At 46.3% G+C, this 71,801-nt stretch overlaps 1 protein-coding gene across 1 annotated transcript; it reads left to right on the top strand.

The window, feature by feature from the left end:
• Nucleotides 1-19,940: 19,940 nt before the first annotated feature.
• On the top strand, nt 19,941-36,283 carry GDF6 (growth differentiation factor 6). The gene is made up of 2 exons (XM_032421683.1): nt 19,941-20,364; nt 35,319-36,283. Exons 1-2 carry the CDS (start codon nt 19,941-19,943, stop codon nt 36,281-36,283), a joined length of 1,389 nt encoding a protein of 462 aa, XP_032277574.1.
• The last annotated feature ends 35,518 nt before the right edge of the window (nt 36,284-71,801 follow it).

The raw sequence follows: 71,801 nt of genomic DNA, 5'->3' as shown, positions 1-71,801 counted from the left end.
CAAGGGTCAAGAGAAGATCAGGTTCTGGTGCCCGCAGAGAGGAAAGCCAGCAGACCTGGTCCCCAAATTACCTGCTATTACAAGACTGAGAGGATGTGAGCTCAGTTCACCTTGCTGGGCATCAAGAAAGGAAACAAGCAGCTGGTTACCTTTTCACTTGGGAGCCACCAACCCACGGTGATCTCCGTGGGAGCCTCTCTCTGCACCCAACTGTCAGAGGCTAACCCGTCCCAACTGTCAGAGGCTAACCCGTCCCAACTGTCAGAGGCTAACCCGTAAGCAAAAAGTGCGCCTACATGTAGACCTGCACATGCTTAGAAGCACGTTATCCTGGAACAGCCACGAGAACCTCAAAATGTGAGTGTGTGCAGGCATGTGTGTATATATAAGTGAAATCATTACATTCAGTTTCAGATTCTCCTGCATGTAATTTTATTCAACACAAAACAGCTGAATATTGTATAGGAAGATGACCATGATCTTGAGAGAGCCTTGAGGTTGTTCTGAGCCACCAGGTGGCACCATATTGCACATCTAGCTAATGGCCTTCGGTTTAAGAGTGCTGATTGAGTCCACTTCGTGATTTATGGCCATTATTTATCAATACATGATCTCCTCTCTACCCAGAGGTGCACAGCACAGGGTGGGTAGGGCCAGCCTGGCTTGACCAGATCTCACAAAGTTGAGCAGATGTCTCAAAGTGATGTGTCAAGCTGGGGAAAAGAGACTTAGCATTGTGTCCTTGAGCAGTGGGGAGTTGAAGCTGGGGCAGCAGAGCCAGGCCAGGGTTCTGGAGTGAGAATCAAGGTGTGGAGTCCCAAAAAGGTATTGTGATACCAGGAAGGTCAGAGGAGCTAGAGAAACAGGAAGGGTCTTGGAGCAGTTCTGATAAAATGGGTCAACACACCTTCATTTGTAAGGGAAGCAGGGACCAGAATAAAGTGGACAATTATCATTGCCTATGTATCTATTGCAAATTATTTGCCTCTTGAAACCCTGGACACATCAGGTAGCTGAAGCTGGTGATTTTATCAGTCCATTGATCTCTTGGGGTCTGGTCCATGGACATTTGACCCTTCCGGAGTTTTAGTTACTGCTTTCCTGCCTCTCTTCCTTCCCAGTGTGCCTTCCTCTTATTAACCACTCTCGTCCTTGTCCCGATCAGGGCCCATGACCAGGGGCTGCTGCGCCCACTCTGTGCCCTTGTTCAGGACCTTCTGCTCCCTCCTCCAAGAAGCTGGCGAGGTTTCCTGTTGGAAAGGGTGAGGAAACTAGTTCACACCACAGCATGACTAACTTAGAAATACTTAGCATGCACCTCTTCCCTTTAGGGTATTTGCATTTTGTGGGGAAAGCATATTACAGGGAAAGGAATTTTAAAATAGAATTTCAGGCGTCTGTCAATAGGACAACGACAAATGATTAAAGATACTTGTGTAAGAAAAGAGGAGTTTTGAGAATTTCACAAATTCTCGTGGGCATGCTGCCCCTGAGACAGGAACAGTCTTCCCCCACGTGCTGGTCTATACACAGGTCCAGGTGGGGGGAACCAGTGGGCCAGGGAGGTGGAAAAAGCACTCTGGAGAGGATCAGTGACGTGAGTCTGGGCTCACACTCAGGCACTAGCAGTGTGTGATCCAGGCAATCCACCTGAGCTTCCCAGAGAAGTAGCCCAGCCAGCATTTATGGGATACCCACTCGGTTCCAGTGCAGCATGCGCTAAGCTTCAGGGTGCAAGGCGAAGAGCATTTACGGACGGAGACAAATGGTGGCTACAAGGCGTTCTAGTGGTACGCACCACAGGGTGCACAGAAGAGGAGTGGAGGGAATGTCTAACTCTGCAGGGGTGCCAGGGAAGCCTTCCGGAGGTGAGCTCTGTGCTGGAACAAAGCTCTGAAATGTCCAAGCGTCTGATGCTGGGGACAGTGCAGCCTGGCCTGTGGGAGCCTCAAGCTTTGGAGTCGCAGAGCTAGCCTGACTCGAGGCTCTGCTCCTCACCAGCTGTGGAACTTCATGTGACCAACAGGGAGGATGACAGTATGTCCCCCATAGGTGAGAAGTAAGATAACACAAGCGACCTGCTCAGATCGGTGCCTAGAACATAGGAAAAGCCAGCTTTTATCTCTTATTATTGAATAACTGGTAAAGAGGGGGTTCCAGGAAGAGAGGAGAGACTGGGACAGCATTCTAGGCACCGATTAAGGAGTGGGGGCTCCACCCAGAGCATCAGAGGAACCAGTCACGGAGGTGAAAGGGTTGGAGGGTTAGAGCAGAAAAACGTCTCTGGCAGCTTTGGGAAGGTTGAACTGAGGAAGGGAGACAGGTAACAGGGGTGTGGGAAGAGTCAATGAAATAATAAGTCTGAGAAAAGCTCACTCGGGTGTGCAAAGTGCAAGGTGAATAGGAGTGGTCCGGGGAGACCACGGCAGTGCTGCCAATAAGCCCTTGGCTGGGAGGCCCCTGGGGGAGAACCATTGCTGTCCTGCCCTGGGAGGAGGTGGGAGGGCCGTGGTAAGGCCCCTGCCCACGCCTACGTGTGGCGACTGCTGCTGACCACAGGAGTGGCAGACAGGAATCCTCGGAAGGGACGGCTCCCCACTCAGCCCTCCTACCCTACCACCCCCCACACAGTCTCTCGAATGGGAGACTCCTCATGATGGCTGTAAGCAGACAGAGTGACGGCATTAGAGGTGGCCGGGACTTAAAACTGCTTCTCTTAATTACGAGAAGTTACTCAACTTTAGCCTCAGTTTTCACATCCATAAAATGGGGTTAATGAGAATGCCTACCATAAGATGGCTTTGAGGATTAAATGAGTCACTCTGTGGAAAGCACTAGAATGGTTTCTGGCACACAGTGCTGAATAAGCCGTTTGTTGGCTAAAATATGTAAAATGATAACAATTGCACCTACTTCAAAATGTATTGTGAACATTAAAGGATTTAGGGCAATGTCTGGAATGTAACAAACCCTCAGGGAAGTTAGCTATGACTATTGGTATTCTAACAGATGCCCCGGAGCCCAGGGAAAAAGCCGGGGGCAAAGTAAAGGTATGAATGGGAAGGACATTTTCCCCATTCCAGTGAATCTACTTGAACATGAGCCTTGCTTTGTTGCATTTCTAGTTGAAGTTTACTTTGGACGCGTTTGTTAATCGCTTTCTGCATGCATAGATTCTCAGCTATACCATTTTTATCTCTGAAGAGATATGAAGCCCCCATTCCTTGCATTGCATCAGGCCTTTATCTGCCTGACCCCAGTTGAGTGCACTTCTGTTGGGAGGCAGAGGGATGGACTAAATGATCTCCTCCTACCCTAAAGATTCTTTTTCTAAAAAGGACAGGTCAGATTTCCCTGGCTGTCTCACCCAGAACCCCACATGTCCTCCCATTCATCTCAATTGCTTTGCAAGATCAATGGGGGATTGCTCCTCAGTTTCCTGGAGCACCCCCACCACCCCAACCCCCCACCCCAGCTGGGTTTGGAGAGAGGAGCCATAGGGCTAGAATCTCAAGAGAGAAGGTGAACATTTCGCAAAAAGGCAGAGAAGAAAGCAGGCAAATGGAAAGCTGGGGGCCTCAGGATATCCTTGACTCTCTTCTATGCAGAACAGTAAGACCACCTACGGGAGGGCTGGTCTCCTCAGGGGGACATCAGGGAAGCCCAATGGGGATCCCAGCTCTGTCTCCATTTGCAGGATCCGGACCTACTTACTTGACTGCACAAGCTTTTCCTCCTCTGTAAGATGAGAAGAACAGCAGTACATCAAGAATGTTTTTAGGGATTCATGAAGTAATAGCCTTCTTTCTGTTTCTTAGACACATGAAGCTTGTTCCCACCCTGGGGCCTCTCTCCAGAGGGCTCTCCCACCAGCCTTTTGTTTGATTACTTTCTTTTCAACATTTAGGCCTCAAAGCAAGTATCTTCTCCTCAAAAGGTTTTTTTCTCACCACCTGATCAAAAATAGCCACTTCATGACAACCGTATTACGAGTTCATTTTATTATTGACATTTATTTGCTTACTGGGCTAGCATCTGTCTCCCCAGACTAGAGTGTTAAGTCCCGTGAATACACGCTGCTGTGTGCTGTGGGCTTGGCCCACCGGACTGATAAATCATGTATTAGAAGCACCTGTATATTCAGCTCCTAAAACTCAATGATGTTATTTTTATTATCATGATTTTCCCAGGAAAAGACGTCAGTTTTACCATTCTCTTGTTTTATTTCTAACAATCAGAATTCCTTTCAATTTTCAACCCTTAGCAAAATGTTCACTTCCTTTGGGGAACTAGTATGCATTTTTTCTTCAAGAGTTGAGTAGCAGGCCATGTTTCCCTTTTCACTTCAGCTGCCAGGAAGCTCAGGGCCAAATTTTCAACTCCCTTATAGCAGCTATGTAAGCTTTCCTGGCCTGCATATTTGCCTTTCTCTTTCTCCTTAGTCTTTACTTCTTGCTTTATATTCATCTTCATTATGCTTAATCTCTGAGAAGATAAAAAAATTTGGCTTAGAAAAGGGCAGGTACCGATGAGGCTGGGCTATGGAAACTACAGCCTAAACATAAGAGAGGAACAACTTGGGGAGGATACTCCTGCCACAGGCCCTGGACATGGGTCTCCGCCACTGTAGAAGCAGAGTCCTGAGTGGGGACATCTGCTTGGACAAGACTAGTCACACGCGGAGACCCTCACAGCGAGGGGAGCAGTGCACAGGGGGTCTCTGGCCTTCTAGGCATCTGTATGAGGCATGGCCCCGCCTCCCTGCCAGACTCAAACAGTAGGGGATTCTCAAACATGGCAGAGGCATTCAGATCTCACCCAAAATACACACAATACAAAATACACACAAAGTAACTACCCACTAGAGTTTGTTTTTGTTTGGAAGGTATGTTTTTCCTCATATACTTCAAAATCTTTGTGGAATGAAGTGGGATAGGAGGATATCAATAAATACAAAGGATGTGAATTGATCCATGCCAGAAGGTGAAAGAAACCTTTCATTTCCTTACCTTTCTAAATGAAAACCTGCTGAGCCCCATTTTCCAGTGGCAGCGAGAAGTTACTTATCATGGCTCCTTTCTCATTTCTTGGACCACCAGAGCCCAGGAGTCATACTTCTCAGAAAAACCGACGGGGTGGCATCCATTCTCTGGGGAGCCCTCCTCCTCCCAGTTGCCATGGAGATGCCCTTCTCCGTCTGCCTGGGCGCTCACTGAGGTGGGCAGTTCCCCTGGTAACATCCTCTCCCTCTTTGAGCCCCTGTGCTGGGTTGGTTGCTAGCGGGGCCGCTCTGAGGTGAAAGCAGAAGTATTTTCGATCCATCTGAGGGTAAAATCCCTCCGGGTGGGAGGAAGTCAGGCTGTGCAGACACCCGGAGGCCGGAACAGAGCGGTGGCCCCTCCGTGGTGCGTTCTTCTCTCCCCACCCCCACCCCACCCTGGGCCCAGTGTCCACGTGTTCAACCATCCTCTACCCAACAGCGTGGCGCACCCCTCACACATTTTCCTCTCCCTCTGCTCCGTCTGCATATGGGGGACACACTGAGTGTGGGACCACACCGTTCTCACCAGTGGGAGGAGGAGGGTGACATTCTATATTTTTAAACATAAAAGGAGGCTGGTTTGATCAAACTCCTCACAGCCAGCAAATTCCCAGGGCTACCAGGCCGAGTTTCCAGGGCAGCAGTTGCCAAGAACAGAACCATCAAGGTGTATCCAAGACTGTTGCTTTCCTGGAGGCCTTAAGTAACATGGCCTTGCCCCTGCCCCGAGCTCCCAGCATGAAAAAGGCTCACGATGCTGTCTGAACACCAGAGGGCGCCATTAGCCCGGTTTCTGGATTCTTGTCGCTGTGCTGATCTGAGTAAGAACCCGACAGGTGTGTGGTGGTAAAATAACACCCAGGATTTTAGATTTATTTTATTTTATTTTATATTTTTTATTTTATTTAGATTTTATTTATTTGAGAGAGAGAGTGAGCGAGAGAGAGAGCACAAGCGGGTGGGTGGGGGTGGGGGGAGAGGCAGAGGGAAAAGGAGAAGCAGACTCCCCGCTGAGCAAGGAGCCCAATGTGGGGCTCCATCCCAGGACCCCCAGATCGTGACCTGAGCCAAAGGCTGATGCTTAACCGATTGAGCCACCCAGGCGCCCCTAGATCCATTTTAGAGCCAGTACTTGGCTCTTTGCTGTGAATTTAGGTGACCAACAATAAAGTAGGACAGAACCTCCTCCATTCCTTTCTGCTCAACCTCAACGTGAATAAGCAACTGGTCTAAACTATGGTTTAAATGGTTTCCAAGGGCCTGATAATTCCAAGCATAGGGGCAAATAATAGTGATTTTGGGCATGAGAAGCACGGGGCCTTCTATGAAGGATGAGGACGGCTTGTTTCCGTTTTATCACTACATAATTGACATATAGTACTGTATAAGTTGAAGGTGTACAGCATAAGAGGAAATCTTTTAAATCATCTCAGTGAGAAGCCTTTCCAGATTTTGCACATCACTCGTCTGAAAACCACGTGGTAGGTCCTCCTCCTCACTCCGTAGAACCACAGCTCTCCTCAGGCCACCCCTTGTCCAGTATTTTTCCCAGAGCTTCCATTGGCAAATAGCCCATCACAGGGGACAATACACAGCCATCTGGGTCTTCCACTGGGAGTCTGTCACCTTTTTGAATCTGGCCTGAGCCAGACTAGGCTTATGGAGAAAGTGCTTGGAAAGTGAATGAAAACTGTAAAGAAGATTTTGGGGTGGGGAGTGGGGGTGTGTGATCAAAGCCTTTGGTCCATGGCTTTTTCTGTTGTGTGTAAATAGACTGAACTTATAAATGAGTCTCATGGGGCCATAAAAGCTGGTCTCAGCAGGGCATTCACTTGGAAACACTGGTAGTGGTTATGGTTTTGAAAATAATAAAAACACATTTTTAAAAATGTGTAAGTCATAAGAAATGCACCTGTCCTGATGAGCACCAGGTGGTGTATGGAAGGGTTGAATCACTATATTGTACACCTGAAACTAATATCATACTGTATGGTAACTAACGAATTAAAATAAAAACTTAAGAGAAAAGAAAAAAAATTCATAAATCAGACTCTGTGTGTTCATTCATCATTCATTTAATTACTGGCTATTTGCCACTGAGTCCCATAGGTGCCCCATAGGAGATGAATTCAGTGTGGGCCTTTGCCCTGGGGCTGTTTGTTGTCTTGTGGGAGATAAATACATGTAAAATGTCATCGCTGTCCTATGGATAAGGACTGGGATGTAAACAGTGTCCCAGGAACCTAGGAAACGAACCTAGGGAGGGTTAAAGGTGGTTTCTCCTTCAATAGTTCCACACCTAATCGTGCACTCATTCATTCCACACAGATTCATCATGAGGCATCTAGGGATCAGGCTCCGTGAGACAGTGAGCACACTCCAATTGTAGGGGTGTGCAAAGCCTTCCATTACAAGGTCCACATAGTCTGGAGCGACTGGGGCTCTGCAAGCTCGACACTAACTAGCTCACATGTAGGATGTGGCCCACAGTGAGGAGAAACTTCTGGGAGGCTCTTCCCACCCGTAGGGGCTGACATGCACTGATTTTATGTATTACCAATGGGAGTAACAACAAAATGTAGCACGGAAGAATCCTGGAAATCTGAGCACATCTTCCCTTGCTCAGAAAATTCCTTCAGCATGGTCAGTTTGTACAAACTCTAAGGTCACGTGTTTTAAAAATCAGTTTCTGGGGCGCCTGGGTGGCTCAGTCGGTTAAGCGTCTGCCTTGGGCTCAGGTCAGGGAGACTGCTTCTCCCTCCCCTCCCCGTTCGTGCTCTCTCTCGCTATTTCTGTTGCTATCTCTGTCTCTTTCTCTCAAATAAATAAAGAAATCTTTTTAAAAAATCAGTTTCTGAGTCAAGAAAACTTAATAAATGAAATTAATTCCTCTCCTTGCATAATAGCGAGGAGAGGAAAAATGCGATGAGAAGCCAATTTTGGCAAAATCAATATTGTTTCTGCTCTTAAAGTTTGGGCAGCATGTTTCAGATCAGGGTAAGCATGCCTCACCCAAGAATGTAGCCTGATTCAAAGAACACATAAGCTTCAGTGTCCACTTGTCTGCAGGCTTCTCTGTGTAACGAATGGAGGCTGACCATTGTGGTTGACTTTGTCTTTTTGCAAGGCATTGTAACGCGCCTCACATCTTTTGAGCACCAGGAAGGGAAGAAACAGGAGTTGATTTGATTTATATAATAAAATGGGATCCTGAGATTCCCAGGACTATCTGGGGAAAGGGGGAGATGGATGAGGGAAGTGGCAGAGACCAGGGGGATGGCAAGGAGCGACGGCCAGAGGGAAGGCCTCCGAGGTGAGACCAAATGAGGACCCTTTAAGAACAAAGACATCTGATGTTGCTTTATACGTCGTCTTGTGGACCATGTGGCCGTCTAACTTCTCCACACCTTTAGTACCAGCCTGCCAGATGCGGCATCCTTGTGTGCTGTGGGAAAGCCGAGGTCACAGGATGATATTCAATGCAAGATGGCAAGAGACAGTCACAGGAGGACAGAAAGCGGTGAGAATTCAGCATAAATAGGATATTGGAATAACAGGAAGCTGGGGGAAACATACTCTTCCAAGAACCCCGAGAAATGTCAGGAACAGGAAGGATGCTAGTTTTCCTATATAAGATGCAGGCTCTAGATATTTTAAGGTTAACTATTAAAGAAAGGATGCCCCCACATGGCAGCAAGGTGCACCAGCACCCGGATGGCTGGCCTGTGTGTCACACCCCCACCATCTCTCAGACTCTCTGCTAGGGTTTCCCGCAGGCTTTTTAATTCATTTCCTTATAAACATTCAAAGCACGTTGGTGTCCCGTGAGAATAAATGGCATGGATTGAGTTTTTCTAAATTAATAAATTTCAAAAACAGTGATTTGATGAGAGCAAGGGAGAGAGTGAGGAATCATCGGGTTAGGTTTGCTTTCTATGTATTTGAGTTTTATGAAAGAGAGTCTCAAACGAAATAATTACACTGCACAGTGGCCGCAAAGAGCTCTTTGTGGGGGAGAATGGCAGCTTGAATTAAATGGCCTGTTTCTGTGTTGTTGTTGTTGTTGTTGTTGTTGTTTTAATCTCCAGCCATGCAAGAAAGATAACCACAGGACTGTGGTAATTACAGACTAATCAGAGTGATTTGTTAAAGATAAACCTGGCTGGTGGTACGAGGGATTCTGTAAACACTGTCACTTTGCACATTTTGCAGACGACTTTTAAGGGAGCATCAGCTCATTTAACGGGCTTCCTTGTGTGAACTCTGTCATCGGGGCCACTGACTCAGCTTTTAATCCTTCTTCCATTTGAGCTGATGCCTTTCATATTCTTTCAGCCGTCAGTTTTGTGGCCAGTGCAACCTGTCCTGGGGAAAATGCGGCGGCCATGGTCAGGGTCTCCGGAGAACGGCAGCAGTGATGGGCAGCGCCCTCGTGCTGCCCACTGCTCCTTCCCTCCAGTTTTCTCCCGGTTCTTGGTTCTTCCACCTGGGATGACTGACATCACTGCAGGGGGTGGGCACGCAGGCACAGAAATGAGCAGAAAGCGCCTTTGCTGATGGAGCCTTTTATTCCAAAAGAATCAAGGAGGTTGTAATTACTCACCGGTTTCTTATTTTCTAGCTAGACACCATGCGAAACAGTGTGAGGGAACATTTCTACAGAAGTGGGTTTGTTTGTTTTTTTTAAATGTCAACTTCATCCCTTAGTATTTTACGGGGGCAACCCGCAACACACACCCACATGAACATACGTACACGCCCCTCAACTAAAAGTTTTCTAAGAGAGTATTTGTGCTATGCACAGGAATTCTGATCTATTCTATTCTATTTTTTTAAGATTTTATTTGTTTATTTGAGAGAGCAAGAGTGAGAGAGAGAGAGAGCATGAGCAGGGGGAGGAGCAGAGGGAGAGGGAGAAGCAGAGTCCCCGCTGAGCAGGGAGCCTGATCAGGACCCTGGGATCACGACCTGAGCTGAAGGCAGACGCTAAACCGGCTGAGCCACCCAGGAGCCTTCTATTCTATTCTATTCTATTCTATTCTATTCTATTCTATTCTATTCTATTCTGGTTTCATTCCATTCTGTTCCATTCCATTCTTTCAATTAAAAAACTGCTGGTCATTATTCATTGCTCTGATGGCACCACTCACAGTAAAATACTGCAATCTAGACCACTAGGCACTAGGTCACTATAGTAAAACTGTCCATTTGTTTTTAATATGGCATGCTGGAAAACGATTAGAAGAAGGTTAGTAAGAATCTCCGCTCTCTGATCAGTCTTCTTTCTGATCTTTTTAACCATCCTTAAAAATAAATCACTATGAACTTCATGAAGGGGCATTCACCCTTCTCTGACCTGGTTACATGGGGGTCAGGAGGACAAGGGTTTTCAACCCAGGTCTGGTCCCAGCTGTGCCACCAAATGTGAGAGCCCTATACAGGATCCAACTCACCCTCATTTCTCTTGTCTATAAAATAATACTATTAACAGTTAAGGTATTTCTATGTGCCAGGCATTATTCTAAGTGTTTTACATGAATTAATTCACTTAACTGCACTGCAAACCTGTGAGTTTGATGCTACATTGACCCCACATTGTAGCCCAAAGTCAAGACCTGGAAAGTTATGTGCTGTGCTGAGCCCGTAGACCTACAGTGCTAGAGCCAGGATCTGTGCCTGGGCAGCCTGGACATTCTTCTATACCTCTTATCCGGGGCAAGTGAACCTGGGTCATCTCCCAGGCCTTGCTCAAATCTGAGTTTCTAGGATTCTCCCTGTCACGGTGGTTCAGAGTTCCTCAAAAGTGAGTCTCCCCGCATGATCCTCCCTGTGGCTCCTTGGGAAAAGTTCTGTGTTATATGGCCGTAGAGAATTATGGCTTCTGTAAGACAAGCCCCAACCAATGCTTCTTACTCTAGCAAGAGGTGTGTGTGTGGAAGTGGTCAGAGAACATGGAAGGCAGGCAAGTTGATAAAATCACCCAAGGAGGGTTTTTCCTTTGTCTTTCATACCCACATATAGCACAGCCCCCCTGCCCCTCCCAGGACACATCAGGAGCTGTGGTGAGGCCGGCACCATCAAACATGCTGGTTAGAGCTAAGATGTTAGAGAGGACGTAGGCAGGTCCAGAAGAATCTGGAACACATGTCAACACCACTGCCAGGCGTGCGCTCAGGAGTGGCGGAAGACAAAGTTGAGGCTGAACTGTCCCAGGCCTTGAACCCCAGGAGAAGCCAACATGCCTCTTGAAAAGACCTTTAGCATTAAAATGATCCTTCCAGGTACTATTGTGTTACACTCCTACAGTGATATTCTTGGCACATTGGATACGGCCTAATATTGCTAAAATATGAACTAACTTCTAAGAGAGGGTCAAACAATCCATGGCAGCCATTTAAACCTCCAAAAAAAAAATACAGCAAGGGAATCATAGTGTTGCCTCCACACAATCGTAAAAGTGCCCCCCACAGGGAAGGAGTCAGTATTTATTTGATGCTATATTTAAACAAATATCAAATAATAAAATCCTTATGGGGAGATAGGGTTCCCCCCCTCCATTAGGGCCACTGTGGGAAAATAAATCTATCAAGGGACACATTTAAATAAAAAGAAAAGTAGATTAGTTCCAAGTGGTAGGGTTTGGGGTTTTTTTAAGGAGGAAAATATAAGGTTCAATTCACTTGGTGCTTAAATTAGGATCAACATGAAAGCAAAGTTTTTAAATGTGCTTCAGTCCCAAATTGTAGCTGGTTAAAGGAGAGGAATAAGAAGAGTGGTGGGATGGGAGGTGGCAGGGGCAAGAAGGGAAAGAGAGGATAAGGGACCAGGCTGGAGACAATGAGAGCCAGTCCCTGAGCAGGAAGAGCATACTCTGAAGGATGCTGTGATCTCAAAGTCTCAAGGAGTCAGGAAAGTGGGAACTGAAGGCGAACTGAAAGGATATTATACGAGGAAAAAAATAAGAGGAACTGAGGATGGTTCACATGATATCGTTGGAGAGGTGAAGAAGAGATGGATTTTAATCCCCAAAGGACTAGTATGAGTTTTCCATTTGACCTTTGTGTGGATAGGTATAAACTGACCCTCAGTTATGCTTCTTAACAGAGGTGGCACAAAGGGTTAAAAAGCCAAAATTGTCAACAAAGTTGTCTAGAAATTTCTGTCTTTAAAATTATTATTTTACAAATGGGCATTTCTTGAATTGTCTTATTAAATCTTTGTACTTTTTTCATTGTGGTAAATACACACAACATGAAAATTGGCCATTTTAGCCATTTTTACATGTACAATTCAGTGGCATTAAGTACATTCATGTTGTTGTGCAATCGTCACTGCCATCCAACTCCAGAACATTCTCATCTTCCCAAATTGAAACTTTGTATCCATTAAACACTAACTCCCCATTCCCACCCCGACCCCTCAACCTCACCCAAGCCTTTGGCAACTACTATTCTACTTTCTGTCTCTGTTTGTTTTTTTTTTTTTTAAGACCAATTCATTATAAACGTGACATTTCTTTCTTTCTTTCTTTCTTTTTGTAACTGTGACATTTCATAATCTCAGCATTTAAGAAGCAAAATTATGGAGAGAAGTCTCTTTGAGGAAAGGTAGGGCTTACACTGCCTGTTCAAACCTTAAATCCCATATTTATCAATTTCAAAATGAAATTTCAACCATTTCTCAGATTTAAAGTGTTCATTGAATTAATCCTTTGTCTTTATTTTTAGTGATTCCTAGACACAGAGACACTGGAGTATTGTTTTTAAGAAGTCCACAAAAGTAAATAGTTACATCAATCATTTCTATTTGAGTAGAATATATTGAAACTAGTCAGTGTAGGTTCATGCCCTAAATATTAACATAAAATATATGGAATTGTTTCTAAAATGCTTGAGAAAGCATTCACCACTTTTGATGGAGTAGTTGTTCTTTGCAATTTCTTTTACAGGTTAAACCTGGCATGTCAACAAACAGACGAGAGCAATAACCAATAGATACTGCAATCGTGTAGCTAATACTATTTAGAGTTCTGAAGCAACAATAGATTATGATAAATTGATAGTAAATGTGACGTTCTCAGTGCATGTAAATAAACCCTGAATTTGAGAACCTTTGTTTTCCCAGAGCCCTAGTAAATACACTTTTAACAGAGATCTCATGTAAAGTAGCCATATGCTTATAATTATCCAAATATTGTAGATCCCCTGTGTGAAATTTCACATCTTTATTGCTTCTATTTTAATGTTTACAAAGTTGGTAGTAATTTTTAAAACCAAATCTGATCCTAAACAGGAAAGACAATTTCCTATGTAATTGTAATTTTCTATGCAAGATTTGGCAAGGATCAAATCATCCTTAGAATTTATTCACCTTTACTCTTATAAGCATCCTCTACTCTCATTTGAGAAAGGTACTTTGTCTGCTCAGTTTAAGTATCCCAATACCTATTAGCAAACTGCAATGTGTTTTTAATCTAGAATATTTGGACAAACATAAAACATGTCGAATCATTACAGAAGAAAAGTGTTGCCACAAATTCACAGTGAGATACAGTAAAAGCTCACTATGTCAAACAAATTTAGCCTTTTGAGAGGAGTTACTTAACAAAAAGAAATTCTTAAGAGGATATGAAAGCTAGTTAGACTGAAGTTTTAAGATGTAATTTCAGAGCAAATGTATAAAGAGTGAGAACTACTAAAATTAACAGAGAATTCTTTGATACTTAAAAAATCCAAATTCTCAAGTAATTAACAACCACTCTAGTTACTAAACATCTGTAATAAAAATTTACATATGCTGTTGTATGTGTAAGCTGCATAAAAAACCTAGAGGCATGGATTTTCACCTCCATCGGAGGGGAAAAAAGTTGAGTTAGAAGATTTTGGGTTCATGTAGCTAGAGAGTGAGACAGAACTGGGATCAGAACCATCAGCTCCAACCCCCTCCTCCTTCTTTCACATCCATAGTACATAAGATGTCTACGGCCGTTTCATTCTGCTGCTGTTTTTGTCTCCCTTCCAGGTTCCAAACAGGCCCAACCCTGCTTGCTTTGAGAGATCTGACCAGATGAGGCACATTTGGCCTGCTAGCCCTGGAGGCAATTAAATACACCTGGTTCGCATGGGGAATGAAAATTATTTGCTCATTAGGAATAAGAATCACTAATTTGAGAATAAAATTGCATACTATGCATTTCCTTTACAGCTCCCTCTTAAAAATCAAAGCATTTCTTGAAGTTCTTGGCAGGTAGATTACCCCTATCTCAGGGCGCAGACCAAAGGTTCTCAAACCCCAGCATGCATCAGAATCCCCTGAGGGCTTGTGGACCTGTCAGTGGCTGGGTCTCAGCCCCAGAGTTTCTGATTCAGTAGATCTGGGGTAAGGCCTAGGAATTTGCATTTCTAACGAGGTTCAGGGTGATGTTGATGCTGCTGGTCCAGGGGAGCCCCCTCGAGAACTACTGGTATTGACAAACTACAATATGGTTGGACATCTACATGCCCTGTGGTGTCCCCAAAGGAGAGCAGTGATTGGGTTGATCGGATGCCCCAGTGGGTCTTCGTGCTTCTTTCAATATTCAGAACCCAAAGTCACCATTCCCTGCCAATCTCAGTACTGTCATACTGGTGGTAGGCATGACACCAAGTTGGAGGCAGCTGGTGGAGTGGGGAAACCGAGGCCCAGAGAGCTTGTGAGTATTAGATCATCAGGCACTACTCTTCATTCCATTTCATTTAACTTGTCTGTAAGTCCTGCTGTGAAAGAATGGGAGTGCCAAAGCCAACAAGCAAGGAAACAGAGGAAATGGAATTATCAGTCTCAATATAAACAGAGGAAAGCAGGAAGGATTACAGAGCTGGTAGCTCCCAGTCTGAGCTGTGAAGAAGTGGTAGCTTCTGCGCACCCTTCCCTCAGCGGTGTTTGGTGGCTGTTGTTGTTTAGTGTTTCCTTTGTTTTTGTTTTGTCTCATCTCCTGCTTTTCTAAGGCAGAGTCCTTGCCTTTCTTCCTGCTGCTACATTTTCCACTCTCTTTGAGGAACATGGCCCAATACTCTAAGCCAATGGCTTCTTTTGTCCTTTTGGAGGGATCTTGTCTGCAGATGAAATTTTATGAAAATGTCAAAACCATAAGAGCAGGGCTGCTTAGGGTGGAGTAAGGATGGGCATCATGAGCCCTGCCTGGTTGGCTAGTTGGTCAGAGTTTTAAACCCACTGCTTGGGTCCTTTCTGTCATTTGCTTTCTATTAAGCAATATCTACCAGTCTTAAGTCTCATTTCTCTTGGTCCACATAGGTGAGACTAGCTAGTCTTATCAGATCACCACTTTTATCAGTTTATTCAGAATAGTGTAACGGTGGTCATAAACTATGAATGGGGACCCTACTCAAGAACATTTGTATTTTAACTAGGACTTTCTGAAGATGGTACCTCAAACAAAAGCAGTTATTTCATTTGTGCAAATATGTCACTAGACTATATTTCCAGAACCGGTCGCCTCCCCTGTGGGGAGGGCGCGCACAAAAAGTCAGATTTCTTCACTCACTTTTATAAAAGTTGCCTTTCGACTGGCACTTGAATGAAACATGACATAATAAAAGAGATAAACTCCTTTATTTCTTTAAGAGAATCTTTCTCCCTGGGTAACTATGAAATAATAACTTGAAGATAGTAGCAGCACGGATTTCAGATAGGAACAGGACAATTCTATTTGCTTTGGGTCCAATATTTCTGGGCACACGTATCTCTCATGTATGGCTGTTTTGTTGTCGAATGCTCCACACATCTCATTTGTGACTCTCTAGTTTCTTAAAATCATGCTAATGGATGTCACTCTCCCTTGTTTATCTTGCCAAGCTCCTGTAAACATTCCCCCTCCAGCGCGGGTTTGGTTCTCGGCAGTAACTCCGTCGTTGTCCACAGGGGGGCAGGACATACCATCCTGCCCAGCTGTTCCTGCTGCCTTCTGCGTGGGGGGAAAGAGCTCTCCGAGCACAGAATGCGGGGGGAAGCTGCCCTGGTGCCTACGGCCGACCTGGCCGACCTCGTTCAGCTCAAGGACCCCTTAGCCTTTTTTTTTAGGTTCTTCATAGATGAAACTACTGAAGAACTTATGAGAGAATCAAAGACTGGACTGAAAATTTAAATTCTATATACTAGTTCAAATTCTCAAACTGTTGTGAGAAGATCTGACAACATATGTTCACTTGTAGTTTTTTCTCTGTATCTTTATTTTTAACGCACCCATGCGCGTGCGTGCACACACACACACACACACACGCACACGCACACGCACACGCACACACAGAGCAAAGGCCTCGGCATGGCCTCCTCAACACTGGGGTGAATTCCTATTTGAAACATATCCATGAGGGAGGAAGAGATAAGGCTTTATACATTACTGTGGATCATTGTCACGACATTGGAAATATTTAAGTCACAAAGACTTGCCTCCCAGTCCTGACTGGACCAACTGACGACAATTTCGGCCTTGGGCCCAGCCGCTGTTTGTTTGCTCACCTGGGAGACAATGCAATTTCCTTGCCTAGACCAGAGGCTGGTGGCAATGAAAGGGAGGAATATCTGCCCTGGGGGAATCCTGGAGCCGGGAAGACAGACCACATCCTTTGTGGTCCCTGTCCCAGTGTCATTTACGCTAACACACCTCTCCATCTAGTGTGCTGAGAGATCCCAAGCCACAGCAAATAGGCTCATTACTTTGTTTCCTGTTTACCGATAACTTGTAGCTGATAATGATTGCTGTGAGCAAATGAAGAGAGAACATGCTGGGCTGCAGTTGCAGGCAGGAACATTCCTATTGGATGGGGGGGTCTGAAACCATGAATCATCATGAACCAGACTCCATACTGATAGAAATTAAAACACTGATAACACAAACCACAAGTGTTCATTTCCCCGAGGGAAGGGATGGAGAGAGACCACAAGGAGGAAGCCTCTCCTGGATGACACAGGAGAGGCGGATGTAAGAAGCCAGAAGCCGGGCAGGCCCGGCTAGACCACGTGCATCTCAGGGGTGACAGGTAGGCAGAAGGGGCGACGTGGCTTGTGCTGGTGAGCAATGAGTTTTGAGCCTGTGGTTTTGAAGAGGTGGCCTGCACAGGCCAGGAGGGAGGTGGTGAAGACTTGCAAAGAGGGGCAGAAAGGCACAGAGGAGAGATGTCGAGGACAATAGACTTGGCAGTGATACAAAACCAAGCCAAAAAAATGAAAAGAAGGGCCAGCAGACATGCTTTGGGCGTCGTATTAAGTGACAGGGCAGGATACAGCAAGGTATCTATCCCTAGATTGCAAGGATAGGGAAACCATGGGCATGACAAATAAAGAAGGAATGGAAGGGAACCCATAAAGGTAAAAACATTTTGATTTGGTGATTTGTTGGAGTGGCAAGAATCTGAGAAACAATTTTGTCCCGTTTCAGTTCCATTTCCTTTTATGTTGTTAATTTAGTAAATAATAAAAAATTTTAAAGCACAGAGAGAGGGAAGAAGATAAGGCTATGGTAAAGCACCTTTGAGTTTAAAGGTAGGAACCTGACAATTATGAAATCAAAACTAGGGGATATATATGGGATTGGGATAGGGCCATGGGGCATCTGTGGAGGAGAGGAGGAAGAGAGCAGCCGGCAGACTCTGGAGCAGTGTGACCTTGGGCCTCAGTTTCCCTACCTGTAAAATAGGGATAGTACAGCCCTTATAAGACCGTTTTGAAGATTAAATGAAATGATATAAGTAAAGGGCTTACAACCCCGCCAATACACAAGTTCTCTTAGGTGTTTGCCATGCCCTGGAGGAGGCCTAGTGTCCAGGACGGAAGGCATAGCCTAGACCTTAAGGCAGTTAAAGCATGAAGAGAGCGGGGATGTGCAACTTCGTCTCCTTGCAGTCAGGTGAGTGGACAGTTCAGGGACAGAAAAAGGCAGGGAAAAGCAAAAGTGAGAGGGGAACAGAAGATTGGGAACACACACATAAAAAGCAGTGTGGGAGGAAATCATCTGAGAGCAAATAAAACCATAAAGAAAAGAAAAAGTCAAGAATGAGAGATACTGGGGCGCCTGGGTGGCTCAGTTGGTTAAGCCTCTGCCTTCAGCTCAGGTCATGATCCCGGGGTCCTGGGATGGAGCCTCACCTAGGGCTCCCTGCTCAGCGGGGAGCCTGCTTCTCCCTCTCCCACTGCCTGCCCCTCTGCCTACTTGTGCTCTCTCTCTGTCTGTCAAATAAATAAATAAATAAACAAATAAATAAATAAAATATAAAAAAAAAGAATGAGAGACACTGGGTGGGCGAGCAATTCTTCTATGCTGGAATGGGAACCCTGGATTTGGGGTCCTGGCTGTGGGTTCTGTCCCTGGCTGCATGTCCTCTGGGCTGAGTGTCATTGGAAAAGTCACTCATCCCCTGTCTGTCTCATTTTTTAAATCTGTGAAAGTGAAAATAGTAAGGCCAACCTCACAGAGCTGTAGGGAGATGAAAGGAGAGCATTTTGCGGTTGGTGGCGGGACACCCAATAAATGCACAAGGAGACTCTACGTCCCTAGCATTCCAGGGCACAGAGCACTGTGGGAGAGAAGCGGCCCTCCGCCTTGACTTCCAGCGCTCAGGCCCGGGAGTGAACGAGGCAGTGGGCGGGGAAGACACGCACGGGGAATCTGGGGACAGATAAAGGAAACTCGTGATGGGGCGAGGCTGGGCTGAAGAGAAACAGATTGGGGAAGAGCTGCAAAGGGAGGGGTCCACTGAAAGAGGAGGGGTAGGCCGCGGGGGGAGAGGGTGGGAGGGCAGAGATGGGAGGGCAATGTGCGAAGAAAAGCAGGCTGGGGAAAGGGGGATTGGAATGCAGAAGGAACTTAGGGAAGGAGAAAGGATTGAAGGCGGGAGGGCAAGAAGAGAAAGAAAATGGGGATGCCGTGGAGGCGGGGGCCAGGCCGCGAGAGGAAAGAGGACCCGGGGAGCAGACCGAGGAGAAAAGAACCGGCTAAAGCCAGCGTCAGAAGAGGCTGGGGACTGCGAGAAGAGAGGCTGGGGCCTGCAGTAGAGCGCGGCAGCTTTTAGCATCCATCCAGACTCTAAAGACTCGTGGCCTTTGCCTGACCTCGAGGGTCGGGGACAGACGCCCTGTCTTTGTGGAGAGCGGTACCCCACCGAGAGAATGGGGCTGTTCGGGGCTGGGCCCTGCGCCTGGGACGCGGCGAGGCTTCGCTGGCCCCGGGCTGGCCCCTGAAGGCAGTGAACGGCCGGCCTGGAGGTTGGGGCCGAGGAAAGACGGTACCACGGCCACCCGGAGTCAGAGCGCAGTCCGCTGCAGAGGCGCCGGCCGGGAGCCGTCTCTGGGGGACGCCGCCGCCCCTTCCCTCCTCCCGGGCTGCACGCTCCCCGGACAGTGGAGGCGACCGGCGAGGCCCTAGGGCCCGCGCGGCGCCCCGGGGGGACCGAGCTTCGGACAGTGCTCGGGGGACTCTGGCGCTGTGGATGCTCCCGGCCTCCCCGCCGCCGGGCTACCGCGCCCGCCTTCCCCCGCCCAGCGCTCTGGGCCCGCTCTGCGCACGCCGCCCGGCAACCCCGCGCGCGTCCCGCGGGGGCGCTGCGCCTCCCAGCCACACCGACACACGGCGGCCCCTCTCCCCTACACCTCCTGGCCTCACCACCCGCCTCTCCTCCCACCCTCCGCTCCCCTCCTCTCCCCTCCCCTCCCCTCCTTCCCCTCCCCTCCCCTCCCGGCGAGGGGCGGGAGGGGGCGTGGCAGGGCCGGAGTTTGTGTGGCTGGGACCCGGCTCCTTGCACTCGGAGTCCGCGCGAGGAGCCGGGCCCCGGCCGCTGTCCAGCCGCTCCGTGCCCCTCGCGCCCTGCGCCGCCGCCTCTCCGGGAGACGCTGCCACTCGCTCGCCATGGATACTCCTAGAGTCCTGCTGTCGGCCGTCTTCCTCATCAGTTTCCTGTGGGATTTGCCCGGTTTCCAGCAGGCTTCCATCTCCTCCTCCTCGTCGTCCGCGGAGCTGGGCTCTGCCAAGGGAATGCGAAGTCGCAAGGAAGGGAAGATGCCGCGGGCGCCACGAGACAGTACCACGGCCCGGGCGCCCCTGGAGCGCCACGAGCCACGACCGCGGCCACAGGACGAGCCCCGGCGGCGGCCGCCGCAGCAGCCCCAAGGGCAGGAGCCTCCCGGCAGGGGCCCGCGCGTGGTGCCCCACGAGTACATGCTGTCAATTTACAGGACTTACTCCATCGCCGAGAAGCTGGGCATCAATGCCAGCTTTTTCCAGTCTTCCAAGTCGGCTAATACGATCACTAGCTTTGTAGACAGGGGACTAGGTAAGTGGCAAAGAAGATGCCCCACGCCTCTCTCCCTGGAGCTCCGCAGCCACGGCGCTGCTCCGGCTCTGGCAGGAGGCTACATTTGTGAATTCCCTTCCTGCTCTGGACACCTCCCCCTTTCTTTTCTTAAATTGTTTTTCTCAAGCGCAGTAAGTTTCTGAATGCGGCTGCAGATTTTATTCCAGTTTGCAATCCTCCCTTCCTCGCTTCCTTCTTTCCTTTCCTTCCTTTCTCTCTTCCTTCCTTCCTTCTTTCTCTTGTCTTTTGCAGAAAGCAGCTCGGTGGCCGCTCGTCTGGTGGCTGGTGGAGGAAGCGTGGAGGACGGGAGGTGGCAGACAAATGACTGGGTCTGGAGAGGGGCCGCGGCGGAGACTGAGGGCACACTTGCCACGGGGTCTCGGGTTGTGCGCGGAGCGCGGTACAAGGCCTGAGCTGCCGTGGCCGACCGGGCCGGGGCGGGGGGGGGGGGGGGGGGGGGGGGGGGGGGGGGGGGGGGGCGTTGGAAAGTCCCGAGCTCCCATCCGATCGGGGTGGGGGGAAAGCCGGCAGATGCGAGTCCCGCGGTCCGAGGAACAAGTCCGCGAACTGCATTGGGCAATGCCCTGACCCAGCCGCTGCACGGGTTCTCAGCCCTTCCCTGCACTGGATGTGGGGATCATCAGCCCGGCAGGAGCCCCGCGCCCTCGTGCGTTTTTTGCTCCTCCAGCGCGCTCACCGCTGCGAGACGGCCAGCGAGTAGTTTCTGCTAAGGCAGGGGCAGGGCAACTAAGTCTAGGGATTTGTTGGTACTTAATTCATATGGGTGCATGGATATGCACATCCACCTTTCCAGCCAGGCATCGCTCCTCTCTCTGAGCTCCCAGGGTCCCTGTCCCTGGTCCCCTCTGAGGGCGTGGGTGCAAGAGTGGGCGCCTTCGGAAACTCCTGCACCCACGCCTCGCCACCCGCGTTCGTCCGCGCGGTGAGTGCCTCCGAGAGAACCTCGAGCTCCTCTTGGTCCCAGAAACTGAGGAGGGATCCACAGGCGCCAGGAACTCAGCTCCTAAAGAGGGGAGACAATAACGTGGAAGGAGACAGGAAAGGAAGGGAGATGAAGGAAAGAAAAGGGAAAGGGGAGGAAGGGGACGTGAAGAAAGGAAGGAGAAGATTTAAAAAAAAAAAAAAAAGATTAAGGATAGAGACTTAGGTTCGCGGCTTTGACCACTTCCCCGCCTCCCACTTCCTCCCACTTCCAGGTCAATGAAAGTGGGGTGGCTCGGGAACCCGCGAGCGCCAGGGTTCAGGCGGACGGGGCTGCTCCCTCCCCGCCTGCCGTGAGTACACGCTCGTCCACGGAGCTTTTCGGAGGAGGCTAAGAGCCCCCAGGCCCCCAAGCCCCGGGCTCTTCCCGAGCTTCAGACCCCAGCCTCAACGCTTGTAGCCACCTTCCTTGTGGGCCAGGGTTCCTGCCCACGCTCGGTTCGCCGCTGCAGCCGAGGTCAGAGAGGTTCATGAGCTGCTGAAAGGTCCGGGCGGCAAATTAACGCCTGCTATTTTATGGTGATTTTAGGACTACTAAAGTCACCTTTGCAGATACACACGGCTTCTTCGTAGCGCTGCAACTGCATCCCTAACCTCCGTGCTGCCAGCGCAGCTCGCCCCCCCTCCCCCCCACCAGTCTTTGCCCTGCCTCGGTTGTCTCCCTTCCTCCAAATCGTCTTTACCGTCCGTCTTCTCTACTCCTCTAGTCAAAGACTACCCTGCACATCCCTAGTGGAGACACTAAGGAAGCTCAGAGAAAATAGCTCAAGAGGCCTTTCCCCAGGGGAAGGAATCCCGGAGGCCCAGGCTGGCGGGCGGTTGGGCGCAAGTTTTCTTTTCCCCAAAGGAAGTGGCAAGAATCTCCGCCCCTCCCCCAAGCAGGCACCCCTAACTCGTAAGCTTCGCCCTGCGAGTTTGGTACGGGACCAAGAGACACTGCAGGCTGTTCGGAGGTGTCTACCGAAGCCTGGGGCGTGCAGGCAGGAGTGGGAGGTCTCTGGGGGGTTCAGGTCCCGCGCAGACGCGGGCTCGCTTCACCCTTGCGGGCGCTGCATCCTCTCCCCCCGCACCGCTCTGGGCGTCCCCGGGCGCCGGAGGTAGGGAAAGGGACTGGCTGCGAGCCCAGGCCCAGGGGACCTCTGTTGCCGAGCCAAGGTCTCCAGGCTAGCCGGACCAAGATCCAGACGTCGGCTTCAACTCTGGAACGCGGTCCCCAGCCGGAGGAGACGCGGAGTGACCACTTGGACCGCAGCTTCGAAGGCACGGTCTCCTCCACGCTCTCAGGTTCCCAGCAAACGCGAAGAAGGGCAGTCAGTTGGCTGGGAAGGCTGTGCGGCTCGCCGCACGCCGCTCGGGGGTGAAGGAGTGCGGAGCCCAAGGCAGGAGGGGGCGCGCAGAGGAGGGGGTGTGTTGCGGGCTACAGCGCCAGCTTGATAAAGGGAAAGCCTCACTTTCCCTCTCACTGATTTTGATTTGATGTGTCACCGGCGGTGACCTCGGGCTGGACCTTCCGGGGCTTGCTTAGCATCGGGCCCCTGATTGGAGTGTTTCAACTCAGCGATCTAATTGAGGGTTCATGTCATAACACATCAAACGGTGTCTAGTCTCCCGTGATGGAAGGGACCCGCCAGCCGCGCATCCCCGGCTCCCCGCGAGGACTTCCGCCCCTCTCACGTGGGGACTCTGAACCGCGCCAAACCCGCCTACATCCCCTCCCCCACCCCGTGGATGGCGGGGCAAGGAGGAAAGAGCCGCGGCCAGCCGAGAGCTGGGCCAGCCGCGCTGACTTGGCGCCTTGCCTCGGGGATGTTTAAATCGCCGTCGAGTGCGGCAGGCTTGGCTTGGCGGAGCGGGGGACCCTCAGGGGGAGGAGCAAAGAAAATGGAAGGAATTCTGAAGCCTGTTCAGGAGGCATGAACTCCTTGCTCACGTACAATATTTGTAAATAGCCTTCCTCGCCCGGGAACCCCAGAAGCTCAAAAGTTACCCCTCAGGCTTGAGATTAAGAGTGGGCAAGCAGGGTTAAAAATTAGTCGGAAGTGATTGAAGAGCGCTTTGCGTCTATAAAGATAGCACATTCTCTATTACCTCACCCTTGCCACCTTCCCCCCCCACACACACCCAAAGAGGAGACCTTACTGCAAGTTTTATTTTCTAAATGTCCCTCCTTTCGATCTGCTCTCCAAACATCTAGGAGTAATACTAACCAACATATATTGAGCATTTACTGCATACCAAGTACTGTGCTAAAATCTGTTACCTGAATTATTTCATTTAATTCTAACAACCACCCCTGGGGAAAGTGCTATAATCACTGTTTTACAGGTGAATTAAGGAAGACAAAGAGGTTAAGTTAAGCAAGTTGCTTAAGGTCATACAGAGGGGCGAAGCACATATCCAATTCTAGATCCTGCATGCTTAACTATGGCACTACACGGGTAGGGTAAAGGGTGAAGAGGTTTCTAAGGATGGTGGCAGGAAGCAGAAGTTAAAAAAAAAATGGGCAGATTTCCCATCTGGTCTAATATTCTTCTGTGATTTCTTAAGATCCAGTTTGGAGTTGGAGTGGAACTTTGGATTTGAGGGTCGGAATCCGTGCTGTGCTTTGCTTCCTCTTTGTGCTCTCTGGAAAGGCACAAACCATGCTATCCCTGATCTTTAAATATTCCTCCATATTGTTCTCTTAAAATGATTTTGAATCCACAAAGATGGAAAGTGTGTGCAGGTGTGTGTTGGTGCAGTTATAAGATCAGAATGGATCAGGTTGGATATAGAGAAATTACAGTTAGCACATGGTGGAACCATTAAAAGGCCACTGGTACTGGAGCCCTAGGGCCCCAACCCTGGGGCCTGAGAAAGGCAGACAATTGGAACTTCTGTGAATTCAACGTGGCTGAGAGATAGAGGGGGAGAGAAAGAGAGAAACAAACCTCAGACTTTCCGTTTATGGATTGAGAAGTGCCACATAATTCCAACAAGGGGGGGAAGAAACCTCCCCCTTGGTTTGGGAAGAAACCAAATGAGTCTAGGAATACTGCTGCGAGTTCGGTTTCCAGATGATTTGGAAATAAGAAGACTCCTAAATTTTTTTTTTCTGGTTATTGTTGTTAGAATAGCCTTTTCAGAAAGGAGGCAGTAGGGAACAGATAAAAACCAAAAACGAGATCGGAATATCGGAACATCGAAACTTGACACCCTAGAAATGAATCGCTGAAAAGTTTGCCACCGCCCATTGTTGGCTTCTTGGTTTACCTTCTGGGTCGCGATTATCTGGGGGCAGGGCAGGACAACTGGGCTAGCCGTGCTGCGGGGAGGGTATTCTAAGAGCTGCAGAGCTCCCTCGCGATTGAAGTTCGTCTGGGACAGCATGTTTATGCAAAACAGCGAGTTTCTGGGTGGACCTGGGCCGCAGAGTGGCGTAATCAACGCAGCAGCGCTTTTGCCCCGACCCTGTTGTCGTTGGCAAACGGAAAATGAAATATAAGCAGGGAAGTATTTTAATGGGGACGGAGGGAATTCACAACTGTTAATTATTTGGTGACCTTGTATTCGATTTGTTTGAGTCCCTTATAAAAACACTAATGCAGACCAGACGGCCAAGTGAGGAAGCCGGCAGAAGGTTCCAATCTAGGCTTTATTTCCCCGGAAAGAGGGAACAGCCTTGGAAAAGGATTGCTGAGCATTCAAGTGTGCGTGTGAGAGCGCGCCCGCGTGCGCGCCGGCGTGGGGTTTGCATTGCTGTCCAGGTTCATGATCTTCTATCAGGCCTGTGGACTAGAAGGTCCCGGAAAAAGGCCTGGGGTGACGGAAGGAAGCCTTAAAGAAGGAGTTTGTTCTTCTCTTCTGGTTGCAATGATTAAAACATTTTAAAGGCCACAAACCACAAACGCCTTAGCCATTGGCTTGTTGTTAAGTATCAGTTACTGTCACCCCCATCCCTAAGGTCTTAAGGGTTGCCTTACAAGACTCTTACAAGGGCCACCTTAGCAAGTAAGTTAAGAACACCTAGTACCTTCTGCAGCGAAAGTGCAAGTGGGGCCAGAATCCAGGGCGAGCTTCCTCTGCAGGGGAGGCTAATTTGAAAAGGACTCCGAACGTTTTCCCCAGCGCGGGAGGCGCTTGGGCTCTGGGAGTTTGCGCGGTAGAGTTGCCGGTGGGGGAGGGGATTGAAAAACGTGCTCAAACATCCTTGTCTTTTCTCCACATTAAAACAAAACAAAACAAAACAAAACAAAAATTACCTAAACCACAGCCCACAGCAGGCCTTGAGAATCCCTCGTTCCGCAAACTGAATGAAGACATGAAACCTCCCCCTCGCGACCTGCGAGTTTGCGCGCCGCCTGGACCCGAAGGGAACGCGGGCGTTGCACAGGAGGTGGTCCTAACGCAACCGGGTTTTTTCCCAGTCGGAGTTCTCCGGGTTCTGGCGGCACGCCTCCTTGCAATTGGTGCCGTTTTCCTGGGGCGGCGACAGGGGAAGGAGAAGAGAAGGGGACGCAGAGGTGGGAGAAAGATGTTATGGTAGAGATAGGACAGAACGAAAACGGTTTCCTGGCAGGACTGCTGCGAGCAGTAAACGATGCAGAGCGCATCAACAATAATCCCGGGGGGCTCTTAAGTAAAGTGAAGGGCATTAGTTCAATAAATCCTCGGGTATGGAATAACCCTGGGCAAACGCTGCTCTCTGGACCCGGGGACCGTATCCCAGCCGAGGCCGCGAGGTGTGGTTAGCGGGAACGTGGGTCCTCCGCGTCCTTTCGTTGCTTGGCACCAACCGCCTCCCTGCCCGCCCCTCCCCGCCCTACCCCCGCCTCTCTTAAAGCCCTGGCTGTTTATTTTTAAGCTCAATGGTGGTTAAGTGGTGTCTTCTGTTTATAGGAATTAAATAGGTCCTCGTCGGCCTAATGGGTTCCAGGGTTGCTGTTCTCTGCCTTCCAGGACAGTCCATTAGCGCTGCTGGGGGCCGAGGGTTAGGTCGGCGTGGCGTGAGCCGCTGCAGGCGCCCGGCCGCACTGTCCAGCTTTCCAGAAGATGCGCGCGCCGCGCCGCCAGCGGCCCGGGGGTCTGGGGGCGGAGTTCGGCTTAGGGACGCGGTAGTGGGCGTGCTGGAGAGGAGAAGGGCGGGCCTCTGGCCCAGTCGGAAGCGGTTTAGCTGACCGAGCCGAGCAGAAAGTGGGGGCAGGAGCAGCGCGGAGGGTTGGCTTTGGGATCCCGGTGGTTTACACGCCCCCCTGCCCTTCCTGAAGAACGTAGGAACCAAAGAAAATCCGTGCGCCTGCTTTGCAAATCTGGCTTCCAGGCACCTCGGTCCAGCCCTCATCCCACTTCCCAGTAGACTGTGGCTCCCGCGCCCCGTGGGGAGGGAAATTGAATGTTAGACGATGGTCCACAGCTGCCACCGCGAATCTCATTCTGCTGCGACGTTAGTTCGGAAGTCAGCCCAAGGTGAGCGCAGTGGAGCAGAGTTTCCACTACCCCTCCTTCAGAAGCCGCGCCCGGCCCAAAACTTTCAAGAGCTCACCATTGAGGTTTCTCCTGCGCAGGAGCCCTGGGCACTCAAGTCCCTTCCTGTCCACACAACATGCCAATTTGAACCCCTCTCCCCACCTGCAAACCCGAGAACTGGTCGGGGAGGAGAAACCAAATAAAACGGGAACCTTTTCTTCTACTTTTGATCTCGAAACTCTCTAGTCGAAAGGCCTGCTCGTATTCCACCCCTGAAGGCTGCTTCGCGGCAGCATTTCCTCCTTCCCTCCAACCCTGGGCCTGTGTGGCTCCAGTGGGCTCCCAGTGACCCTGCTGGTCCGCAGTGCAGCGAGGGCGGCCCCTGGCACATCACCCGGTCCGGGCCCTGCACGCAGAGCTCCAAGGGAAGGGTAGTGACCTTCGGAGGACATGGGGACCCGGCGGAAAGGTGGGGAGAGAAGGGTACAGCTTGTGGCAATAGTACCGGGCTTCCGTTTGGATTTCATCTGCAGTGGTGTCAAATTCAGATTCTGGAAGCCCCGGGTGAGACTGCCCTGAAAAGAGAGCCCCGTGAAGTGTTCTTGATCTCGGCTTCGAATCACTGGTTCTTGAACCCCTCTCAAGAACGCGTGGCCACGAGGTTTCGCACTAAGTTCTTGGACCCCACTTTACAAGGAATCCATTTCATCTTAGAGAAACAAAAGAATCTCCTTGAAGCGCCTTGGGAGTCCTGTTGGGGTTGCGCAGTGTCCAGTGCTCAGGGGAGAGGGCTGGTCCTCGTCTCCCACCAGAACCTGGCCTTATTGCCACAGAAGGCTGTGCTGAGGCTAGGAGGGCTCCCGAAATTTGCCTTCCGTTGGGTGGCATCTGGGGTTCTCCTTCCCTCCCCTCCCACCCTCACTCATTTGCCTCTGGCTGGGCCAGAGCGTGGTGCACTAACACTGGGATTTCTCTGTGGGATCCAGGCAGGCCACCAGGCCTGCTTAATCCTGTGGGGTTCACAAGCCCCAGGCTTCTTGCAGGGAGGAGGGCGCCGTCTGCCAGGCTTGGGAGAAAGACTAGAAAAGCCTCTCCAGATTCCGTGGAGGACCCGCCTTGGGCCTCTCTGATCTTTGAAAGGAGGAAAGAAGCTGAGAAACGCAGGGCACACTATTGGAGAAAACACAGGAACCCAAGAGATCCAGAGAGAAGCTGGGCGGGTGCGTGTGTGGTGAGGAGACACACACCTGCCCACTGACTGGGCTTTCTCAGGTGACTTGCTCTGCATCTGGGCCCTGCACTCAGCCTCAGGAGCCATTCATTGCTACAGCCCATCTCCCCGCCAAATGTGCCTGGCCCTTTGCGGGTGAAGAACATCCGGAATGTCACCTTCATCCCCACCCCAGATTGGCTCTGTGGACAGATCGTGCCTCCTCCCTCCCAAAAGGGCTCCACAGTGGGAGGTGAGGAGTGGGGCAAGGAGACCAACCACCAGGCCTCTCAGGGCTGCATCTGCCCAGCCAGGGAGCCAAATGGATTAGCATCTGGGCTAGCGCTGGCCCTGAGCCCACAGAGGAGGGAACCTGCTGGGAGGGACCTATCCTTGATGAGGTTCTGGCTGGAGGTTCGTTGTTCACCTGGAAGTTGTGCGAGAGACCTCAGTAGTGGATGACATAATGACACAGGGGCACTGAGATGGATCTATGTGATGGGGGTGAGGCCACAACCCCTGTGGGCCTTACACTTCCCTGGACCTCAGATGAATAGGAACTGGAAGTCCTTGCTTCTCTCTTTACCCCTCTGCCCAGCGCCTTTCCTTCATTCACTTCTGGAAGTCCTTCCGAAATAAGTGGATTGCCTCTCCTCAAAGAAGGCCAAGAGGAGTATAGGTGCATCTTCTGCCTACCTGGATGTAGGCAGTTAGAGCGATATTGACTGCATTCGCTGGGCGCTTCTGTGTGTCATGCACAACCGGCCATGGGTGCCTTGACTCTGACCTTTACAATGACTCTGCAAAGTGGGGGATGGTTCTCCCATTTTACAGATGAGGCATATGAGTCTGGGAGAGATTATGTGACCTAGAGTATCCAGGGTCACCCAGCCAATAAGTCACAGATCAGGTTTCAAATCTATGTCTCTTAGACTCTACATTCCTGTGCTAATTCCATGTTGTCAGTAGTAACCAATATTTGCACATGTCTTCAGATAAATATCTTTCCTACTCTTTCTCTCATTTGCTACCCCTCCTTCAGTGACTCTGTGAGCTGGTGTTATCTTCATTTTGTAGGTGAGAGAATTGTTTCCCTGTAAGTTCTCGTTCAAAACTCCAGTTGTTAACATCCCTTCAGTTCTGCTGTTTAGGAAGTGATTTACTCTAGGAGACCAGAGATTGATGCCCTTCCCCCAAGCATGGGCTGCATGAAAGAGCAGGAGCCTTCTCAGGGTTTCTGCCAAACACAGAGTTCAAGGGCTGGGATGTCCAGGGTGGTGGCACAGATACTGGAGCCAGACTGCCATGTCTACCCCTTCGTATCTTGGGCAAGTTACTATTCAACAATCTGTATTTTAAGTTTTCTGGTCCATAACATGAGCATAGTAATGATATCCTTTTCTTTTCCATAGTTAGTTTTGAGGCTTAAGTGAGTTATGAGAATTTAGATTATGCATAGCAGATGGTAATTGCTACACCAGTGTTTGCTATTACGATTTTTATTTTGGATGGTCAAGCCAGAGCACCCAGTAGAGGCTGAATTGTGTGGACTGCCTCCTGAATCTGCCTTTCAGTGAGGATGCTTAGTAAGCTCAGCAGTTTGCAACAGATCTCAACAGAGCCAGGACTCAGGACAAGAATACAGGGGGAGGCTTAGGTTATTACTGTGTCCCAGGAGAGGGTAATCGTTGGAGCACGAAGTACTCAGAGGCCTTCACACCCCAGGGGAGAGGGCTGGTGGCTCATTTTTACTCACCTTGTACAGCGGACTCTATTTCCAACCTGTAGACTTTGGCACCTCAGGGCAGTGTTGAAGCTGAGTGATCTAGGGAACAAGCGACTCCAAATCTAGCCATGAAATCCCTGCGTGGAGATCTTCTTCCTTCTAGTAAAGGAAGAAAAAAGAAGATCCCGGGGGAACCCAGTTCGCCGGGAGTTGATGGCACCGGTGATGAATGTGTGTCGCGTGTCCTCCCTCCCTCTTTGCACCACCGCCCAATCAGAGCCGTGGAAGGGGGCGTGGCCGCAGGTCGGAGGGCGTAGGAATTAGGACCTTCAGATCTTGCCCTTCACTAGCTGCAGGACATTGGGCAAGTGAAGATACCTCGCAGAACCCCAGTTTCCTCATCTATAAATGAGTGTAACGGTAGAACGGGCCTCACACCCCGCGGTGAGGATTCAGGGACAGAGCCCATCAAAGCCCTGAGCACGTGCCTGCCGCAAAGGCGCGCCCCAGAAGCGCTCAGTGCTGCTGTTGGCTCGAAAATGACGGAGGTTGGGGGAAAGGCTTAACTGCAAAGACATCTGGAGTTTTCTTTGTAAAGATGGGTGCCGATCCCGCCCCTCCCATCCCTCCACCTAGGGAAGTGGGCGTGGGAAAGCCCACTATCATCTTGGCTCTCTGAGCCACCGCCTAGTCGCACCCCTAGATCTGCGCCCTCGGAGGACGTGGGGCGGGACGCGTGGCGGGGTGGCGGGTAGAGGCGGGTACGGGCCTGCCAGAGGCTTGGCCATTCAAAGGATGGGAGCCCGACGCGCACGGAGGAGCTCTCTGAGAGAGCTGGGGCCGCGGGGGCACCCTCGGCGCGACGAGTGACAGAAAATCCCGCAAGGACTCTGAAGAGGGATCTCAAGCAGCCTACATATCTCAGAGATGTCTTGGAAAAAATGCAGTGCGGGCCCTTCCCGCCCCAAACCAAATAAAGCTGCGGGTTTTTGGAAACCCTCAGCAGGGTGGCCCAGCTGAGCTGGCCCCAGCAGGAACAGCCCTGGGGGACCCTCAAGACACATTCCCTGCCGCTGCGCGTCTCTCGCTGAGGCTGCCCTCCTGGGGCTCAGGTTCCCGGGTGTCTGGTCTTTGGTGCCCTGAGCATCCTTTCCTTTCTGATCTGGTGTGTTTCTTAGCTTCCTCCAGCCAAGCACTGAGGCTTCGACCTGCACTGATGACTTTACCTTCCTAGGCCAATTTTCTCATTTAAAATGGGTGTTATAGTCCCTGCCTTGCAAGTGATTAGTTCTTTTTCCCCGTGTCCTCATTTGCGTCTTTTTAAAAATTGTTTATCAAATCCCATACCAGATGTGCATGTTTGAGGTCTCCTCACCTCAGCCTTTTACCAACTTGCTCTTAATTCAAAAAAGGCTGACCTATTTATGAAGACTTTTCTTCAAATATGCAGACGGTTTGTTCCTTCTTTCTCCTCTCCTTCCCTTCCTTCCTCTATCCACCCACCTGGGAAAATTGATAAGCACAAATTCAGCAATTGTAACTTGAAAGGTCTGTACCTCCGTCTAATACACAGCAAACGCTGAATTAACTGGGTTTGAGCCAAGCTGTAACAAACCAGGTCCATGCAAATTAAAAGCAAAGTAAAAACTCCCATGATTTATTACTGATTGATTTCAATTCAAAGGCCTAAAGCTTAGGATTCACTTCCAAGTTGTTAAAAAAAAAAAAAAAGTGCCACAGACGGAATGAAAAGTGCATGTTTCTAGGGAGGGGGATGGGAGAGAGGGTCATTTGGTGCTATCGGCCCCAATTTATAAAGGACTTCAGCCCTCATTTACACAGGACTTAATGGGAGAGGAGGCTTGTGGAAGGGAATGTGAAGGGCTGGCTTCCCACCCACAGGTGGCCATGGTGGCAGGGCCAGGCTTTTTGATGCCAGGTCAGCAGGCAAAGTGTCTTCAGGGTCACAGGGGCTGGTGGTGTGTGCACTCCCCAGGTCGGATGCCTCCTCTGGGCTATTTCTGTGATTCATGGCTCCAGAGCAGGTCCAGACAGGTGGGGAATGTAGTCGGTAGGAGAGCTGTGCAGAGTTGCCACCTTCTTGGACCCTCTGTTAAGGGGTTAGAGGTTCTGGAGACCCAGTGAGAGTACATGTGGCAGAAAGAGTAAAAAAAAAAATGTGGGGGTGGCTGTGGGGTGGGGGCAAAAAGGAGCTGAGAGAAATAGTGACTTGGTTCTGGTGAGTACCACCTTAGACCCTGCCCTGGGTCCTGTGCTTTGGAGGACCCTGTTTTGCCCGGCCCCCAGTGGCTCCTGATCCACAAGGTGGGGAAATGGGGAAATCTAAAGAGCCAAGGAAACATGCTCATCTCAATTAGTGATTCTTAAAGTGGGATCCCAGACCAGCAGAATCAGCATTACCTGGGAACTGAGAAAAATGCAAATTCTGGGCTCCACAACAACCCCCTGGGGCCTGAGAGAAGTGAGAAGTTCTATTTCTAACAAGGGTGATGCTGTATGATGTGATGCTTATCTTGCAGATTTAGGGACGCTTATAGGTTTAGTGGCCTTGAGAGCTACTACTCTACTGTGGTACCCAAACCATAGAGCTCTTGCCCAAATAGCCCAGGGCCCCCTTCCAGGGCCCGGGCAGCTGCTTCATTGGGTCTGTCCTGCAGAGAGTGTATGGACACCAGTGAAACATGCCTGGGCAGCCCGGACCTGTGAGCAAGGGTGTCCACAGTCATGCAGGCGTGGCTGCTCAAGCTGTGGGATGGAGCTGGTATGGAAAGGGAAGGGGGCAGGTTACAGAATGAAGTCCCCATTTGCACTCTTTCCTTGAGCCCTGGAAAGATTACGAGCTGGCTGGTCTTGCTAGAAAGATCATCAGAAATCCCAGGGCTGCAGAATCAGCAGAGCCCTCTACAGATGCTTTCCTCTGTTCTGACCATTCTTGAGGACCAGAGAAATGTGACTCGGCCTACAGACTAACCATTATTAGCCCCCACTTTTTTAGAAAAAGAGTAAAAACAAAAGAAGGCTGATTTCTCCATGTTTCATGAGAGAGAAATAAATTACCCTTTACACCTTCCTATGCTCTCCAGCCAGTGACAAACTGTCTTAAGAGTTATGTAAGCAGAGATGGAAATGATTTCCTTCTGGCGTCCATGTTTTATTCCCAGCAAGGCCTGTGAATGTAGTTTGGACGGTATCCCCCGTCCCTCATACCCCAGCCATTGCTGGTTGCTTTTAAACTCTACTACCTGCACTCCATTAGAGAGGCAATGGGGCAGTGGGGCTTAGTGGCTAAATGTTCCAACTCTGGAATTAAATAGACTTAAGTTTGGATCTCAACTTTTACCACTTACTAGCTGTCAGACTTCAGTAATCAACTTAATTTCTCCAAACCTTGGTTTTCCCGCCTGTAAAATGGGAACTATCTACCTCACAGAACTGGTCTGTGCTTGCAGATAAAGTAAGGATGAAAAATATGTCAGCCCTCACAATACTTAGCTGGTGCAGCAAATGCCTTCGGTTTGTCCCTCTCATCACATCTTTCGTTGGGGGAGAGAGAAATATGAGAGGCAAGAAAGTGAAGCCTAAGGCAATAGGTCCAGAGATCTGGGTGGTGGCTGAAGGTTGTCAGACGCAGGTTTCTTTAAAGGAGGAGAAGAAAGTGTGCTGAGTTCCCACTGATTTTAATGTGACCCTGGTCGGTTTGAAGGTCTTGGCTTCCATAAATCAACCGCCTCCAGCAGCTTTTCCCTCTTCACCTCTCTAACCCTTCCCACAGCTCCATCTCAGGTTGGGACATGTGCCTGAGAGTGAGGTAGCCTGCCCTGCAGGCAGCCCGGACTGGGGACTGGGTTTGGCTGAGGCTCCAGGTCCAGTGCCCTGGGGCTACATCGGACAGGCAGTGAGGGTCCGACCGGGACCCAGTGACACTTTTACTGTTGAAATCGAACCAAACTTTACTAGCTTCTGGGGAAAGCTGGGGGCTTTGGGGATTTTTGTATTTGCTGGGTTGTAAATATTTTATGAGAAGGCAGCCCAGGAAAATCTGGTTAGCTTTCCGCCTTGCACACTGAAGTGGGGTTGGCTTCATGCACAAATGCGTCAAAAAAGAAGTTTTGCCTTGGTCCCAAAGAATTCATCTTGGATCTTAAAAGCCTGTTATTCCCCGCACCCCCCCCCCCCATTATGTGCCCTAAATTTCTTTTTCTTATTTGTAACCAAAAATTTAATCTTCAAAAGATTAGTTCCAAAGCAAGATTTCAAGTTGGGTGGGTGGGTGGAGGGGAGAATGTCACTGTGTGTGTGTTTGAGGTTTTATCCTGATGTATTTCTCATTGACTGCAGGGTCTTCTCAATGGATAGTTGCCTGGTGTGTGTGTGTGTGTGTGTGTGTGTGTGTGTGTGTGTGTGTGTGTGTGTTCTTTTGCCTCACCCCCCCACCCCCACCCCCGGCAGACTTCTGAAAGCTTGGTTGCTCTTTTGTTAGTTGTTGAAATGGTTGGTGAATTTGAAAAAGGAAGCAAGCAAGCAAGCAATCCCGTAGCAGATCTTCATTCTGTCAGCTTTGTGCTGGGCCTAAATACTTCAGCAAAAGTGTCTAAGGGGCAGCAACGCTCCCCGAGACCAGGAGGTCTAACTAGGGCTGCATCTTCAAATCATCTTGGAGCTTAAAAACAAAAACAAAACCCAAAATGAACAAACAAAATCTAGCAAAAACCCAGTACCCAGGCTCTGTCCAGAGACCTTGTCTCAATTGGTTAAAGCAAGCCCTGGCACTGGTAATTTTTAAATTCTCTGGATGATTATAAGGGGCACCCAGAGTGGGAATAACTGCTCTGGAAGTTTCCACTTACTGACCAGCATGTACTCCAGGTCAGGCACGGCTGCGGTACGACGGACAGGACATGGTCCTAGCTCCTATGGGCCAGTGGAGGCGGGGCAGGGTGTTGCTGGGAAAGACAGACCACTAAGGAGACAAATAGAAACGAGGTCACCGTAGATAGTGCTAAGTGGGGTGAGATAATAAACCCGGGTCCTGTGATAGTGACCGAGGGAGGCTACTTTAGATCGGGGTGGTCGAAGATGGCCTCTCGGAGGAGGCGACGTTTGGACCGAGACGTGAATGATGAGAACGACGAGCCAGTCAGCCGAAAGGAGGTCTGGGGGAAGCGCGGCCCGGGCCCACGACCACAAAGGGCACATTAGTGGTTACGCAGGCTCCTGGGGGAAAACCCGGGAGGCCGCCGCCGCAGCCGCCGCTCCAGCAGCCACCGACTTCCGCCCTGGGAGTCCCGGGCTGACCGGGGGGTGAGGGGGTGGTGCGGGGGGGGGGGGGGCCTGCCCTGGTGCTCCCCCTCCCCTAGCTGCGCACGGGCCCGGGCGGGGAGCCGGGGTGGTCAGGCCCCGGGCTGGCCGAGCTGGACTCCCAGCCGGCCTGCCCCGCTGCCCGCCCTTTTCCTCCCGGGCGCGGCCGCAGAGCACCGGGCTGATCTCCCCCTTAAGTGAAACTGACTGTAATGATTTTTTATCTCGCAGACGATCTCTCGCACACTCCTCTCCGGAGACAGAAGTATTTGTTTGATGTGTCCACGCTCTCAGACAAAGAAGAGCTGGTGGGCGCGGAGCTGCGGCTCTTTCGCCAGGAGCCCGCAACGCCCTGGGGGCCACCGGCCGGGCGGCTCCACGTGCAGCTCTTCCCCTGCTTGTCGCCCCTGCTGCTGGACGCGCGGACCCTGGACCCGCAGGGGGCGCCCCGGGCCGGCTGGGAAGTCTTCGACGTGTGGCAGGGCCTGCGCCAGCAGCCTTGGAAGCAGCTGTGCTTGGAGCTGCGGGCCGCGTGGGGCGAGCCGGGAGCCGGGGAGGCCGAGGCACGCGCGCCGGCGCCCCAGCAGCCGCCGCCCCCGGACCTGCGGAGTCTGGGCTTCGGCCGGAGGGTGCGGCCCCCCCAGGAGCGCGCCCTGCTCGTCGTGTTCACCAGATCCCAGCGCAAGAACCTGTTCGCCGAGATGCGCGAACAGCTGGGCTCGGCCGAGGTCGCGGGCCCCGGCGGCGCCGGCGCCGAGGGGTCGTGGCCGCCGCCGTCGGGCGCCCCGGACGCCGGGCCTTGGCTGCCCTCGCCCGGCCGCCGGCGGCGGCGCACAGCCTTCGCCAGCCGCCACGGTAAGCGGCACGGCAAGAAGTCGAGGCTGCGCTGCAGCAAGAAGCCCCTGCACGTGAACTTCAAGGAGCTGGGCTGGGACGACTGGATTATCGCGCCCCTGGAGTACGAGGCCTACCACTGCGAAGGCGTGTGCGACTTCCCGCTGCGCTCGCACCTGGAGCCCACCAACCACGCCATCATCCAGACGTTGATGAACTCCATGGATCCCGGCTCCACCCCGCCCAGCTGCTGTGTGCCCACCAAATTGACTCCCATCAGCATCCTGTACATCGACGCGGGCAATAACGTGGTCTACAAGCAGTACGAGGACATGGTGGTGGAGTCCTGCGGCTGCAGGTAGCGGCGCCTTTCCTGCCGCCTTGGCCCCTGACGGCGGGGGAGGCCTGACTGCAGAGAGGCCGAGGAGCTGGCCTCGGCGGAGGCAGAGGGTGGGAGGAACAGCCTGGACGTGCAGCCGGGTGGGAGAGGAGGGAGCTCAGCCTTCCCAGAACCTTCCACCTGCCAGCCCCGAGGGAGATACGGATTTTCACACCTTGCCTGGCCACCCAGGAAAAACAAGCCAAGGAGGATTTCTTTAGTTGTTGTCGTTTTTTCCTTTTTCTTTATTGTTGTGGCTTTGGATTTCCTTGTGTGCCTCACAGGTTTTGATAGGAGGTGGGGGGCGGGGAGACGCAGACCTGGTGCTCAACGGCTCCATGGATTGAAAAATGTATCGTTTAAGAAGAGAAACAGTGTGGGAGGAAGAATCACCTTTGACCACGTCTTGGTTTGATTGTTTTCTACCCATGCAAAGAAGGTGGGGTTTTCTCCGGCCATGTCATAGCCTGTGCCTTGTGACCTCCCGAGCAGAGAGTGTTCCAATAGAGGAATTAGCACGGAGAATAAGAAAGCCAGGAAGGGCCCTGCCTTTAGAAGAACTTGCTTGTATACCGGGCTCTGCCCTGGCCTCTCCCAGTGCAGGGAGCCGGCAACCGGCATCTCACTCAAGGGGGCTCAGGTCGCTGCCTTTACTGTTGCTTTTTCTGGTCGGGGAAAGGGGAACTGGTATGGATGGAATGACAAGAATGAGTCCAAATGGAACCCCCTGAAGGATAATGAGAAACCACCAGGCCTGCCTCTGAGGGGGCTGACACTGAGGTGTATGAACCAGGCTGGAGGTAACCCAGGAAAGGCCCTTCTGTGGGGTCTGTTTCTAATTGATTTCTTTGAACAGAGTTTGCCAAAATTCAGACATCCCCTCTTAAGGGGAAGGTGATTTTCCAGTTAAACAAAAAGCGAGTAGGGGATGGGAAGCTATATAAATAAGGTAAGAGGTGCGGAGAAGGGGGAATGAGCCAAGAAGCAGAGGCTGAAGTCGGGAGGGGAGGTGGTGGGCCCCTCAGAAGGATGGGGACATAGGGGCCAGTCCAGAAGCAGGGAAGAGGGATTCCGGTCCCTGTGCCCAGAGATTTCTTTCACATCTATGTTCCCTCCCTTCTCTCTTAACATTCCTGAAAGATTACCTACCAGCCGGCGATAGCCCAGGGCTCCCCCAAAAGAATTGTTTCAGATTGTAATTACCAGTTAGGCAATGTTTTTAAAACTTAGTAATGAGAAACTGTGAAAAGAGCAAAGTGTTACATTGAGCTCGGGGGTGGGAGATGGGGAAGGGACAGTGAGGAAGGAGGCAGGGGTGGGATTCATCTTCCGGAAGGAAGCAGGAGAGAGCAAAGCGCAATTTAAATACCCATTCCCAGATTGCCAAACGCATGGACTTTCCCCCAGCCTGCACCAGTATGATTTCCAAGCATTGCCAATGAGTAGAGTTAGTTTGCAGAGTTAGTTTCCTTCTCATCTTTGACCATGAAATGGTTTAAACAAGGGAACTTGTACCAACCATTTAAAAAGTTTTCGTTTTTCCTAAGCGGTTTTGCTCTCTCAATCTAAGCCTGTTGCTTGTTTGGTTCAGAGAACTACAAACTGTCCAAGAAAGGGTGAGAATGATAATAAATGCTAATATAAAATGTCAAGTAAAAAAAAAAAAAAGACTTGGCCAGGAGAAATAATTTAAAATGCACATTTGCTTTGGATGCACTGTTGTTCTGTTAAGGCTGTATATATTTGTTTATTTAAGGTGACTGAAAGTGCAAAGAGGAAGTGGATAGCATGCAATTCATCTTAATGTACAAACGTTATATGCACTCAAATGTTATAATTTCTAATATTTTTAAAGTTTATATTCGAGTTGTACAAAGTTAAGCATTAATCAGATATTTCATTCTGTCATAATGTTATCATTTTCTTAAATATTATTACAAAATTTTAAGTCTGTCTAATGGAGAGTTTTTTTAAACTGTCTACCTCACTATAATACAAGTATTTACAACACTAAAGTTACCAGAGGTCGATTTTATATTCAGAACATTTTTTACAGTATACGTTTCTTGGATGATATTCAATCTAATACTGTATTATTAAACTCATTTTCCCCCTTAATCACTCAGCCTGGTTTATATGGATCTATTTAGAAAAATCCTTTTCTCGAGGAACTACTGTCCATGGTATTTTGGTCCAGTATGGGACTGAATGTCTGAAAAGGCACTGATGATTTAAATGTCCATCCCTTAGAGCATTGCACTTTTTCTTCATAACTCTGCCATGAGTCTTCATGAACTTTTCACTCACCAGATTAAAGCCACATCCTTGTCAACTATGAGAACAGTGTTGATAAGCCTGTAACTCATTCCAGCATCTCAAGACCCCAAGTAAGAATCGGATTATTTTCTTGCTTTCTTTAATGTTGAAAAAAAGCTGTAAGTCACTTAAGCCAAGCGAACTGTCGGTAACTCCTGTTTACGGGTACGGCATACCGCAAGCAGAAGGTAGGCACCGTTTCTGTCTTTGTTCCCTTGCTGTAAATTAGGCTTGTCCTTGCTGTACAAGTCTGAGCCCTCGCTGTATGTCAGGTACAATGAGGCGCATGCAGTATTTCGTGTAAACCCCTCAGAAACTCCAAGATGTAGGTATTATTTTTATCCCCACTTCACAGATGAGGAAACTGAGGTGCGGAGAGTTTAAGTAACCTGTCGGTGGTCATCCAGCCAGGGCGTGGTACTTAGGTTTTAAACCTAGTTCTTGCAGACTCTAGAGCCTGAGGTGTTAACCACCGTACGGTTCTCCCCCAACATCATCTACCTGCTCTCCAACTGGTGCCGAAATGTTAGAGTGGGGAATTTGCAATTAGTCACAGTTATGAGGGTTGGTGAGCTGTCACAGGGGCCACCAACATTGCTCACGGTTTTAGAATATGTGACTGCTGGGATGTGGGAAGCTGAATATGGGTACGGATTGCAAAGCTCAGTGAGTTCTTTGCTTAGGCTTGCCTCAGGAAACCCATCGTTTTAGGTCATTACTGGGCTTCTGTAGAGTCTCTGCAGCTTTCTGGAACTGCCTGGGTGTGGTTATGTGAGTTTGGGTTCTCAAAATAATGGTCAATTTACAAATAGGTTATGTTTCAATAGACTGGTTGTAAGTGGTCTGTGTAGAACTGAGAAACATTTTCCTATGGAAACAATGTTGGTTTGCATTTCCAGGTCATTTTGCGTAAGTTTTATTTACCCAAATGGAACTTTTTAATAAAGCAACTTTGACTTCTGGGTTTTGGGAACAGATAATCACCTGGGAAAGGAAAGAAAAAAGAGGCTCTTGCTCTTCTCTTTCCTGGGTCGAGGCAGTTTTTGAAACAGTTGAGAATTCTTTGCATTTTTCCATCACTCTTTCTATATCCCTCACCCAATTCCCCAGCCTCCCAACTGCCCTGGGGACTCCCAGCCCTACACTGTAATATGTCCCCACTCCAGAGATTTCCCCTTTCTGCATAAATATTTCCAGCCCCAAAGTTATTTTCCTCTCTTCCCTCCATCAGAAAGTTTATTCCTTCACTCAGATGGTAGAAGAAACACAATCTGATTAAATTACATGAAGATGTAAATATCTCCTAGCTCCTTAGCCTTGGAGACATTTGCATTTTAAGCAAAGAATCTTGGTTAACTCAGATTTCTTGTGAGTGATGTGAAAAACAACATGGAAGATTCAACGCGCAAGCCACACACAATTTGGAGAGTTGAATGTGAGCTCCGCACTAATGATACAGGGTGAGTGGAGAGTCTTGCCAGTGTGAATTTTTTTGATGTCCCCTAGGGTATATTTTGAAGAGACTATTTATAGCTAACTTGTTTTAAAAATTAATATCCAATGTATTAAAGCAAAACATTTAATAACTTAGTTTTGTTTTTTTTCTAAAGCTCTTAAGTTTAATGAATGTAGGCCCCATAAAGAGTTTGTTTGCCCTTAATTTTGCTCGTTGCTGTGTTCTCAGCATCCAAAATAATGCCCAATACACAGCATACGCTCAATAAATATGCTGAATGAATAATTTTACAAATCCTATTTTGCTTGTTAATCTAATCATTTTAACAAGCACTTTGAAGGGAGCCTTAGATTTATGCCTCTTTACCTCAGGTTGAATGGATCAACCTCCCTTAATCAATTCTGGTTATAAACCTAGTTAATAAACTTCCTTTAAATATTGTACTGCTTTTATCAGATTAATATATTCAATTTTCTTTTAAAGTCCTTCAAATTTCTCTAAGAGGAAAAACCTTCCTATGTAAACCACTCCAAGTAAAGCTAATAAATTAAACTTCTTAAGATGATGATTCTTAAGTTCTAGTAAGCATTTCAATACTGTTTGTCATTTAGCTTAACATCCGGAATCTAAAATGAATTACTCAATCACACATTTAAGTTGATTTCAGAAGGCTAACCTGTTAGATACCTTAATAAACAACACTTCTTAAAGCTTACAAACGTTTTGGGCGCCTGGGTGGCTCAGTCGTTAAGCGTCTGCCTTCGGCTCAGGTCATGATCCCAGCGTCCTGGGATCGAGTCCCACATCGGGCTCCCTGCTCCGCGGGAAGCCTGCTTCTCCCTCTCCCACTCCCCCTGCTTGTGTTCCTGCTCTCACTATGTCTCTCTCTGTCAAATAAATAAATAAAATTTAAAAAAAAAAAAAAAAAAAAAAAAAGCTTACAAACGTTTTATATACAGATTGTCTCATTGATTAAAAAACCCTATTTTTGAACTTAGTACAACAGTGCTAATGATTTAGATTCAATTTACTTAATCTTTGTATTTACTCTGAAATTTCCTTGGGTTAAAAACACTAACCCACTCCTGAAAATTATAGTGTCACACGCAAGGTGGGGAGAGCATTTCAGCAGCCTGTGGCTGCAAATCTGCCCTAGGCTTCAGCTGAGAAAGGAGGTGGATTCTCCCTGGGACACTGACCACATGCCAACTCCCTTTTAACACTCACTGTAAAACATGAACCCCAAACTCCTATATTTTATGAGTTGGTCTCTCTTGGTTTCAAGATAGGTCATTAACTCATTTTTCCTCCTGATTTGAGTAAATTGAATTCCACACTCCTCATTAAGATTATAGCTTTCTTCCCTGATTAATTGGATTTCACATTTATTTAATGATCTTAGGACACATCTTTGTTTTCACCTTTGGCTTTAAAATTACCTTACCGCCAGGGCGCCTGGGTGGCTCAGTCAGCTAAACGTCCGACTCTTGGGTTTCGGCTCAGGTCATGATCTCAGGGGCGTGAGATCGAGCCCTGAGTTGGTCTCCAGACTCAGCGCGGAGTCTGCTTGGGATTCTCTCTCTCCCTCTTCCTCTGCCCCTCCCCCTGCTCATGCTCGCTCTCTCTCTCTCTAAAATAAAATAAAATCTTAAAAAAATTAATAAAATTACTTTACTGCCACTTTACTGAATTATTCTGCCCTCACATAATTCTTTCATGACCTTTTCCAACTTTATTCTCAAACTCTGGTAATCAGAATTCTGTATTTTTTTTTCCTGTAATCTTCCTTTGTGGAAGAGCTACAGCTCTCACAGATATTAAAATGGTGTCTGATGGAAGCTGCACATCCCTTGTTCTGGTCTAGTTCCGTGGTCACAGCACTAAAATTGTATTAATGAAAACACAGTCCCTATGCTTGAGGAGTTCACGAGAATGTTATTATTAGTACTACTATTATCTTATGAGGTAATCTTTAGGAAAACTCTAGTTATTATCACTCTGCTTGACAGATGAGAAAACTGAGCCTGAGCCAGTGTCAGTCACTTGCTTGAAAGGCGTTAGGACGTAATCTGGTGGAATCCAGAGCACATTCTCATCTGCTCACTCATTTGGCAGGTAACTGCTAAGTTCCCATAGCATGGCAGGCATTGTGTGAGGCTCTAGGAAACTTTACACATCCAACTAGAGATAAAGGAAGTTCCAAAATTGAGTTCCAGGAGTAAAGGCAGGCTGCTGTCTTTACCTATATTCTGCATTTTTATAGCTTATTCTTTTCCTTTCCAACTCACAAATTCCCTGAAAGCTTCCTCCGCCTTTCTCCATAACTGTCGAGGAAGCTGGGAGAATAGGATTCAGCTTTGAAGGATGGGGAAACACGTACAGCCATGAGTTCTCTACCATCCAGATATTCAAAATTATTAAAGGCGTAATGCTAACCTTTCCAAGAAGTCCAAACTTATTAGGAACAAAATGTGTTTGATTTAAAAGGTTTAATAAATATTTGTTATGTATTGGTGTCATCTCTGACTAATGGCAGACTTCACCAGATGTAACAGAATGATCACAGGAGTGGAAATTAGAACCTCTTGATGCAACTTTGTTTTTGAAAATTCATATTTCCAAGTGATTATTCTTTTACTTCTATTGGGAGTCCTTAATCATGATAATGATTCAGTAGCAGGAATGTGAGACTAGTTAGTATACTTTTTTTTTTTTACCTCAAACAGCTAGGAAACCAATAGTATGTGTCCAGGGAATTTTAAAACAAGTTTAACAGGATTATTTACCCTTGACCTGGGGCAATGACCAAATGGGGTGACATCTGTGATGCGATTTGGCCATCCGCAGCTCCATGTTTGGTTGTCCCTCTTCGGAACAGAGAGAATCTTGTGTCTCTGTCCAGAAGACCTGATGATTTCCTCGTGAATGCCAACTGACTTACACCAGCCAGTTGTGCCATAAACTTTTCTTTTTGAAAATTCTTGATTTGATCCTGACTTTGGATTTTTGTAAGTTCTTGGGAAATGATGGGTTCCAATTTGTTGGAAGAAAGGGGCAGTTGGACTACCAAATGTCTTCCCTCCTGTCCTTTGAAACTAATATAGTCATTTCCATAGGGTAGTATTTACCTAAGTTGAGATAGTCTTAAAAGTCTTGGAGTTTCAATTTTGAGACTTGCCTTATCTCTAGTTTTATACCTAAAATCTCCAATGAGTTGAGCAAACCTGGAGATAATTAGCTTTTGAGTTATGTTAGTATTTTTGCCCTTACTAGTGGTTGTTTATTGGCCACCCTTAGCATTCAAATCATGGTAGAAAATTTAAATTTATTCAAGACTCTTAGTTAGAGGGCTCAGTTCATAGTTTATTCACACCAGAAAGAATTTTAAATGTTGCTTAATTTAAAATTGCTGTCCAGAGCAAATGGACATTTACCTTATGAGAATGTAGCAAGGAATTCGTACCTTCCCTAGAAACTCAAGAATGTGAGGGAGACATCATTAGGGCAGGAATTTTGCTAACTTTTGCTGGAATGTTGGTGGCTTTTGTGGCTGGTGGAGAAAATTGATTCTCTGCTAGTTATATAATGTTATCGACAATAGTGGTGGTAATGGTGGTTGAAGAGTCAGTCATTTTAACCATTTGCAATTAGAGATAAAGTTTTGACAATAAAAGATGGGTAATATCACTTAGGCCTTTGTTCAGTTTTATTTAACAGAAACCTCCAGGATAAGAGTAGCTTAAATTTAAAAAGTTCAGTTTTCACACACAAAAAGAAAAAGTTCAATGATAGGCAGTCCAGGGCTTAATAAGTGTCCCACAGTGTCTTCAGAGCCTGAGATTCTTATCTGCTCCACCATTCTAGTGCATAGCTTTCATATTCAAAGTTACTTCATGGTCCAAGATGACAGCTGAAGTTCAACCATCACATCCCAGCTGCAGGCCAAAAGAAAGGGAAAGCTAGAAGGGAAAAAAAGGGCTTCTCCCAGCTGGATGAGCTCCCTTTAAGCAGCCTTCCCAGAAGTCCCAAACAACATTTCTCTTGATTTTTCATTGGCCAGAACACACCCACACTTGGCTTCCAAGGAGACTAGGAAATGTAGTCTTACTCAATAAAGCATATGATCGTTTTTTGGTTAGGCAACAACTAGCCTAGGGTTTTAAGGCATGGACCCAATCTTATCACTTACACCTCCTCTTCCCTGAAGGTGTCCTAACCCTGAGAGCTCCTCACAGAGAGTACAGTTAGCTATAAGGGAAAACAAGTGTCCCTACAGTGATGGTGGAGAAGCACAGGCCCGCCAGTAAAAGCTTGACTGGAGAAACATGCTGAGGCTTGGAAGACAAGCCTTTCACTCTCTCCCTCCAGAAAATGTCTGGGATCTATATAGCACACTCTGATCTAGGGACTTCAGTGTAGAAACAAAGGTTAAACTGAAAGTGCATATTAAGGGAAGTGTTGACCAGTAAGGCAAATGGTAACTTTGACCAAGCAGATTAGGAACCCCTCCTCCTGGGAGAAGGTGGGAGGTAGAAGGTAGAAGATACCATCTGGCCCTTAGTTTTCCTCCTGCAGGTGTTCTTGTTAGGCTGTATGTGTATCTAGATTAAGATACTTACAGAGGTATAAATAATCCCATTATTGTATATACAGTAATATTCTGTATCTTTATAGATTCCCTGTGTATATATAATACACTGCATAGTCTTATAACTCTGAGCTCTGCAATCAATGGGCCCTTAAGGATTAAGGTGTGCTGAGATATCGGGCCCGGGGCAGCCAAAGCCTAGAGCAGCCTCACTTCTGCACAAGAGCAGACTCTTCTGTTTACCCCAATGTGGTCCACATTTTCAGTGTGGGCTCTGGTCCCCCTAAATGCTATAAATTAGTTTGTTCTAGGCAATCTCATGGTATGTGTCACAAGAATATCACTTTCATTGTCATTTGTCAGTGATGGAAAATAAGTAAAAACTCACGTTAGTTGTAGGCATAAAACCATACTTACTCTGACTGAAATGAAATGCTGACCTGGGCTCTCAATCAGGGGATAGAGGTAAGAACTAGTCAGGCTCACCACAGTGAAGAACTGAAACCTCCTTAGCCTCCAGATCAAACATCTTTAATGAGATAGAGGAAAAGATCAGGTTACTCCAAGAAACTACAGTTGACTCTTGAACAATCCACTGGTTAGGGGTGCTGATGATTAACATGTATTTTGTATGTTGTATGTATTATCTACTATATTCTTACAATAAAGTAAGCTAGACAAAAGAAAATGTTATTAAGAAAATCATAAGGAAGAGAAAACATATTTACAGTGCTGTATCATCAGAAAAAATCCACATGTAAGTGGACCCATGAAGATCAAACCCATTTTTTAAGAGTCAACTATATAGCATCATGATATTTGTTTTTTTTTTAAAGATTTTATTTATTTATTTGACAGAGAGAGACAGTGAGAGAGGGGACACAAGCAGTCAGAGTGGGAGAGGGAGAAGCAGGCTCCCCACTGAACAGAGAGCCCGATGTGGGGCTCGATCCCAGGACCCTGGGATCATGACCTGAGCCGAAGGCAGACGCTTAATGACTGAGCCACCCAGGCGCCCCTAGCATCATGATATTTCTGATATTTTCTGTGATAAAAAACAAAACCAAAAGCAATATTTCACTACTTGGATGTTTCCAGTGGGGCTCTGTGAAGCCGTGCCATTCAAATGATATCTTTTGCCTCACACCTAAAACATTCTTCATTGTTCATTATTTAACACTGATCTTTATTCTGCAGATGGGCAAAATGGTAAACTACATGAATGTTAACAGTTGAGTTCCTTTCATGGACCAAGCCTTGAGTGCCCAATAACCTCATGTATTATTTTGCTTCCTAAAGGTAGATTACAGAACAAATATTTCTTCTAAAAAGTATGCTCGGGAAGACACTCAGAAGCCAGTTCAGGCTCTGTGGATGTGGGGTGGTCTATGACTGGGTCATGGCACCAAATTACACAGCTTCTTTTGAGAGTATGTGTGGTCTGAAAGTGTGGACCATAGATAAAGATAAAATATAGAGACACACACACACACACATATTTAGCTCTCTTACAGAGCTTTCTCAAGCTTAGCAAATGACCTAGTATGTAGAAAGTTAATTAATGTTATCATTATTATTATATTTTTTGGATAGATTTTTGAAAGTTACATTAATTTTTGACTGGTGATAGAAATGATAGTTCAAATGAGCCTCTAGTAAGGGACATCGTTCATTCATTAAGGAGTTGTGACTTTTGGGACATCTATCATTTGCTACGTGCTGTGCTTGGCACTCAGAATACAGACTTAAATAGGAAAGTCTTTGTAAAAGAGAAGACTTGCTAAAATCATTGCAGCACAACATGGGAAGTATTATTAGAGATTTGAGTATCAGGCTGAGGAGGAGAAAGTAGAGCTTCTTCACACAAAAGGAGTTTTTAGTGAGCCATTCACCCTGATTTGTAATCTCTCACATCGGTGAGGTGGGTTGCCAAGTTAGTGTGCAAAGTGCGATTACAAAATTATTTTTTCTCTCTACCTAAAATGAAATAGGCCTTTGAAGAATCAAAGTTTTGACACACATCTTATTAACCCCACTGAGCAAACTCACCTGGACTTTATATTTTAGTAAGCTATCTTAAAGGTTACAGGGTGGGCAATGTAATAAACCTTGCTATGTTATCTTGGGTAGAACAAACTCTGAGAACAGATATTCAGATAAGCCAATGCAGAGAATTCATCCTGGGGCCAAAAAAAAAGGGGAGGGGGAAATAGGTGTGTCAATATGGTCAAGTTCATCTGCATAACACAGAAAGCCCCAAATAACAGCGGCTCAAACCAGATAGTTTATTTCTCTCCTATAAAAATAAATTTGCAATTTGACATTTCAGGGTTGATATGGTGATTTCTTAGATATTAAGAAATTTTTCATCATTTAAATGTGCTTTTTATCTTCAAGTTTGCCACATAGTCCAAGATAGCTGCTGGAGCTCCTGTCATCTCATCCATGTTCCAATAGGCAAGAAAGAGAAAGAAGGAAAGGCAAGAAGGGTGCACTCCCATCCTAGCAGTGTCGGTTATCTTTAGGGAGCCTTTATGAAGTTTCACATACTTGAGCTTGTATCTCATCAACAAGAACTTAGTCACAAGGCTTCACCTGGCTACAAGGGAGGGTGGGAAGTGTAGTCTTTTGCCTGGCACATTATTGATGGAAATAAAACTGAGGTTTTGTAATCATGGAAGGAGGGAGAACATGCATGTTGGGAAGATACTGGCAGTCTCTGAGGTAACAGGCATGAATATAGATAACCAGCATGTAAGGTTTTTAAGAGGAGTGTTGGCCTAACATCATACAAGTTATATATGAAATACCCATAGTTAACATCATACTCAATTGTGGAAAACGGAGAGCTTTCCCCCTAAGATTGAGAACAAGACAAGGATGTCCACTTTTACCACTTTTATCAACATAGTACTAGAAGTCCTAGTCACAGCAATCAAGCAAGGAAAAGAAATAAAAGACATCTACATTGCTAAAGAAGAAGTAAAATTTTCACTTTTTGCAGATGACATGATACTGTATATAGTAAACCCTAAAAACTCCACCAAAAAACTATCAGAACTGATCAATGAATTCAGTAAGGTCACAGGATATAAAAGCAATATACAGAAATCTGTTGCATTTTTATACATGAATAATGAAGGAGCAGAAAAAGAAATTAAGAAAATAATACCATTTACAATTACACCAAAAATAATAAAATACCCAAGAATAAACTTAACCAAGGAGGTGAAAGACCTGTATGAGACACTGATGAAAGAAATTGAAGATGATACCAACAAATGGAAGGATAGTCCATGCTTATGGATTGGAAGAATAAATATTGTTAAAATGCCCATACTACTCAAAGCAATCTACAGATTTAATGCAATCCTTATCAAAATATCAACAGCATTTTTTTCACAGAACTAGAACAAACAATCCTAAAATTTGTATGGAACCAAAAAAGATGCTGAATAGCCAAAGCAATCTTGAAAAAGAAGAACAAAACTGTAGGTATCACAATCCCAGATTTCAAGGTATCCTCTGAAGTTGTAGTAAGCAAAACAGTATGGTACTGGCACAAAAATAGACAAGCAGATCGATAGAACAGAACAGAGAGCCCAGAAATAAACCCATGGTTATTAATCATGGGTTATTGTCAATTAATCTTTGACAAAGGAGGAAAGAATAGGCAATGGGAAAAAGACAGTCTTTTCAACAAATTGTGCTCGGAAAACTGGAAAGCAACATGCAAAAGAATGAAACTGGACCACTTTCTTACACCCTACAGAAAAATAAACTCAAAATGGATTAAGGACCTAAATGTGAGACCTGAAACCATAAACATCCTATAAGAGAGCACAGGCAGTAATTTCTCTGACATCAGCCATGGCAACATTTTTGTAGATATGTCTTCTGAGGCATGGGAAACAAAAACAAACATAAATGATTGGGACTACATCAAAATAAAAAGCTTCTGCACAGCAAAGTAAATAATCAACAAAACCAAAAGGCATCCTACTGAATGAGGAGATATTTGCAAATGACATATTCAATACAGGGTTAGTATCCAAAATATACAAAGAACTTATACAACTTAACACCACAAAACCACAAATAATCCAATTTAAAAATGGACAGAAGATATGAATAAACATTTCCAAAGACAGACATCTGATGGCCAATAGACACAAGAAAAGATGCTCAACATCGCTAATCCTCAGGAAATTGCAAATCAAAACCACAAAGAGATCTCACCTCCTACCTGTCAGAATGTCTAAAATCAAACACACGAGAAACAAGTGTTGGCAAGGATGTGGAGAAAAAGGAACCCTCGTGCACTGTTGGTGGGAATGCACCCACCATGGAAAACACCATGGAAGTTCCTCAAAAATTAAAAATAGAATAATAATACCACTACTGATTACTTACCCAAAGAATACAAAAACACTAGTTTGAAAAGATACATGCACCCATATGTTTATTGCAGCATTATTTACAATAGCCAAATTATGGAAGCAGCCCAAGTGTCCATGGATAGATGGACAGATAAAGATGTGGTATATAGATATACACACACACACACACACACACTGGAATATTACTCAGGATAAAACAGAATGAACTCTTGCCATTTGCGACAACATAGATGGATCTAGAAGGTTTAATGCTAAGTCAAATAAGTCAGAGAGACAAGTACCATATGATTTCACTCATATGTGGAATTTAAGAAACAAAACACACGAACAAAGAAGAAAGAGACAAACCAAAAAGTAGACTCTGAACTACGGAGAACAAACTGGTGGTTGCCAGGGGGTGGGGGAGGCGATGGGTGAAATAGATGAAGGGGATCAAAAATACACTTACGACCAGCACTGAGTAATGTATAGAATTGATGAATCACTATATTGTACACCTGAAACTAATATAACTACAATTGAATTAATTAAAAAAATAAAAATAATAAATAGAAAAAAATAGAATAAAATAAAAGACAGTGTTGCATGAACTCTCCCTAATAGTATGGGACATGTTAATGCAAATAGAGAAGGAGAGGAGCCAGCAACGTAGGGTGAGGTTTCAAAAAAAAAAAAACCCCAAAACCAAAAATCCAGAAAAAGTTGCCTATTTTTCTCAATTATGGAGAAGATTTATCTCGAATATCATTAAGTGGTGTTGTACGATGTGCAGTTAAGATATTGCTTTCTTGGGGCACCTGGGAGGCTCACTCAGTTAAGCGTCTGACTCTTGATTTCAGCTCAGGTCTGGAGCTCAGGGTTGTGAGTTCAAGCCCCGTGTTGGGCTCCACGCCGGGTGTTGTGCCTACTTAAAAAAAGAAAAGATATTGCTTTCTTGATATCTGGAAAATTATGATCTTGTGCGGGGCCAAAGCATTTGCCATGGGAGGTGAGGGAAGCATGTTCACTTATGTGCCCTAAAGAGCAGTGGCAATGGGTTTCTCATCTACTGGATCGCAGTGGAAGGGTTAATGTGTTAGTGCTGACCCAGGGCTGGAAGATGAAAACCAGTAGGCTGGGATATGATTTTTATTGTGTTGACACAGATGCATTTTCGTGAAGATTTATAAGAAACTTTTAATTTTTCAAAATACTCTACCTCTTGCTTTTCAAATTCCATTTTACTTATGTATGTGTCATCTACACTACAGCCTCGCTGCAGGAGAACAACAACAAAAAATATTTCTCTTTTCTTTGAGGTTTTACATTCACGTGGAACATTTTTACTGAGTCAATAAATCGTTGCTTACCAGTGAGGGTTCCCCAGAGGCACCGATCTTCAGAAAATTTTCTGAAATTTGGGCAAACCAGTAATCATTCAGGAAGAGCGAGCAAACAAAGGAAACCTATTACCTTTCAAGAGAAGCATGAGGTTTTGCATGATAATATCACCACTACCAACAATCATAAAAAACAGCAACCATTAGAAACCACTTGCTCTGGGACAGAAGCAATGCCTAGTGCTTTCCATACTTGCTGTGCCTCCCCCATTTCCTCCTCTCTACTGTACTATTCCCAACATACAGACAGGAAAACCGAGGCTCAGAGAGGTTAAATAAAATGCCTGTGGATACAGCCAGAAAAAAAAAAAAAAAAAAGCAAAGCTGGGACCCATACCAGGCAATCTGATCTCAAAGTCCACAGCAATCTTAACCACTGTGTAATATTGTCTCACAAACATCCGCAGAATCTGCTCCATCTCTTATCACCGACAAAGCCTTGGATTTGCTGGGAGAGAAAAAATGCTTGAAATCTTTTTTTTTTTTAATTTTTTTTTTTTTTTTTTTTGTTAAAAAAATGCTTGAAATCTAACTGGGCTCCTCTAGTATCTGTTTTGACAGCCGAAATTAATTGTCCATTTTCTGAGCACTTTTTGGCAGCGCGCTGTAATGACCCGAACTGCCGTCCCCTTCCTTTTCAGCTTGGCAGGTCTCCCTGGTGTCGGGCTGACAGGGAGTGGGGTGGGCCTCGCACTCCAGCCATGGTGCCTGGCAGGGTTGCAGGCTTTGATGAGAAAGGAAGTGATTGTTCTCCCTCCCTGGAGTTGCTGAGACTGATGGTGGGCATTTTCAGACTCTCTGATTAGAATGAAAGCCTCACAAAGCTGATTAAACCAAATGTGATAATTGAGTGGAGCCTATCTCCCATCTTTGTGTTTGTCTTGCCAAAGTGAGACCAACTGTCTTTCTCACTCTCCACCTCAGCGCCCTCCCAGGGAAGGGAGAGCGGTCCTTCCTCTGCACTTTCCCTCAGTGCTGACCAGAAGAGGGAGCAACTTCGGCTGGAAGGTGAGAAATGTTCAGGCACATGTCAGAATGAGCACCCATCTGTAAGTGTGCTCATGCTTTCCTGACTAAAAACATTTGTTAAATTGAAAAATGCTACTGAGAACAGAAAATTATCAATATTTTTTTTCTTGTAGCTATGAGCTTCTAAGTACCGTTTTGGGCAAATTCATGTTGAGGCAAGCAGAAGCTGCCCCCCAAAGTGCATTTAATAATTACTTGAGCAAGCCCTTAATATCTTTGACACTGTTATTGTCGAGGTAGGCATGTGCTAGGGTTTGAACTGCAGAAAGCATTGAGTCCTAAGTGCAAGGTACTTACAGGATAAAATGTGAAAGAGATTTTGTGGATAAACACCATGATTTCCACCTCCCCTCTTTATTTTCTCTGTGTTTCTCTCTTGTAAATAATGAAGGATGCAAATAAATGGGGAGGTCAATATTTGGCTTTGGATAGGAATATTTTCTCCCCTGATTCTTCACCATCATTCCAGGCAAAGGTAACCTTCAAGTGAGGGTGAACTTCAAGTTGGGTTTTCATTAGGAGGAGAAAAGTAAATTGGAACTGTGAAGGGGAGGTGATTCTTCTAGGTAGGGACTGCCCAAAGAAGAAACCGAGAGGAAAATGAACGAAGAACAAAAGTCACCCTTGGCTGCTTGACATTGGATGGAACAAAGAATTTGGATCAAGTAGACTTTCAGCAAACTATAGGAAGAGGAGAATGAATTTGATGCTAAAGGCTGGGGAAGTATTGAGGCTGGAATAAAGAGAAAGGAGATGATGATGCTGGCATGCTCAGATACCAGCGGAGCATTCAAAGCAGTGGATCCTGCTTGCGGGGGAATGGAGAAGGAAGAGGGGGTGTCAAGTAAGAGGGAGGCCACATGTACTGATTGGCCAGGGAAGGTCCCAGTTTATACCTGCTGAAACTAATTACTAGCTCTTTGTTCACTGTCCAGGTGTCCTGGCTTGGATGGTAAATTATATAGTCCCCTTAATCTTAGTTTACATATGGTTCATGGTCAAGGGATAAATCAAATACTTAGCTACACATATGGAGGGGGAGGGATAGATTTTGGAGATTGCTATAAAACAAGCAAACAAAGAAAGCAGGATGACTAGAACAGTGAAAAGTGACCTCACTGGAGATCTCCTGTCACAAGGGGACATGAGGGGGGCCATAAGGGAGCAATGCATGTGATAGCAAGACCTCCAGGGACAATGGATATTTATTCAATGAAAATACTGAGCCAATAATACATACTTGTGAGGAGGATGAAGTTGTGCACAGGTGGAGGAAGCAGAACGTGATGTGAAGAAGTTGAGATCAAAGCCTGAGAGGGAGCTCCTGGAAGCAGAATTGATTTTCCAGAGAAAAGATGTATGGGAGGAAGTGTGGAGGGCTCTGTGGATTCTCGCTCTTGGCTGAGCCAGAAATAGGGGGCAGAAGAGTCAATAGAGAGACAATGGTTTGGGGGATGAAAGAGACACACAGTAGATGAAGCTTCAAGAACAGAGGCGCGGAGAAGATCTTGCTTGCAGTGTGTGCTAGGCGCCGTGCAAGGCATGAGACAGAGTTGAGTGATGCATGGCGGCAGCCCTCACAGCGTTCACAGTCTGGAACTCTAAGACAATCACTGATACTCAGTTACAAATCAAAGGGATGATGTTAGAGGAGTACAGTCAGGAAGGGCTTAATCCTGCTTGAAGGTGGGATGAAGGTCCTGGGGGGCAGGGGTCAAATTGTTGGAGATGACTGATGGGGTCCTCAAAGAAAGATTAGGAATTTTCTAGTTGTGGGAGTGGCAGAAGGGAGGATGAGACATCATTCCAGGTGGAGCCATCAGGATGAGCACGTGCAGGGAGGTGCAACTGGAGCGCAGGGTATCTGTTGGGTTAAGACCACAGATGAGGGCACGTGAAGAGCATCCTGAGTTCAAAGCTGGCGCATGTCACTTTTGTCCCGCAGCTCACCATGAAGAGTTGTTAGAGAAGGGGAGTGTTTCACAAGTGAACTCTGAGCATTGCACGGAAGGACAGAATGAAGGAAGGTGAGACTGGAACAAGGGAGAGGGTGAACCATGAGAGAACTCTTCATGGTGAAAGGACCGGAGAGTAGCAGAGGGAGCTAAGGGACACCTGCACTGTCGGTTCATCTGTTCGCAAGGTATGCAGGGCGCTTTGGATGTAGAAGGCGAGGGAGAGAGAAGACGCAAATATTTTGATTATGAGGAAATCTTTGAGAGGGTGGTGAAAGGAGGCAGCTCCAGAAACAGAGCTTCAGGGAGGAGAGAAGCGAGTTTGGTGAAAGAAAGCAGAGATGGGTGGGGAGAGTCTAAGGCTGGAGGGGCTGAGATGGGGTGACAGTGTGGTGGGGAAACGGGGAGGAGAAGGGTGGGGGCAGGCATGCCGCCAAGGCTGGAGGAAAGTGGTTAGTTTTATTTCCTGAGATGGATGGGGGGAGCCTGGGTATATTTGGTTTTGATGGGGTTATAGCAACAGAAGGAAAAAGCTGATGAAGAATGAGGGAGATTTCTGTGCTCACTAGAGAAAGCAAACAGCTCCAGCCAAAGTTACAGCTCTGGTACGAGGCTTACCACCAGCAGGTACTCCAATTCTTGCAGGTGATAGTGGTGAGTTCAATTTTGGTGGAAATTGGCGGGGAGGCAGGAGAAGAAACATGGCTGAAGAGGCAGAGAGCTGCCAGGGACAACATGAACTGCTGTGTGTTTGATGAAGGGACTGAGGTATTAATAGAGCTACCAGTAGAGAAGGAAAGAGAAAGCGAGAGAATGTAGGGAGTCATGTGGGTGCAGAGACACGGGAGAAGACAAGAAAACCAGAAAGCAAGTTTAGGGTGGTGGTGAGAGTTTGTTGTCTTTGCCACCTGACATTCATACCTACTTCTTGAAGTGAGAATGTCCTGAATTTGTTTTGGGGAAACCACCCTTATTCAATGTTTGGCTCAAGTGCTTAGTGTTCAGTTGACTCCACTGAGCCCAGCACTGGAATGTGAGGCTGGGTCCAGAATCTTACACATTGTATTTCACCCCCGGGCGTAATGGCTTGTACATGAGTATGCACTGTACTCATGTCAGAGCTAGGGAAGCTCAATTCTGGGATTCATTATTGAGCTATTGAGGGAGAGGACCCTTCCATCCTTCCTTCCTTCCTTCCTTCCTTCCTTCCTCCCTTCCTTCCTTCCTTCCCTCACTCCCTCCCTCCCTCCTTCCTTCCTTTCTTTTAAAGATTTATTTATTAATATTAGAGAGAAAGAGAGCAGGGAGTGGGGCAGAGGAAGAGGGAATCTTAAGCAGACTCTGTGCTGACCGTGGAGCCCCACATGGGGCTTGATCTCATGACCCTGAGATCATGACCTAAGCCAAAACCAAGAGTCCAATGTTTAACCGAATGAGCCACTGGGGCATTCCAAGACCCTTTCTTTAATGCTAGACTAGAACTGAGAAGGATATAAGCTGGAGTGGCAACAGACACTTTGCAGCCTTGAGGGAAGAGCCTATCAGAGAATATGGACAACATAGTGGAGTGCACAATTTATAGCGAGAGAAACTGGGTCTTCATGATACCCTCTGGGCTCCATGCCTGAAGCTGGGCGCAGCACTAGATTTTTAGTTGCATGAGCAATAGACCGATTCTCTTCCAGTTATGCCATTTGGATTGGGTTTTCTTCCTTGCCATAGAAAAAACTACATCTGATAAAGGATGTAAAGGGATATAGGTGACCAAAGAGAGGAGAGGGTTGAATGTAGGAATGGAAGAGAGGCAGGAGCAAAGAGATTGTTGGAGGTTATAAAAATAAGGCTGGTTGGGATGAGAGGAAAGGCTGATCTGACCAGGACTAGCCAGACATTTATATATGAAGGACATCCTTGGTGTATAGTATATTTCCCTAGTGGATATCGGCCTAGGAGTTGAAGCTGCCCTGGGGATTCAAATTTTTCCTCTCATGTACACAAAGACAACAGCTTGTGGTGATGATATTTACACTCGGGAATACTAATAGAAGCCCATTCATTCACTCATTCATTTGCCCAGTGAAAGTTTATTTGCATCTGCAAAACACTATGGTAAGAATCAGGAGGCAAAGACGCGGTCTTCTGCGTAGAAGTGCTTTAATGAGACAGGGTGGCAGTCAGAGGTCATTACAGCGCTGGGTCGTCGGCAGACCGGGGGTAAGTGCAGGAGTTTGAGCTCAGAGGGAGCCAGAGAGAGGTATCTGCATGGCCATAGTAAGTTAATAGAAGTAGTGCCGCGAGCGGACGCGTCAGATGACTGCTGGTTTGGCACTGGCGCTCTAGGTGAGCTTTGTTCTCTCTTGGAATCTCGGTCCCACACTGGAAAAGAGGAACCAGATGAACATGGTTCTCTCTGTTTTCCTGTTCTGTTTCTCTTAATGCAAGTGGACACTTGCTTATTCACTGTGTTAACCTCTGGTTATTGTAGGATGCTGTTCACTGAGGCAGTCAGATGGGGATTTTGAAAGTCTTCTTGACTTTCACAAACGGCTTGCATTCAGTACAGTTGCTGCTGGTTTTTTAGTCAGTATACTGACTGTTTTGCCCACCTGGGAAGAACAGGCTCACCCTGCTTGACTCTCCGGACAGTGTGTCTGAGCAGCTACAACACATATTTGATGCAATGAAAAAGCAATTTTTGTCCTTAAAATAAACAAATTTTCTCCTTCTGTAAGCCTGTCCAGATGATCAAAAGCCAGATAAGACCTTCAAACAAATTCCCTTTTACCATTTGCAATGTAAAGAACTCCTTGATTCCGAGTGAACCCTCCCCTTTCATTAATGGAAGCGCAGTTCTTATCTTGATGTATGTGTAGCTGGTGCTTCTTCAGTTCTGACAACAGGAAAAGTGAGCCACGGAACAAAATGGAGCCCTGAAAAATTGCTGTCCTGATACCACTGAAATTCCTCCTTCTTTCAAGCCCACTCCACCCATGTGTCATGTTTGAGAAATGAAGAGCATGAGAGATATCTGTAAAGTTGACAAGTCTGCAAAGCTTTTTTTCTTTTAAACAGCCTGTGATCACTGAGTCACTGGCCAGGCTGGAACACTCTTCTAGGTATAGTGACAGTTAACTGGATGGACCAGACGCTCTTTTGCCCTTCAGAAGCTTCTAACCGAACACGGGCAAAAACAATTAGAAGAAGAAATGAAGTTCAAGAGCTGCAGAGTCTGAGGATCTGTGGACTCAGAAGCAGTGGCTACAGCTTCCGGCCCACGTGCCATTCTTCGAGTGCGTGATACGCAGAAAAAAATGTACGATTGCGATTCTCTTGTTCTCCTCCTGCTTTCAGGGGAGTGAAAAATAAAAATAGATTTTCCCATGGAGGGGAGCCTTGCCTGTCCAAACTGTGCAGTATGGCAATCATGTGGGTGCCGAGTTCTGGGTGGTGTTCGGTGATGAGCGTGGCCCTGGACCCACCACCACTCATGATGGAGCAGCAAGCTGTAGCTGGACCAGATCTCCAGACATCGCAATGAAGCTACAGCTAGTTGATTTGTTCGTCATGTCATCCAGGATGATTAGAAGCCAAGGACCATGAAATAATGCTTGCGCAAGTCCTTTTGGCTAGATCTTCAGACAACTTTGTCTTTAATCAGTTTGGAGCAGGCCAGGGCCACAGAAAGGACGAAGTAGATGACAGGCTCCATCATGACAAGGCAGCTAAGGTTGTCTGAATAGCCACCAAAACTCCCTCATGGGAAGATATCCAGGGCATGTAAAGATGTTATGTGTCAGGGTCTCCTGCTGACTTTGTGTGGGGGACATGGGCTCTGGCATGGTCACCCTTCTCGTTTGCAAGGTCTATGACCAGGACCCTGATAACCTTTAGCATAGTACCTTCCCCAAAGTCCCAGACACCTGGCCAAATATCATCTTCTTCATCCACTGGTTGGTGGAGACCATTAATAATGGAGTACTCTTATTTGCTCCTGAAACTTCAAGCTGAGTACTCTGATAGACAGTGACCCAAGTGTTAGGGAATGCATGTTTGGGTACCCCTAAATCCATACGTTGAAGTCCTAGTCCCCAAAGGGATGGTATTTGGAGATAAGGCCTTTAGGAAGCAATTAGGCCATGAAGCTGGAGTCCTCATGATGGTATTAGTGCCCTTATAAGAAGAGACATGAAAGAGCTTGCTTCGTTCACCATGACCCGTCATCCTTCTCTGCCACGTGAGGATACAGCAAAAAGGCATCCATCCACAAACCAGGATGTGGGCTCTTACCAGGAACTGAGTTGGCCAGCACTTTGACTTAGGACTTCTCAGCCTCTAGGCTGTTAGAGATAAATGTTCATTGCCTAAGCCACCCAGTCTATAGTATTTTTGTTATAGCAGTTCAAACTGACTAAGACACCTGAGCCACCTCATCTCGGTCTGCTTGTCTCCATTTCCCTGGCCAGTTCAATACTAACTTCTATAAGCTGGTGGTCTGCCTGGTCCCTATTTCTTACCTCACATTTTTAAAAACGATTTTATTTATTTATTTATTTATTTGAGAGAGAGTGAGAGTGTACAAGGAGGAGCAGAGGGAGAGGGACACGGAGACTCTGTGCTGAGCGGAGAGCCCAAGGCAGGGCTGGATCTCAGGACCCCAAGATCATGACCTGAGCCAAAATCAAGAGTCAGATGGACACTCAATCGACTGAGCCACTCAGGCACCACACTTATCTCACATTTTTATGTTGGGTTTTGCTTCATCCACCAGCGTAGGCAACTGGTACTACTGAGTTCTGACGGAGCCAAACCTCACCCAGGAAGCCCTCAATGCCAATGCAAGATGGCAGCATGTGACCCATGTCATGCTTCTAACACTGTTGCCATCAAGTGGATAAAGTTGCTCACCAGAAGAACAAGAGCACCAGCTCCTACAAAGAATAGATTCCCAGCAATGTCAACACAACATCTACAACATTCCACCCCATGGGCTCAAGGTACCCATCAACAAAATTCACGCTCTAAGAACTCTTCATGGGAATTCCTTGTCTGAGCAGTTCAGTGCCAAATCCTGTCTGAAAGCTCCCTCTGCTAGAGCGCAGGGAAAGGAGTGGATGAAATGGAATTTCTGGAGGATGAGAGTAACAAGAACACCCTTGTCTCAGAAAATCCATGGTATCAGGATGCTATGAAGAGAAGGATTTCATGAAAGAGGCCAAGAAGGAGGCCTGAGGGAGGATATCCTCCCCCTTAGTTTACTTAGCTTTCACTCTGGATCCATTTCCTTCCTACCCCCACCCTTTAAAGCCAGTAGAATATTTCCATCTAGGACTTTTCCCACCCAAGAGTCTACTGCTAAGTACCCACGATTCAGATGGCCTGATCTGAGCCCAGACTGTGGTCAAGAGAAAACAAAGACGAGGACGATCGATTCTTAGCAAGTAGAACCACAAGGTCACCCCTGACTTTCTCTCTCATGTACCATCTCCATCTGTTTCCTTGGCTCTCCTATGTTCCCTTCCCTTTCTCTTCTACCTCAGCTTCAAGGCTAGATGTTGGAGGCGTTATTCCCGTTGTTGAGTTCTCCCCTAAGTTCTGCTCTGAACTCTCATTTTCCTCTGGAGGAGACTTTCCCACTCTGTTGAGGCGGTCACCCTATTTTACCTCCTTCCTCCGGGCAGCCAGAAAGTGGGGGGAAACTGCCTTGATCTCTAAGCCCCTGGGGAAGATCCCCCTCCTCCTCTTCCCTTGCTCATTACAACCATAAAATAGGAAAAGGAATGCATTGTCAGCTAAAAAGAGTAACATTTTCCCCAGGGTGGGGGGAGCGTGGTCAGAGGATTTCTGTCAATTTCTCTTTTTCTTCCATGCTGGGGCTGTTTCTCTACCTCTTGTTTTCCTGGTCTGCCACTCAGTTTTGGTTTTGCACCGAATTTGTTGCTTTTTGAAAAGGTGATGCTGTTCTGTGAGCCAAAACCAAACAGAAAATGGAAAAAGAAACGGAACTAAAGCACTCAGACTCCCCTCTTTTGCTTTTTTTTTTTTTTTTTTTAAAGATTTTATTCATTTATTTGAGAGAGAGAATGAGAGAGAAAGAACACATGAGAGGGGATAGGGTCAGAGGGCGAAGCAGACTCCCTGCCGAGCAGGGAGCCCGATGCGGGACTCGATCCAGGGACTCGATCCAGGGACTCCAGGATCATGACCTGAGCCGAAGGCAGTCGCTTAACCGAGCCACCCAGGCGCCCCCCTCTTTTGCTTTCACTCAGTACACCTTTATCAAGCAGCTAGTCTGTGCCATGCACTGTGTGGGGAGGGACGCAGCAGCACGTCTTGCTTCCTCCCTGCAGGGAGCTGAGCCAGATGGGAGCTAAGGAATGGCCACCCTTTGGGGGGGCAGGGAGGAAAGCTGGAGGGAAGTGCTAAAAGTGGCTGACAAGGACCACAATGATGGGAAGTGGGCTGGGATCATTTTCTGTGACATGTAACTCTTCAAAGCTCCGCTGGGAGTACTGAAATTTTCAGTTTAAGGGAAACTGCCTTTGCCCAGTGGGGCATAGCCATTGAGACGCACATTTGTATAACTTTTGTGGCTTATTCTAAAGCAAGTGGTTCTCAACCAGAAGTTTGCCTGCCCTTCCCCCACCCCTTTTCAGGGATATTTATTCATGTCCGGAGGCATTTTTGATTGTCACACTTGGGGTGGGGAAGTCATGGGGGCGGGGAAGGAAGGATGATCGTTACTGGCATTGAGTAGGTAGAGATCAGGGATGAGGTAGACATCCTTCAGTACACAGCCTCCCACAACCAAGAATCATCAGGCCCAAACTGTCACTAGTGCTGAGGCTGAGAAGCCCTGTCCTACAGGACACTAACTGTGCAATGAAAGCGATAACTAACACTGCCCAGCAGTTGCCACGTGTCAGGAATCATTCTTAGGGTTTTACATGTGTTATCTCATTTATTTCTCACAGCTGATTACAAGATAGGTTCTATAATCATCACCATTCTTTTGTTTTGTTTTGTTTTGTTTTTTGAAGAGTGAATCCTGGAGAGATTCAGACTTTTGCTGAAATCAAGGCTGGAAAGCAGCTGGGTTAGGATCTGAACTGCAACAGCCTGAGGCCAGTGCACCTGCCCTTGACCACTTCATTGTGCCCCTCTGGCAACAGAACTACTAATGTCCATTGTTCTCAGTTGGGAAGTGTAGTTACTCTTTGTTTGTTTGTTGGGTGGCTGGTTGGGTGGTTATGGAAACCTAGAAGAGGGGATAGAGGAAAGGGACAATCTCAATGACTTGTCTTTGTAATGAAAATGATCGGGGTTTCCTGTCTCTCCGTGGCTGCACGGGGGTGGGTGGGTCCTGCAGAACAGGAATGAAGACGTGCACCTGACCAGACAGGACCCACGTTTAATGACAGGACACACCGTGTCAGGCATGGCACTCCTCTTAAACCACACTCACCCTGCCCGGCTGACGACCCTGCATCCGAAAGCAGGTCCGCAGCCTCAGCCAGACTTGGAACCCTTTGAAATACCACATTGGAAACTTCTTGGCAAAGCCTAACAATAGAAACCATAAGCAGATTCTAAATTACCATTATCATTAATCGGGGTTGACATTTAACAACCCCCTCCTAAGTACTGCTCAATCATTGTCCCTTTTCATTCCTTTCTCCCAGATTCCCACAGGCCTCCTTAGAGTGAAGGGTACCTGAGCCCTGCCCATGTGTGTGGTCCTCGACGGAACAATGGAGGCAAAGTAATGCCTGACAGAGCAGCCTGGGACCTTGGACATAAAGCAGATATGGGGGCACAGCCGGGGCCCTGCAATCTGAGAGAGAGCCATACGGAGCAGTGCAGAAAAGGGAAGAGGATGTGGGAGAGGGGCCAGGCATTCAGGGGTGGGTGGGAACAAGGACAGCCAACAATCCGGGGTAGGGGAATGGAGCCCGAGAGCACGTTTGTGTTCATACATACCCAGAGTTGTCACTTTAATGGATGCCAAAGAAGGAGGCAGACATGCGCTACAGGTAGCCTGGGAAACCAGCCTCATATGAGAGAAGGATTTTTTAAAATCCTTAATTCAGGAAACCTACTTATAGATTATTGTCTTAGAGCATTTTTTTCTTTTTAACAAGTATGAGTCATGCTTCAAATTTTTATTTTACATAATTTAATTTTTTCCCCAATGCATGTACGTTTTAGAAACTGCAAAAGGCCTGGACCACATCTCGGATCTGTCTATTCACTCATTCATTTATTCTGCAAATATTTGTTGAGATCCCACTAAGTGCCAAGCACTATTCTGAGCATTGGGACTACAGCTGTGGGCAAAATAGACATGGGCTTGCCCTCCTGGAGCTCACATTCTAGAGGGGGAGACAGACAATAAGACAGTAAACATTACAAATAAATAAATGACTTCTGTGCCTCAGAGGACACAATCCACAGAATGAAAAGGCAACCTGTGGAATTGGAGAAAATTTTTGCAAATCATATATCTGATAAGGGGCTAATATCTAGAATATATGAAGAACTCCTATAACTCAACAACAACAACAATAACAACAAAAAACCCAAATAACCAGATTAAAAGATGGGCAAAGAACTTGAATAGAGATTTCTCCAAAGATATACAAATGTCCAACAAGCACATGAAAAGATGTTCAACAGCACTAATCATTAGGGAAATGCAAATTAAAGCCATAATAAGATACCACTTCATACCTATTAAGATGGCTACTACAAAAAGAAAAAGACAAAAACAAACAGAAAATAACAAGTATTGGCAAAAACGTAGAGAAACTGGAACCCTGGTGCGCTGTGGCGGGAATGTAAAATGGTGCAGCTGCTCAAAACAGTATGGCAGGTCCTCAAAAAAGTAAACATAGAATTACCATATCATTCAGCAGTTCCTCTCCTGGGTATATGATATGCCCCAAAGAACTGAAGGCAGTGTCTCAAAGAGATATTTATACACCCATGTTCATTGGTGTTATTCCCAATAGCCAAAAGGTGGAAGCAACCCAAGAGTCCACTGATGGATAAACAAAATGAAGGACATACATGAAATATTATTCAGCCTTAAAAAGGAAGGAAATTCTGACACAGGCTATAATATGGATGAAGCTTGAGGACATTATGCTAAGTGAAATAAGACAGCCACAAGAACACAAATACAGCATGATTCCACTTATACGAGGTACCTAGAACAGTCAAATTTACAGAGATGGAGCATAGGATGGTGGTTGCCTGCGGGTGGGGATGGGGTGGGGACGGAGAGTTGTTGTTTAATGGGGACAGATGAAAAGTGTCCTGGAGATGGATTACACAACAATGTGAATGTACTTAACATGACCATACACACACTAAAACATGGGTAAGATGACAAACTTTGTGTTATGTGTATTTTACCACAATCAGAAATTAAAAAAAAAAATAAGGTGTCACAGAGACATGGAAATAAAGCCAGGTGACAGGGAGTGGGTGTGCAGGATGGAGTTGGTTGCATCTTAAACTTTGGGGCCTTTAGGTAAGCCTTGCCGAGAGAGTGATATCTGAGTGAAGGCTTGTAAATGGTGAGGGAGTGAGCCATATGGATCTAGGCGGAGGGTGCCGCTAGGGCAAAGGCTTTAGGTAGCTTGGCATGTTTGAGGGACATGAGCCCAGCGAGGATTGAACCAGGTGAGCAAAGGGGGAGAGGAGTATCGGACTGTGCTGGGCCTCGGAAGCCATTGTAAGGATTTGGTTTTATCCTGAGTAAGGGTGAATCCACTGGAGGACTGAGTAAGGAAAAGCAAGGAGCTGGCTGATGTTTTAATGGGATCACTCCATCTGCTGTGCTGAGAAAAGACTGTGGAAAGGAAAGGAAGGCACGAAAGGAAGTTGGGAGACCAGGTAGAAGCTACTGTGTCACCCCAAATGAATGAATTACGGTGGCTCGAATCCAGGTAGGAGCAGCGGAAGTGTATTCTCAGAATACACAATTCACATCTCCTCAGACATCATTTTACAGATAACATCTGGTTGCAAAACTCTGTTTATTCTACCTGGTGGACTTCGTGAAAATGTCTATAACACAAGTGCCCAAACCATTCCCAGGTATTCCGATGGGTCTGGTGATTTAAGAATTTCGAGAAAATGAGAAGCTTTTAATAGGGTTGAGCAGAGAATGTCTCTGAGGAATCCAATTTGAAAGTTAAATTTATAACTGTGTGAGTGCTGCCATCTTATTAACTGTAGGATCCCATGAAGTCAACAGGATCCACAGTTCACTGGTCTTTCCTTCGGTTTTGCTTATTGTGTATTGTCAGTTTTATGGAGTTTGTAACGTACTGTCTGATTACTAAGTTTTCAGAAAAACTTGGAAGAGGGAAGAAAATAAAAAAGCCAAATCATCCATAAGACCATGCTCCAGAATCAACAGCCACTACTAACAATTTAACATGTTTACTTCTGGTGGATTTTTCCTCCTGATGCTTAATTTATTTTTATTTATTAGTGGTTGTATAAGCATAACACTTTAGGTTATTCATACTTCCCAACCAGCTGGATTGTTCTGGGTTCATTGCTTCGGAGAAATATGTGACTGACGCTCTCTCTCTCTCTTTCTCTGGCAAACAAAATCTTAAAAAAAAAAAAAAGAGAGAGAGAAGCTTAGGTGGCTCAGTTGGTTAAACGTCTGCCTTTGGCTCAGGTCATGATCCCAGGGTCTTGGGATCAAGTCCTGCATCGGGCTCCCTGCTTAGTGGGGAGCCTGCTTCTCCCTCTGCCTGCCGCTCCCCCCCTGCTTGTGCTCTGTCTCTCTAATAAATAAATAAATAAATAAATAAATAAATAAATAAATAAATAAAATCTTAAAAAAAAGAAACATGTGACCGAGCAGAGAGCAGAGAAAATGGGACTCTCTCCCTGGCTTTGGCATTTGAAAAGCCAATGTGCTTAGGGGTATAGAGACGATGGACCAGAGTTCTGAGAACAGATTTGAGGAGTATAGGACCTTCTCTTTCACCCCAGCCCCCTAATACACACACACACACACACACACACACCCCCTAGGAGAAGAAAAACCCTAGCAGTCCTAGGCCCTGTTCTCCAGGTTTGCCTCCAGGAAAATGGCAACAACTCAGGACAGACTGTCAGCACTGCGACGAGAGGAGCTTGTTCCCATTTTCTGAGTGGGACCTGGGAAAATGATAAAATTACAGAGAAGGGAAGAAATGGCTGTGGGTGTGTCCAGGCAACAAAGCCTAAACCAGTCTCACGGAATGTCCTGTACCTCACTGTGGTTTGGAAGCAGCAAGATGACCCAGTGGGGTTGACTTTGGCTGGAAGTGAGGACCATGGCCAGACTGGGGGCTGAGCTCCTCCATAGACGCCCGAGTGCTGTGTGGATACTGCAGATCTGCTAGGAGAAAGGCAGACACCTGGATTCTGCAGTTAAGTTTCTAGTGCTCCAAGGTACAGATCTCAAAGGGAAATTCAATTGTCATAACAAAGTATTTTTTCACCTTGGGTTCATGGACTAAAATCTGTACCTGTTTACTCTTCTACAGATTTATTTTATATCCAGATTTTTCCCCCCATTATTTTTAAGATTTCTATCCAAATATCATTTTTTAATACTGGCTTAATATTTCATTTAGGGATGTCATAATTTTCTTAAACAATTCCTTGTTGTTAAACATTTTGGTGATTTCCAATGTTTTGCAGTAATAATTAATGCCGTGTGTATCATTAGACACAAGTGTCTAGGGTGAGGGGTTTAAAATAAATTCCACAAGTGGGGTTATAGGTCAAAAGGAGTGAACAATTTTAATTCCCATAATACATATTGCCAAACTGCTTTTACAAAAGTTTTGTAGAAATCTATAAGAGCTCATGAGTCATCTATAAGAGCTCATTGTTAGAATTCAACATTAGATCAGCATCAAATGACTACTATTTTGTACCTAAAAAAGAGATTTCACTGGTTTATAAATAATGTATATTATTTTTCTCCGATTAAGAAAGCAGAATATGTTCATTTTGAAAATACAGAAAAGTACAAAACAAACAAACAAACAAACTGCAAATCACCTAGAATCTTAGTACTTGAAAATGGCCCCAGCCCACATGCTGATAGAGATGTCCCCGTCCTTCTGAGTACGCATGTCTACTCACACGCACAATCATATCTGCCTATATTTTGCTGCTTATAAAATTAGAATCATTGTATATATCCTTTTTTATTTAACAATACTATATTTTCCAATATCAGAAAATATTTTTATAACACATTTACACTATTACTAACATCCCAAACCCGCCTTAGATACAAAACACTCACTCAATAAGAGCTTGCTGTTGGCATGATGAAATGGGGATATATGTTCACAGACACACACACCTATCTCACATAGACCCTGGCATGGGATTCTGGCACCCAAAATACCTGATCGTTTGCATATCGTGTAGTGGAATGAGCACTGATGTCAGAAAATAAGGACTTTGAGTTTGATTTCACTGTTGAGCAGTCATGAGACTTTGAGCACACCAAGTAAGTATCACCACTCTTTGCCTACCTTTGTCTTAGGGGTTTACTGGGAGTGTGAATAGAAAAGGAATAGGAAATGTCGTGAATCTGACATCTTTGAACTATGACTATGAGAGCAGATGATCCATGTTAGGGGTATGAACACACATAGCATTTCCAGGGCCTTCAGGGCCCACTCCATGTCCTCACAGACCCCACACCATGTGAGAGATCGAGGGTCCTGAGGTAATTCTGCAATGCTTCAAGGTCAGATCTCTAAGAAGCATAGAGCCCACAGGTTCTGCCATTCTGCTATTCTGATGGCATTCTGATGTGGATCATCTGCTCTCATTTCCTCTTGTGAACCTGTTATGGTTAATTTTGTGTCAACTTGGCTGGGCTGCAGTGCCCAGATATTTACTCAAGCATTATTCTGGATGCTTCTGTGAGGATGTTTTTTGGATGGGCTTCAATAATATTTAAATCGGTAGACTTTGAGTTAAGCAGATTGCCTGCCATAACATGGGTGGTCCGTATCTTATCAGTTGAAGGCCTTAATAGAACAAGGGCGACCTTCCTCTCAGCAAGAAGGAACTCTACTAGCAGACTGCATTTGGACTCAAACTGCTACTCTTTTCTGGGCCTCCAGCCTGTTGGTTTGCCCTGAGGATTTTGGACTCACCAAGGCTCCATAATGACATGAGTCAATTCCTTAAAATAATCTCTCTCTCTCTCCCTATATATGTGGGTGTGTGTATGCACAACACACACACGTCCTATTGGTGCTGTTTCTCTGGAAAACCCTAACCAATACAGAACCTGTACAATTTAGGTTGGAATCCTTTTAAAATTGATAGAAGTTAGATAACTCTTCCTCTAGGATCCTACTGGAAAGCTCCGTCCAAATGCCACAGAACATCCCAAAGACGTTTTCTCTGCTAATTTTTAAAAACTACAGCTAGCCCCCTACTTTCCCTTTCCTCATCAGATTGCTTTCTAAGTGTGAACTTGGTGGCGCCAGGAGTTTCCGGTCCACAGTGGGCGCCCCACCTCTTACTGTCTATCTCACTCCAGGTGCGCTGACCTTCTTCTTGTTCATTGACGGGGCTCCTTCTGGGCTTTGCCCTTGAGGCTTGTGGTGCCTGTAACAATATCCCGCGAGACGCTCGCTTCTGTTTTCCTCTCCACATTCAGGCTCTGGCTTACAGATCAACTCCTGAGAAGCCTTTTTTTAAAAAAAAGATTTTATTTATTTTTGACAGAGAGAGAGAGTGTACAAGCAGGGGAAGCAGCAGAGGGAGAGGGAGAAGCAGGCTTCCCGCTGAGCAGGGAGCCCGCCTGGTGAGCAGGGAGCGCGATGCGGGGCTCAATCCCAGGACCCTGGGACCATGACCTGAGCCGAAGGCGGACGCTTAACCGTCTGAGCCACCCAGGCGCCCCCTGGGAAGCTTTCTAATGCCCAGGACAGAGCAGCTATCCAGTCTCTCCAGTCTCTTTCTAGCACCTGCCTTGTTTTTGTTTGTTTGTTTTTAAGAGAGAGAGAGAGAGAGAGAGAGAGCACAAGCAGGAGGAGCAGCAGAGGGAGAGGGAGAAGCAGGCTCTCCAGTGAGCAAGGAGCCCCGATCCCAGGATCCCAGGATTAAGACTTGAGTGGAAGGCAGACGCTTAACCGACCAGGCGCCCCACCTGCCTTGTTTTATTGTCTTCCTTGCTAGTATCACTTCTGATGTGTCCTGTTTCTTTACTTGTTTAGTGTTGGTCTTTCCCCACCAGAATGTCAACACTGTGGAAGGCTGCCTGGCCTTTTCTGTCTTCTCCCTGCCATATTCCTAGTGCCTAGAACATTGCCAACTCTGAACAGGAGCTCAGTGAATAGTGGCTGAGTGAGGGGATGAATGAATGAATGAACAAACGAATGAATGAATGGATGAATGAATAAGTACATTTTATTGAAGCACTCAGCTAGTGAGACAGGGGTGTGCAGGTGTGTGATATCCTACTGGTGAGAAGAGAGTAAATTGCTCATTTTTGAAGGTGCATTAACTCTTTCAGTTCCCTAGGGTATCATTTAGTTCACTGGAACAGTAATTTACCAAACAGTACCTTAGGGGCTTAAAAAAGTTAATGCGCCTCCAAAAGTTTCTAATTTACACCAGGGAGTAGTTTATTTACCCAGCAGGGTTTGACCTAATAGGTCTTAACTTCATTTAAGAGAGTCATAAGGACTTTATCACTTTTCCACCGTCACATTTCCTACCCTAAACATCTATCTGTTTGTGGAATACTTGTGCCGGTTGTTGGTGTACCTGCTCGTGTTTGCGTGCACGTGCGCATGTGCACGCACGCACACACCCAGCTCCGTATTAATACCAAGACCTGAGGACATTGCCATCTAATATAAATATTTCATGTATATTTTAGTTTGGATAATTTAAAAAATCTGCATATTATAATCCTTTCAGATAATGTTATTTTAGTGGCTGGTATATATAACAAATAATTGCTTAATTAGTTAACATTTTGTTTTTTATCCAATAATTCAGTTGCAAATATTAGAGACTGTAGAAAATTCTATGCATTTGGGTTCCCAAGATTTATCCATAATATGCAGTCTTACTTTATGTTATGTTATGTTATTTTAGGTTTTTGTTGTTTCAAATAGCAAAGCTGTCTCTACTCCTAGTCTTGGATATGTTTGTTCTGAGATTTTCCACATTTTGCCTAATCTTTCCTTTTTTACCAATTACTGTCAATTTTGTACTGTTATAGCATGTCAAAAAAATTTCCTCCACTCCTGGGCTTATTTTTTAAAAGATCATTCTTACGGATTCAAGCTCCAGAAATATCTTTTTAAAAATTGTCAAAATGATGTTACAGGACTTGGTAAAATGTATTTCTCAACTTTGGGGTCAAATCAAGAATGATTGTTACCAGCAATAGGTAGCAGACTTTTTGATAAAACAGGTTGTGGGCAGAGATTTCCAAAAATGGTAAAAACCTGTTAATTAAGAGTTCCCTAATTTAGACTGTGATAATTCATCTTGAACTGGGTTTAAATATGCACTTGCTTTGGCATGAGGGGTTTGCTAAGCAAATAATAGTGTAAACCAGGTCGTAGAGAACAACTCTTTTGAGAACATTAGCATATTAGCATAGTATGGTAAAATCTTGATAGGGTCATTTAATTTTTTGCAGCACAAAGTTCTGTTGTTGTTAAACACTGTAAAAACATATCCCCTTCTTTTGTTTTGGCTAATGTGGTAACTGAATTTTATTTATGAATATTATATTTCCTTAGGGATATTATTCTGGACAATAGTCACAAATCTGCATAAGTCAGTAGATGTTAATAATTAGGATATTGGCTCTATGAAGGTTTTATTTATTTATTTATTTATTTTTACAAAGATTTTATTTTTAAGTAATCTCTATGCCCAACATGGGGCTCGAATTTATAACCCCAAGATCAAGAGTCCCAGGTTCCCCTAACTGAGCCAGCCAGGCGCCCCTGAATTATGGATGTTTTAAAAGATATTTTCTGATGCAGACTTAGGTTTTGTGAATTAATACATTCTTTAAAGTTTGCTTGTGGCAAAACATCAACAGTGTCTGGAGAAGTGGAAGTTTTCTCTTTAAGATCATAGAGATTCTCTAATTTCTAACAGATTATTTACTATAGCAAGCAGTTTATTTATTTGAAATAAATAGATTTTATTTTAGTATTCTATCATTTCAGACTTTTCACTAATCCAGAATTTATTTTTCCTGTTAATTAAAGTGGTTGCTTGAATTATTACTGCACTAGAAAAGCATTTTTAGTTAAGTGTATTTCAGAAGTGGGCTTTGCTACAATATTTCTTTTGTGTCTTATTTTTTAAAAAAAGCATTAAAACTGGACTTTATAATAGACATACAGACAGTGTCGGAGAGGGGTTTGGGTGAGTGCTGTTGCCATGGCGACCTTTGTTGGTGTCCTTGCGCAGAGATTTTCCTACCTCTGTGTTATCAACAGGTGGTAACGATATTTAAAAGATCAAGGGTCTAACTTTACTAACTTGACCCTGGCATTCTGAACAGCTACCCCTTAAATTCCTAGGTCCTTAATGGGGCTCGTACTTGGCTGTCAGGTTGTAGAAGTAGCTGGTGCCCTGACTGTGTTCTGATTCTATTTCATATCCTCAGATTTGAAGGCTGTACCTAAATTCACGTTTCTTTTTTCCTGAGCCCTAACGTATGACCTTGCTTTCATCTGACAGCTGAGGATGAAAAACTATATCCTGAAAATGGTCTTGTCTTACAAATAAAGAAGTCTGAGCTGGTTCATCATCGACTGTCTGAATTGCTTTCAGGAATATAATTTGAGTCTTGTCATTTTTTTTTTTAACACTTATTTTGGCTTTCCCAGGATGAAAGACATCCAGAGTAATAGAAGTGACACAACAGATTCGTGTCAGGAGATAGGAAGAACGTGGCAGGAGGAAATATCAAGCTGGGTATTCTTTAGTTAAATGTGACTGTTTTAGTCAAAATGACTTGTTTGGTGCTACCCGTGTGCGTCTTAAAATCCTTGAATGACAATCTTGTATAACCCTGTAGATCTCCTTTTCTGATTCTTTAGTTAGATAAAGTTTTAAGTCCTGATGAAAGCCAATGCTGATTCAAGCATAATCGGTTGAAAACTACTCCCTGGAGTCTACAAGAACGCAGAGCAAGTTCAGAAAAATCCTAAACGTGACAGGATCCATACAAGGTCCTAAGTGTTCTAGGAGCGGTGAGGCATTATTCTGCTTTAATTTATTATTGGAAGCTCTATGCTTTCAGGGAATTTGTTATATACTTATTGGTAATTTTTCACAAGATTTCATTACACTGAGGAAATATGTAAATATGTGTGAGAAAGCGGTAGTTAGCCTCAAGTGACAAATAGTAATCGTTATTTTTAATCTCATATTTCAATTAGCCTTAATCTTTTGTTTGTATAGCCTTGAAAAGCTGTAAAAATCAGTCATTATAGTTTAATTACTAACCATTATCCCCTGTGGCTAACTCCACTTCCTTCTAAACAAGCTCCTTCTTTCATTTCGTTCTGAAATGCAACCATTGGCATTCTCAAAGATAGTATTACCCTTTATACGCAGGCTTTGTAAGTTACATTGCAGAATATCTGAAGTTTTGTTGCTTCTTCCTGGTCCCAGAGAGCAGCTGCTGCTGCTTCTTTTTCTTCTTCTTCTTCTTTTTTTTTTTTTTTCCCTTTTGAACTGGCCTGTTTGCTGTTCCACTCAGAATAGAATCACACTTAAGTTTTTACATAATGACAGAAGTTGACTGTTTCCTGCTCTAGTGTTTATTTAGTAAAACATTTTACATTCCTGGATAGATACCAGTCTGTCATTAATGGATTCTTGGCTTTGGGCCAATAGCTAATAGTTTTATTGGTCCTCATAACATAGCTATGTGATTTTTGTAACCACAAGGGGCTCTTTTCTGTGTTTTTCTTTCTCCCCCCCTTAAAAAAATAACCTAACAGCCTAGAGATGCACCAAATGTAAGAACACAGCATTTCTCTTTAAATCATTATCTACCCCTCTTCATTCATTCTTTTTTGCTCTTCAGAAATTCTCACATATCTTGGCGTATTTTGAACAAGGTTGGAACTCAATCGTTTGATTCTATTCCCAGCTTTCTCATTGCCTTAGCAAAAGAGGCCTGGCAAGGCTCATTTTCTCTGCTAGGTGGTGTTGATTTGCCCACCTAAATAGGGGAGGGGCAGGAAGGGTTATTTATAGTGTGGGAGTTTGTCAAGCTTTATTTGATCGCTTTAAGCATTGTGTAAGGGGGACCAACATCTGAAATCTTGAAATCGG

The sequence above is a fragment of the Phoca vitulina genome, unplaced genomic scaffold, assembly GCF_004348235.1.
Source record: "Phoca vitulina isolate PV1807 unplaced genomic scaffold, GSC_HSeal_1.0 scaffold25, whole genome shotgun sequence".
Taxonomy (NCBI): Eukaryota; Metazoa; Chordata; class Mammalia; order Carnivora; family Phocidae; genus Phoca; species Phoca vitulina.
Note: the sequence above shows the minus strand (reverse complement) of the source record. Positions and strands in the feature narration are given on the sequence as shown.

What these genes read in the sequence shown, in the direction of transcription:
- GDF6 (XM_032421683.1), top strand. Translation starts at nt 19,941, where the DNA reads ATGGATACTCCTAGAGTCCTGCTGTCGGCCGTCTTCCTCATCAGTTTC. An exon ending in CTTTGTAGACAGGGGACTAG is followed by an intron (nt 20,365 to 35,318) that starts GTAAGTGGCAAA and finishes TTTATCTCGCAG; the next exon opens with ACGATCTCTCGCACACTCCT.